Source organism: Dermacentor andersoni, chromosome 1 (genome assembly GCF_023375885.2).
Source record: "Dermacentor andersoni chromosome 1, qqDerAnde1_hic_scaffold, whole genome shotgun sequence".
Taxonomy (NCBI): domain Eukaryota; kingdom Metazoa; phylum Arthropoda; class Arachnida; order Ixodida; family Ixodidae; genus Dermacentor; species Dermacentor andersoni.
The window spans coordinates 339566552-339638640 of NC_092814.1; the positions used below are offsets into that span (position 1 = coordinate 339566552).

General features: G+C 45.6%; 1 protein-coding gene across 5 annotated transcripts; it reads left to right on the forward strand.

Moving 5' to 3' along the window:
• The first annotated feature begins 3946 nt into the window (after positions 1 to 3946).
• On the forward strand, positions 3947 to 53061 carry LOC129381196 (uncharacterized). Of its 5 annotated transcripts, XR_008609418.2 has the most exons (7): positions 3948 to 4280; positions 10498 to 10677; positions 16001 to 16200; positions 26680 to 26734; positions 45166 to 45322; positions 45409 to 45453; positions 52659 to 53061. XR_008609418.2 is itself a non-coding variant. In XM_055063868.2 (6 exons), exons 2-5 carry the CDS (start codon positions 10592 to 10594, stop codon positions 45443 to 45445), a joined length of 378 nt encoding a protein of 125 aa, XP_054919843.1. In that variant the 5' UTR covers positions 3947 to 4280; positions 10498 to 10591; the 3' UTR covers positions 45446 to 45453; positions 52659 to 53061. The 5 variants fall into 5 exon arrangements, 1 of the variants encoding a protein (XP_054919843.1); XM_055063868.2 differs by lacking the exon at positions 45166 to 45322 and having other exon boundaries at positions 3947 to 4280; XR_008609417.2 differs by lacking the exon at positions 45409 to 45453.
• Positions 53062 to 72089: the final 19028 nt, after the last annotated feature.

The window sequence follows — 72089 nt, forward strand, 5'->3', positions numbered from 1 at the left end:
TTATCGCAATTCTTGTACTTTTTTCATGATGACAGGAGACCTGTGGTCATTGCTTGGCGATACAAATGTTTTTTCTTATTATTAAGACGGCGAAGACAATGTGTGAACCAAGGTGAATTTTTATGATGTCGGATGGTGATGATTGGCACATAATTAACAAGGTGAGACAAGGTGGTTTTGAACGACAGCCAGTTTAGTTCAATTGTGCGTGTTGAATACTGAGCCACGAAGTTCTCAGAGAATAGTTCCGAGTTAATCATCTCAAAATTAGCGCGATTGTAGCAATGAATTCGCTTAATGGTGGTTTTCTTTTCAGTAAATGGATGCGTGATGCACCCGGTGATAATGTTGTAATCGGAAAAACCATTTAAATTCAGTATATCAGAAAGAAGGTCAGGGTTATTTGTTAGGACAAGATCAAGGATAGTTGCCATGGTAGCGGAGCGACGGGTAGGAATAATAATAAGTAGAGCAAGAGAAAAATCTAAGCAGGAATGAACAAAGGGGTGGGCTTCTTTATCACTGGAATTAACACCGAGAGTGGGCCATTCAATGTTTGTAAAATTAATGTTGCCCAATAGGAGGAAAATAGAGTTAGGAAAACGCACATGCAAGTCGCCGAGTATTCTATGGAATTCACCAGAAAATCCATCAGATATATCGGGCGGCTGGTAGAAAGCACCAATAATAACATCAGTAACTCCGAATTTGCACCATATCCATACACATTCGAGAAAAGTAGCAACAGCGAGGGGAACAGCAGATAATTGTTTCTTTGTGGCTACAAGGACACCACTCCCTTTTCTATTTTTTCTGTCACACCGAAAAAAGCATAATTCAGATTCCCTCGGAAGAACGTTATCATCCGGAATAGTATCGTCCAGCCAAGTTTCAGTCAATACTAGAAGTGAAGCGCATGCAGAATCTACGAGCAAAGAAAGGGCAACAGTTTTGGAAAGAACACTTCTAATGTTTGTGAACAGGAAATTGGTATTACGCTTTAAATTAGGACGCACATTAGGGGAGAATGACGCAGTCTCTGAAGATGACTTATCTGTCAGCACATGTCACACTGTGGTGGGATGACGAACAGGAACAGCACGGCTACCCGTGACATCCCACACATAAGTATAATTATTGATATGCAGCTTGTCGAACGTTAGGCGCACGTGGTCACCTTGTTTTTTAATCGATCGAGAGAATTGCAGAAGTTTCCGGCGTTTATCACGAACGGCTTGGGAACAGTCGCTCCTATGCTGAAACCTGTGTCCCTCAGCTTGCTGCCTTTACTTAAGATAGCCTCAAGTTCTTTATCGTTGATGAACTCAGCTATAATGGGGCAATTTTCACAGTCGAAAAACAGCCCACACGGTGTGCCCTAGTAATGGAAGTCACAGTGACACCAAGCTTATCACGGCAGAATTCATGCACAAGTCGCTCTGAACTTTCCCAGCTTTCGGATTCGTTAGTATCGGTGACACCACAAAACAAAACATTTCATCTATGCGACTGGTTTACTAGGTTGTCAATTTTGTTAATGATGCTAGAAAAGCCACTTTCGAGAGTTGTTGGGGCATAAACAGATGAAGCAGATTCTAATTTGTTTTCCAGTTCCTGTACACATTTGGTTAGGCTTTCGAGGTCTGTTTTGAGTTCTACGTGCATATTTAAAACTTTCATTACTGATTCGAGCAGGCTTGCATTGCTGCCTTCAAAACGCTTTACAGCGTCGAACACACCATCTAACTTCTCTTCTTGAGCCTTTGTCATAGGTCCAGGGTTTTCCTCAACATCCCTACTCAAAAGCAACAGTCGCAAAACATAAACAAGAGCAGTGCAAGACCGTTTGAAATGGTTGAGTGGCCACGACACCGCCAGAAGGCAAACATTACTGCTACAGTAACAGCGAGTTTGATAGTAACAGACCTCTAGAAAAGCAGTTGGTGACGGCCAAACAATTGTGGCAGTGTCGTGGCCCGAAGCTTCGTCCAAATGCATGTGCTTTTGAGGAGGCGGTGTAGATATTGTCGTCCCATGTTGTCCGACAAACAGCGTGAACTTTTCCAGAATCGGCGGCGGGTGATGCAGCAGACTCGATAAGTTGCGGCAGATTGGCGGGCTGTCCATGCAGTGTACAGTACTCATGCGCTGTTCGTCAGCACAGGTATCAGTCAGCTGTACTGCAGGCAGTGACAGCAACTGTCCCAGGACCGGCAGCAGCAGCATCTGTAGAAAAGCAGCTGGTGAGCGCCGAACAATTGTGGTAGTGTCGTGGCCCCTTAGAGGCCAAAATACAGCAAAGCGGCCTCGGCTTCAACCTATCATTTTTCAAACAAGGAAAATTGATTAGACAGTCATTACCAGGACTGATGTATGCGGCTGATATTGTATTAATGGCTGACAATACCGATCTGCAGGGATTGATGGACATATGTGGTACAGAAGGAGACAGATTAGGCTTGAAGTTTAGCAAATAAAATTCAGCAGTCATGATTTTTAATGATAACATTTGCGGCGAGCATAGGATACAGGAGGCCACGCTTGAGATAGTCGATAAGTACAAGTATCTTGGGGTGTGGATAAATAATAGAATTGAGTATCTGATAGAGTACAAAAAATATGTAACGACTAAAGGTAACAGAAGTGCAGCGATTATGAAGAGTAGGGCACTGTGGAACTACAACAGGTACAAGGTAGTACGAGGGATATGCAAGGGGGTAATGGTTCCGGGCCTGACTTTTGCCAATGCAGTTCTATGTATGAGCGCAGAGACCCGGGCACAGTTGGAAACTAGGCAATGTGGTGTGGATAGGCTCGCTCTGGGAGCCCATGGCAAGACATCAAATCTTGGGGTGCAGGGGGATCTGGGATGGTCTTCTTTTGAGGGCAGAGAGGCTAGTAGCAAGATAGCAATTGAGGAGCGATTGAGAAAAATGGGGGAAATGCGGTGGGCTAGGAAGGCTTTCAGTTACTTATACATGAGGAATGTTGACACACGGTGGAGCGCTAGGAAGCGAACTAGAAAACTGTCAAGCAAGTACTTGGGCAGCAGTGGGGGGAAAGGTAAGAAATCATTTGTCAAGAAAAAGGTTAAGGAGACAGAGAGGGGTATGTGGAAAACAGAGTTTCAAACCAGAGACATACAGGACGTTTAAGCAAGAAATAGCCAAGGAAAATACGATAACACTAAGGGAAGCACATTGTTGTTTGAGGCCAGGACGTACAGGTGTACTGCGGACTAAAACGTACCGAGCCAGATACCAGGAGATAGACTTGTGCGGGGAGTGTGGACAGGAGGAGGAATTCGGCTGGACACTTCATACTTTCTTGTAAACACACTCTTAGGCAAAGTTACACCCTTTGGCTTGCCCCTTCTGCCACACAACAATAATCGTTATCTGCCTTGATGCGTTTCCTTTCTTTAACGCTGCGAGCCCGGTACTTTCCAGTAACGAACGGCACGCCCGTTATCAGCATAGAACAGTTTACACCCTTTGGATTGCCCCTTCTGATAACGCGCGTGCCGTTCGTTACTAGAAAGTTCCGGGCTCGCAGCGTTAAAGAAAGGAAACGCATCAAGGCAGATAACGATTATCGTTGTGTGGCAGAAGGGGCAAGCCAAAGGGTGTAACTTTGCCTAAGAGTGCACGACCAACACGACCTACTGTAGGTCGTGCTTGTAAACGACTTCACCCGGCAGTTGAATGTAACGGGGAACTATTCAAAACTTTGTGTTTCAAGGACAGTGAAGGTAAACTAGACTTTGAACGGGTAGAAATAACTAAACGGAGGCTATCGGATTGGTGGATAATATCAACGCAAAAGTAAAGGAGTAAATACATAGGTATGCACCATTCAAGGCTAGGTGGCGCGCGCTACCGTCGCCCGATTCAAAGAGTTGAGCCTCATTCATCTATCCACCCATCCATCCAGTTATTGCATAAGGTTTCTCCATAGAGTTTCTCATTAGCCGCGTTAACATGAATGCGACAGTGGCGCATCGCATCGCATGGAAATGCGCTTGGAAATGCGATGCGCCACGGTCGCATTCATGTAAACTGGGCTCATGAGTTCCACCTCCAAAGCCTATAATCATCCCGGGTCAGCCTACGCGCTGCGAGATGAAGGCTTTTTTCAAGACCGGCGAACGCTGCGTGCAGAAGCTGGCCATCGCGACAGAAGGTTTACGCTGCTCGAAGCGCGGTGGCGCGTTGCTATCAGCTGCGCCGATGAGCCCCAAGCAAGTGGAACTGCTGAGGACGAGGACAGCGACGATGAAGGTTAGGGAATTTCATTAGCTTCTTCTTAGCGCTGCGCATGGTTATTTCTTTGGTACAGGTGCGGACAAAAATATTTGGAACACGTGAGCTGCGGCCAAACTGCTTTCCATCGCCTGCCTGCGCGCAAGCGTAATTCAACTTCTTGTTTCGCTTTGAGGCTGCTTGAGGCCATTGGGAGGCATTTCTCTCAGCTCCCGTGTTCCAAATACTTTTGCTAGCAGCTGTACAGCCTCTCGTATCAGTAGATTGCTACGGCCTACGTACAGCGTCCTGAAACAGGGGGCGGGACTATGGTGACGCGAGTTCCTCTGTAGCATTAGCCAATCAAGTGCAAATCACATTTAGTTTACTTCTTCCTTCGCACTCGGCTGCTTGTGGTGCCGATCACTTCAGTTTCTTTGTAGCTGATTAAAATCGGCAGCTCAATGCTCCTCGCTCGGTGCACGCTCTAATTTTGTTCCCTTGTTTCTCCACACCCTGCTTTTGTTGCCGGCTTCCTTACTTTTTGCCTCTTGTTCGGTATGTCAGTTCGGGCACGCACTCAGTGACCTACGTTGTCTATTTGGAAACGTATCTATTTGGAAACGTGGCTGGTGGCACATGCCCAGTTGTGCATACCCATTGGACTAAGTTGTTTATTCGTGCAAATACCCAGTGACCCAAGTTGTTGGGTTGTTGGCAAGACAGCAATAGCCGGCACCCGCAAATTGGGGACAAGGAAATAAGAAGGCTTTGCTTTAAAGAAACATCTGCAGACAAACTCTACTTCTGTGTCTATCACCACCCATTAGAGTTCACAAAAATGCTGCCATCATGCGAAACACATTGTTTCTTTGCAGTACTGCTTGCTTGTTAAACTCGCATTGTTTTATTTTTTACGCTGCCATATCACAGCTTTCTACCACCGCGATGCAGTGCTGGGCAGTATCGGAGATACGTGTATCTTAGATATATTTTTGGCGTCTTGTATCTGTATCGTGATAAGTCTGGCAAGACCTGTATCAGTATCTGTATTTCCGATACGTTAAAGAATGTACTCTGTTTCTTAAGATACAAGATATTACTATTGCAACATCACCATGCGAAACTATGAACGTTGCCTGAACTCCGCTTCTCAAGCTGGGGACGTATTCTGCGATGATCACTTTCGGTGACAGTATCATTGTCAGGCCTGTGCTAAATGGCTGGTTGAGCAAAATCGGGTGACGTGTTCCACCAGCCAATCGGCTCATCCTATTTTGCTCAACCAGCCAATCGCAGCATGCCTGATGGCCAAGGCGTGGTCAAGGCGATAGTGTCGCCAAAGTGGATTATCGCAGAATGTGTCCCCTGATACAGTTACCACTAAGTTACCACTAAACTAACGGCAGTGACATTCTTTTACGTTTCCACCAGAGCCGTCTATCGAGGGCAGGTAACTATGTTTGCACATCCGTATTGGTGGAGCAGAGTCGTGTGGTGGCACTCTCGTCATCTTGACAAAAACAAGCGTGCGAACGTCTGCAAGCAGCCGACCTTTTGTTTTCTTGATTTCTTGTTTTTAGTTGCATCAGTGCCGTGGCACTTGTTCATAGCCACCATACTATACTATGTATGTCAATGCATGCAGTGTCCTTTGCGCAAATATTGATGCTGCTATAGTGTAGTTATGAAGTTTCTCTTGCGGGGTGCTTTGTTATGAAGAATGCAAGAATGGGGTTGCCTTGCGTCAAGTGGCTTTCGCACATCGGCGATTTGAAGGATCTCATGGATGTAAGTTTGACTTTGTGAACCAAAATGTGGATAGTGCTGCCTCCAGGAGACTTGTATATAAGGCGGCTATTTTTTGTACGCGATTGTTGCTCGCAAGTCCCAAAGCTGTTTTTTTGGACTACATTACATGTGTAAACGGCAATACGTTTACAGACAAGGTAAACCTCGATAGCATTATTTGGATATAGTGCAGAGGGTTCTTATTAATGTTCTTGTAATTAGATGGCAACCCGCTAGGTGGTCAGCAAGCAGAGCAGTGACTCCTATCAATTGCAAAAGGGATGAGCAAGAATCTGACAGCGCAGCGCATAAACAGGTTTCTTGCTAAGCAGCTAAAGTAGCCACAATAAATTGTAGATTGTTTTGGAATGAAAATATTAAACTTTGAGCAATAAACACACATGTAGAGATACTAACAGACATTTCATTCTAATGAAACAAGGTTTGTCGAAGTTGAGAAATTTCCAAGCGAACATTTTTGTGCATGCACGTTTACTGCAACATTATATCAATCTATAATAAGAAATATCTGAATGTATCGAAGTATCTTAAGGTACCAATGGAAAGTATCATATGGGATACAATAATTGTGGTAGTATCTTGTACATGTATCTCAAATACTTGTTGGAGTATCTTGTATCATATCATACAATTGCAAAGTATCTTAACCCAGCCCTGATCACCGCAATGACTTTGAGCTCTGCATGATTCTCCACAGCATAGAAACAACTGGCCCCTTTCATTGCCATGTCGACTGTGTTCTTCGTTTACTTCATATGTTTCTCGTGCCTTTCAAGCACGAACAAACATGCATTATAATCTCTTGCTGGAAGTGCTCATTGTAAGCAGTTGTGCAGATGCCCAATTTACTGCTCTTGGTGCTTAGTGCATCGTCGGTCTCCCGGCCACGACGGCCGCATTTCCATGGGGACGAAATGCAAAAACACCTGTGTACTTAGATTTAGGCGCACGTTAAAGAACCCCAGGTGGTCCAAATTTCCGGAGTCCCCCACTGCAGCATGCCTCATAATCAGTTCTTGGTTTTAGCATGTGAAAGCCCATAATTTAATTTTAAATTTAGTACATGGTTGGTCAGTTTTCCTGATGCATTTCATGCTGATGGCAAGAGTAGCTCCATGGCATGCAATTTCAGTTGTCTCCATGCACATCTGAAGCAGTTTCTACTGTCCAGACATCCTGATTGAGACAATGCATTTACAGGCTCTACTGCCCTGGCAACACTTTTCATCACGTTTTTCCATTCTGTATTGACCTCCAAGTGCAACTATCTTTTTTTTTAGATAGACAGGTCTTCAGCTTCAGTGCACCAAATCAATTACTGATACCAATTTCACACGATGCACAAACTTCTTGGCACAATTCTACATACACTGAAGAATCAGCTGCAGCCTCTGCATGTACTGTGCTCAGCAATTGAAACGCGATAATTGGACTGCGTGGTGGCTGGTGCTTTTAGTGCCAAAGGTGAGGGCTGTTGGATCATATGAGGCCAAATGAAGTTACAATGCCTCGCAAAGGATCTCACTTTCATCATATGCCACAACCAGCATGTGGCACGGTGTCCCCAATGTCCACTGCTGGTACAAAAAGCTCCAGCAGCCATGCGATTCAAGAATTGCATTTGAATTGCTGAGCCCTGTGCAACCACATCCCTGCTGTCTGGTTGCTTGTAGTGGAACAGTCTAAAAGCATTGTTGAAACAAGTCTTGCGTCATGTCAAAAAGGGGTGTGTACTTTTTTGTGGGCTTGCAGCTTAGGAGACCTATTGCATGCACTGTATTGCACAGCTTTGTCAATGGTATTTGCATCCACAGTTTCCTAATCTTTCAAGCTCCATGTATGCCTGAAAGCACTCTTTAGAGAGGCAAGAAAGCTGAGCACTGACGTGAACCTGAAAAGCAGTATGTTCCTTTGTACTGCCTGTCTATTTGTGAACACTAGGTAACTGTTCTTCCACCATTTCTGCACAAGAACCTCACTGTTTCTTTCACTTCAGAGTCACTTTAGAGTCTCTAGTGCAAAGTTGTGTGCTTATACACAGTTTTCAGCAGGTTCCCCCCCCCCCCCCCCATTTTGATGTCCACTTTCACAGTACAATTCAAGATTTTTCAGTGAGTATGTTTTTCTTAGATTAACTCCTGTGACTTTTTTTCGATCGGTAATTTGGTGGTTGGGCATAATGTTTCATTGCTTTCAGTGTAATATCTGATTCAGTAATTTTAACACAAACTTGTGTGAGTTCACATATTGCTCTTAAACAATGTGGTTGCATCCAATACACAAAATATCGGTTTTTGAGAGCAGTCTATAGCAAGGGCAACAATTCCCTACGATGTTGCTACTGTGCAGATTTAAGAGAATGCTTAAGATCTTCCAACACAAATAGAACCGAAGATCAATTGTACAATTATGCAGGTACAGACCTCCAACAAACAACCCAATGACATGGGAGGCACGGCCCTCTGTTGCCATCAATGTTCTTGCCCAGTTCATACGCTGCAGCACAGCAGCTGCAAGGGCCAGGGCTTCCTCAATCCTTCTGCACATTGCACCTCCCCCCTACTTGTTTTTCTTGCAGCAATGAGCACAACTGATGCAAGTAAAACAAAGGAATGAATTTCTTAGGTGGCAGGGGACCTTGAACTTGGTCGGGCTCTTTGCATTGGATTGCACGTTGGTTCATAGCTGTGAGCTAATCACTATTTTGGCTCTCTGAAACACAAAAGTGGGGATTGTGATAAAAAATAGGGGCGATCGTGGAGGAGAGCGGGCCATCAGGTTAAAGAGGTGTGCTAGAGGGGTGACCCAGAAAAAACTGGACTATCACCAAAAGCAAAATTTTGTTATTTAGGACAAAAAGCACTTTGTTTACTTCAAATTAATCTCAGAGTCTGTACACTTGTCTAACTTTCTCAACTACTACTAGAAGCAACTTAGGAGGTCCTCAAGCTGTATGAATTGAGTGACCCCTGTGAAGTTGTCTTCACCATATGTACAGTGGTAAATATTCTATTGAATTTTCTTTAAAAATTAGAAATTTCTGGGATCCCGATTTGATGAAAATGGTGCGTGGGAAGCACCATTTTAGATATCATAAACTAGATATCATGTCATAGCCAAAGCAGTGCGAGCTGCAGCATTCTTTTGATGAAGTAATCAGTCACCCATATGACACTATTTTGCACGCATCCTTCACAAATTTTTAACCCTTTCAGCATCACTGACATACTGCTACATTTCTGCATTTCTGTCCCGCCATGGTTCTTTTGACATTCCTCTTATCAGATTTTAATGTGAGGACAACACCAGGAAAGCATTTGCTATTATCTGCATAATTTTTTTCATTTCTGCACAACCAGAAATAAACTGTTGTGTTCGTTTCATAATATCCGGGGAAAGAGCCGAAGCTGGGGTTGCGTCACCTACAAAAAAAAACAACACTGAAAGGGATAATCGCCTTAATACCTCCAAGTAACATTGCTGATTGTCAGTCTGTCCACAAAGAACAAATTCTAGCTGCATAATTCTACAAAAGTTGTAGAAGAAAAAAGATGATAGTCTTCACATATCCACTTTTGTCACTTTTTTTTTCTTGGTGAAGGAGTCTTCAACTGGCTGAAAAGTTGCTTGTTTTTGGAGTTATGCCCTTAATGGCCAACTGCAACAAAATTCTGCACCACATAAAAAGCCTAGTTTTAGCTTATGTCGATATAGAGAAGCCTTCATACAAAATTTGACTTTTGAAATATCGGCGGGAGCATCGCGAGAAGCTCGCAAAAGATGCAGTTCTTGTTACTAAAACCGAAAAAGATGCTGCGATTGCCGCTCACTGAAAGTGATGCGCGACTTACATGCCGCTTCTAGGCATGACAAACCTCGGAGGCGACATCATTGTGTAGTGTAGATACCGTGGCCGCCGTGAAGTGCCACTACAAGCCCTTTCGCCATAGTAGACGTTCGAACTGTCGCATGCTCTGATTGGTCACTGTGAGCCTCCAGCTGTTGTGACGTGAGCCAGCTTCAGTGCCTGCCGCCTGTGGCATGCTTAGAAATCTTAGATGTGACATGCTGGCATCTACATCATAGCGAAACTACTATGTGCACGCATTGTCTGCTTAGGTGCCGTTTCAACGCTGCTAACAAAAGAAACTGTACAATTACCACTTCTGACGCTTTGCCGAGATTGGTTCAGTGGTATGTACTACTCATCATAACAGATTTAGCTAGAGGGAAATTTCTTCGCAGTAGGCACTTAAGCTACTACGACCTTTGCTGCAACAGGAAACTGGCAACTGAGTCAGATGGCGTATGTACTAAATGTCAGTTTTAGGTATGTAGGTACATTATCAAGAAGTACTATACACCCAAATGAAGAAGAAATAACTAATAAAACTTTTTCTCTCAAAGTGCCTGTTCATTCCTGTCCCCTCCTTTTTTTTCATAGCTACACCATTCACACGCCGTACGAAGCGATTCAAGAAACGGAAGCGGCTATTGAAGGTTCTGGCTCCAAAACAGCAGGCCCCCTTTCGACCGCCATGCCGCGAGCCCTTCACCAGCCTTGCGGGACTATGCATCGTTCCGCCAACGGCGCTTGCGCTACTATGACAGCATCCACCACAAGGTAATTATCTGCCGGACCAGACAGGACTCAACATTCTGGTGCTGACTAAGGTTTGACAAGGAAGCAAGGCCTTGAAATAACTTTGTGATTGTGTTGCACGGGCACATTCGATCGCGATCGAGCCCGATCAGTATCGAATTTCTCTACTACGACTAGTTTCCTTCCAGAGCTTCTGCAAAGAAACCAGTCGCAGTCAGGAAACTTAATTGCGATCGAGCTCAATTGCAACAGAGGCTGATTGCGATGGAATTTTTCAGCCGCGATTGAATCATTTCCGTACCCTGTGCAACGGTGCCAGTTGCAGTAAGGAAATTATGTGCCTATCAGGCTTGATAACATATTAAGTGCACCATGTGACATCCCTATCAGTTATTTTATCCCTTATTTCATCTGTAAAAAAAAAAAACTTATAATCATTCAATGTACTTCGCTCTACATACATCTGAAACCTAAGCTGCTTCTAACTGTTGATGTAGTGGGAATCGGGTTTAATGTACTTTAAAATCCTGAAAAAGACATAAAGGACCCTTCAAGCTGCTTGAAAATAAATTCTTGAATTCCTTGAATACTAGGGTGGGGGGCAATTTTTGAGCATTCAAAGTAAGAGAAAGCGAAAGAAAAATGAAGGGGGAAGGTAGGGACGGAAATCAAGATGTCCAATTGTCTAGCCTACACTTGCGGATGTGGAAAGGTAAGAAAAATAATAGAGGCCGTTTTAAAGTAACTCGACATAGAGGCTACCCCGTGGACGCTATCTATGGGGAAACAATTCTAGTATTTTATCCCGAGTGCCAATAAACGATTGCAATGTGGTGTATCCACCGCCACAAAGGACAGGCTTGTTTAAATCATTGTGGAGCTAGACAAAGCCAGATGAAGCAACCAGACTGTGCCCTCATTTTGCAGCCATCATAGCTCCATTTTAGAGCCCAAGGAATGCCTAGCAAAATGGAAGATTTAGGCATTTGGTGTTGTCACAAGTATCTTTGGCTGAAGTGGAACACTACTAACCATCATGCCAGAAGGCAAGTGACATCATTGCAATGAGAAAGTCAACTTAAAGTGACCTGAAGAGCTCGAAGCATGCCTAACTATGGAGCTGCTTAGCTGCAAGAAATTTCAGCTAAGAAGAAAATATCTCAATTTTTAAATGTGTGTGTACCATTTAAGTTTGCTTCCTCCCTCCTTGAATTAGTGCCTTTGGCCTCCTTGAAATTCTTCATTTGTCCTTGAATTATTAGTTAAATGTTCTGTACGAACCCTGAGGAATGATCACATCAACATGATGTGGTGGTTTAGTGGCTAAAGCATTCTGGTACTGTGCATGACCTCGTAGTTTTGATTCCGTGTCACAACAGCTGCATTTGCAAAGGTGTGTAATGCAAACAAAAGTGGAAGACAATTCAACCTTTATTTCAAGTCGCTCACACTCTAAGCGAATTGGGTACGAGAATGGAACGGACTAGCTGCATGCAGTGCTCCTTTGCGTCGCCCTTTGGCCTGAGCGAAGTAGGAGCATTAAACTGCTTAAGTTTATGTGGAGCACTACCTTAATATTGGCACACATATTTAGACTGCACTATCTTCAGGATCGGCCCATAGAAAAGGCTAGAAGCCCAATACCTCATATATAAAGGAAGGGGTCATTCGCTAAGGAACACAGTAAAATAAATTGAACGAATTCAAGTGCACGTCAAAGAGCCTACACACAATTCAAAATAAATCCAGAGCCTTCTATTACACATCTCTTGTATCCTAGTGTGCAGTTTTTTGAGACATGGTCGTAGCACTGGCTGGCTGGCTGTGCTTCCTTGTTGTAGCAGTTGAATTGTAAGTCATTGGCACTTTGTGTCATTGTCTAAGCATGGAAATAAAGCAAGCCAAACATGTCCCTATAACCAATTATGGTGTTCGTAGCATCTCTTTTGAGCAGTCACCACTCTGCCCCAAAAGTCTATTTTTAGCAAAATATCACCAAGGGACACTTGTGACTTGCCTGGAATCTTATTAATCTGGGAGGGAGAGAGTAAATGTTAAATGGGGGAAGGCAGGGAGGTTAACCAGGACGGAGCCCAGTTGTCTGCCCTACACTGGGGAAAGGGAAAAGGGGCGGGGAAAGGTTAAACAAAAAGAAAGTCCACTGGGGATATCGATTGGTCACTCAGTCTGGATCACAGACGGTGACTCAATCCGGTAGCTTTCAAATATTGCAGCAGTTTTTTTGTGGCCTTTTGTAGCTGCGATATTGGAGGCCATGTTCCCAAGATCTTGTTCAAGGTGGACGGTTTGCTAACTTATTTAGAGCTGTGCAGAGGTCATGTCTTTCATTCTCAAAAGATGGGCAGTAGCATAGTAGATGATCTGTAGTGTCCTCAACACCACAGGCATTGCACTCGCCACTATCAGCCATTCCAATCACTCGTATATACATTGGTGAATGCGACGCGTAAGCGGCACAGCCTTGTTTCCTCATTTCGTGGAAGTCCAGATAACAGCCGCAGTTGCATAGGTGGGTAGAGGAAATGCAATTGATGTTGGGTGAATTCAGGTGTGTGCCACTTCTGTCATACGGTGCGCTAGCTTGCTTAAGTGTTGGGCTGCGTTATTCCGCGATAAAGGTACAGAAACAAGGGTTGCTCCTTCGTGTGCTTTCCTAGCAGCTTCGTCAGTGAGGACTTTGCCGGAGATACCACAGTTGCCCGGCAGCTGCTGAAACATGACGTGTCCTTTCGCGATCATATGATGGTGCATTTCTTGTATCTCCGACATGAGTTGTTCACGGGACCCGTGGCGAAGAGCTGACAGAAGACATTGTAAGGCGGCCTTCAAGTCTCAGAATACCGCCCACCAATTAGCCGGTTGGTTAATATAATCAATGGTACCTTGCAGGGCAACAAGCTCCGAACCGGTCGATGTTGTCGCATAAGAAATCTTGTTGATTGTGATGGTGGAGTTGACCATCTGGAATTAATCTGGTCTTTCTATTGTTCTTAGGTGTGTTCCTTAGTATACCTTAAAGTGGTGCTGACATGATATTTTTGATTTTTCATTTCTTTTGCTTTATATGAAGTAACCAGACCTCTAAGCTCTAGAAAAAAATAGTGACTAGTCTCAGAGCTCCGTAATTACTTAATGTAATAGCCTTTCTACAGTCAGTTTCGGTTTCGTTTCCCAGGAGGATACATACTGTGCTATGACATCCTGACACAGTATGTGGTCAAGTGGGAGCAGGACATTGTGACACTGACACTCACTCTGGCTTGTTCGGTCACCTCGTATGCTGCTCCTCGTGAGGGCCGATGTAGCAGCACAGCAGAAGACCGAGAGCCAGCGCGAGTGTCAAAGCATCGCAGTGTCCTGCTTTCACATGGCCATTGTTCCTTTTTTTTTTTTTTTTCAGGGGTTTGGAAATACCACACCTTCATCTAAATAAAATAGAGAGACAGAGAGAAGACTCGAAAATATTGTCAGTGCCCTTTTAAAATATAGCCTTAAATTACCTCCTGCAGTGGCAAGTCAGCGATCGTAATGTCAGAAAAAGAAAACATCCCCCACTTTTCTAAAACAAGATTGAATCTCAAGGCTGTGCTTTGCCTAGCAAAGCAGCTCTGATGTACCCAAATGGCTCACTAATAAGCGCTTCGGTATGTGCTTTAGATGTAGCCAAATAAACGTGCGTGTGCCCCTTTAGGGTTGAAACAGTGGCTACACATTGGACTTAAATTCCTTGAGATGTCTTACCAGGGTAATTTACTTGCTATATACATCACTAAGGCCAGTAATTACCTAAAACTCATTTCAACTCGAAAATGCGCTTTGTGTGCTATAGAGGGGTATTATGGCAGGCATCCAGATTTACCCACATCAGTGCTGATTCAGAAACATGGCATCCCTAAAGCAAAACAAGTCTACGATTTGTCTACTTAAATGCATCCATTGTCATCAATTGTAACTTACTTGTCCAGATAACTACAGCAACCAATATGCTTCCTGCACAAAACGTAAACTTGTACTAATAATGCGCGCTAATTACGGCAAGCAAACACTAAGTTACCAGGTTCCCCAAGTAATCAGTGAATTTCCTTTTGAAACTGAATATTACCTTTCTCAAAAATCTTTTGAATCTACCATTAAAAAGCACCTAATTGAACAAACAGAATGAGGTATTTATTTAATCGATATACAACACACTTACTTTGCTACTTTTGAGATCATTTTCTCTTACGCACACGTGTCAGCTTTGAAATATTGTTGCGTTTTGTAGCTGACATTTTTTATATCTCTGTGAAAAAAAAAAGTGTATTTTTAGTTTGTGTCTCCCGTGCGATAACCTATGCATGCATTCTAGTTGTTTCTTCTTTTTCTTGTGTTAATTTTGTGCATGTTGACTTACTGCATCATCCCGTTTGCCATGTCTGTAAAATTCATTGTAAAATTGTGAAGTGCTTGTGTACAATGCCAACTGTTTTACGGATGACAAGGACCTTGTCAGGCTCTTGTCTTTTGTCTTGGCACACCCTCTTTTCGTTGGAAAGGGATAAACTTTCGCTAAACAAAGTTGCGAAGACTCCAAAAAAGCAAAATTGTCTTTAAGGTGGCTAAAAACTCACTAAATTAGCTGGTTTCTCCCAAATTAATGACAGTGGTCAATGACAACCTAATTCAGTACTGATTACAGCAATGTCCAATTCAAGGAGAGAGGTGGAGTATTTCTATTTCCAAAGCTTCCTTCGTCTGAGCCATCGACACTGATAACCTTGTTGCCGAGGCACCTGTACAAATTCTCTTCGAGCTGGACACGTCCTTGCGCTAAACTGAATTCAGAGAGTATTCATAGATGTGCCAGCTCATATTCTTATCGCTTGTCTCTGCGACGTTCTGGCAGAGACAAGCCTCTTTGAAAATCGACTTTCTTTGCAAACTACGCTTTCGAAAGCAGAGACAGAGGGCAGATGAAATGCTACTTTGTAGATGGAGCTTTAAAAGATTTCATTCTATATTACACGCCATAACCAACATCAGTTTATAAGGCACAACACATTGGGGACTTCAGAATAATTTTGGCGACATGGTGTCCTTAATGTGCATCTGAATACAAGCACACGGGTGCTTTTACATTTCGCCTCCATCTAAATGTGGCTGCCGCAGCCAGGAAGAAATGTGCAACCTCGAGATTAGCAGGGCTATGCCGTAGTCGCAGGGCCACTGCAACAGGTACGGGTAGAGCTTGTATCGAATTCATAGGTTGTCGCTGAATATAGTCGGTACTGAGCCCACAGTCGCTGAGAAACCAGCTCTAAGCACATCTTTGATCTCTGTACAGTTCCACATCAGTGAGTCAGCAGCGCGAGGCTGTGTTTACCGGCGTGCAGACTGCAATGCTGCACGTGCAGCTTCCAAGAATGCAGAGTGGCCCCCTGGGAACAACTCGACACAGCAATCACTTGCACCTGCTGGTTTTGACTTCCAGTTTCGGTGCCAGGTGCCTGAATACGAGCGTGCTGCCACAAAGGCAGCCAGCAAGTGAGTGACGCTTGAGTTATGCTTCCATGCTTCCAAACCACCGCTGCATAACGTCGGCGACCTGTTCTTCCAAAAGTAATTTGCCTGACACCTGGTTTGCTAGATTCATAGAGTAAAGAAAAAAAAATAATACCCCTGTCAAGTGGGCAAGTTAAGTGCACTTACAGAGAGTGCACTCGGTTTTAAGGGCACTTTCCCAAATCTAATTGTCGCAAACAGAGTGTACTCGCAGAAGAGTGCACTCTGGTCGGAGCGTGTTAACTGAACGCACTTTGCTGGTAGAGTGTGTAGCTTCGCCGCCAGCAGTTTCAATGATACAAGATGTAATGCATAGGAAAAGGTCACAGAAGTTCATTCTAGCTGTTGAACAGCTTTTAACAAAATAATCAGAACAGAGCTCGCTGATAGTCTCTTCTAGCAAGATCAACTGCCACTTCGTCACATGCCGCCATATTGTTCTAGATTTGCTAGGCATTCGTCTTGGCCAGCCTTGACTTGTAACACTTTTATGATAAAAACACAGTAAAACCTCGTTAATTTTAACTTGGCTAATTCGAAATCCCAGTAAATTCGAATGTTTTCTGTGGTCCTGTATTTTCCTATGTAAATTTGACCAGATAATTCGAACCGGCAGCCCAGGCCAACCCGCTTATTTTGAACATTTGGGGTGCCATGCAGCAATTCCCGATCCCCATTTCACTGCAAACCCGACGAAACGACGGCCATTCAGAGCCGCGAGGCGACGCCACTTAGCAATCGCGATTATTTATAGACGAAGTGCCCGACCCGGAGTACTGCTAGCACAAAAATCGGTCCGCGGTACGCCCTGCACAGTGCCGAAGCGCGCACCTGTAAAAGGGAAGACATGCTTCACTGCAGTGCAGCGGGCATACCGGTTTTTGTCACGTGCTCTCGTCCCCCACTCGGCGCGCTCCTCGCAGTCGCAGCGTCGGTGCATGTTGCGTGTCGCTGCCACTGGCTGCCGTTCGCCCATTCTCTCTCCGTGCCTGCGGTGACCTGTGTGCGCAATGCTGGTCTGCGTCGTTTCTTTGGGTGCGGTGATTAAGGGTGTTGCAGCATGGGTTATGTTCCTTTTTTTTTTTTCTGAACTGTGCAGAAGTGCCAGTGAGCGAAGATGCCAAAGCATACGACTAACGCTGCAGCAGAAAGCAGGGCAATGAAAGAACTACCGTTCTGTTCGGCGCGAACATGTGCGGTAAACACAAGCTGCCGCTACTCGTAGTTGGAAAGAGTGGGAAGCCTCGCTGCTTTAAAGATGCATGGCTGCCGCCAAGCGATGAATTTATCTACCAGCACAACAAGAAAGCCTGGGTCAGAGGCGCAATATTTGAAGATTACGTTCGGCAGCTTGACCGCAAATTCGCGACCACAGGCAAGATTGTACTCATTGCCCGGTGCATGGTGATATCCCACACCTGAAAGGTATCAGGATGGCATTTCCTCCGCCGAACACCATGTCGATCTCGCAGGCAATGGACCAAGGCATCATTCACCACACGAGGAAGGTTTACCGCCACCACCTGCTCAAGCGCATGCTCCTTTGCTACGACAACGGCAAGGAGTACTCCATCGACCTCCTTGGGGTCATATGTCTTATTGTGTATGCATGGAAGCAAGTAGAACCCACTTTGACCATGCAGTGTTTTGAACACGCTGGCTTCTCAAAGGAAAGCACTGTTGATGCTGATGCTGATTATTCATGTGCACTTGATGAAGGAGCTGAGTATTGCGACTGCATCAATGCACTCTGCGCAGAGTATAGCGTATCCAGTGCAGTTGGCTTTGCCGAGTATCTGCACTTTGAAAATGATCAACAAATGTGCTACTCAGACTTGGAGAGTGAAGCTACCGCTGATGCGACCATGTGCGATGACAGCGATGACGACGACTCTAACGGGCCCACCCGAGCACCCACTCTCGGGGAAGTTATCGGAGTGCTGGACGTTATCCGCAGTTTTGTTGGGTGCCACGGTGGAAATTCTCAAATGCTGTACGTAGCTGGTCAACTAGAAAACGTGACCCTTGGAGCCTCGAACTACAGGACGTGGCAAACCAGCGTCTCTGATTAAGCAATCCAAAGGTTGCCGAATAAAGGTAGCGCATTCCTACAGTGAAATTTTTTGCCTGGGTTGCATTTTTGTGTTCAGTAGATTCGAAAACCCGCCTAATTCAAAGAATTTTTGCGGTCCTGATGACTTCGAATTAACGAGGTTTTAGTGCACTTTTGTTTTTTTGTAAGTAAACATAGATTAAGATTGTTTTTTATTTATTATGCAACTAAAGCAATAGCTTTTTAGTTTTTTAAATTTTAATCTACATTTTCAAAAAACAATATTTTAGTGTGTCTCCATTTTTTTATTGCAAGTGCGCTCTGTTTTCCCATTGAGCACCGTGTAACCTGACTTGTCACTCGAGGTTTCGAAGTACACTCCCCATAAGTGCACTTACCTTGCCCACTTGACAGGGGATTAGACGGAGCCTCATTGAAGTCATAAAAACAAAATGTTGGGCTGCCTCATCATATGTTGCGGTTGGGTCTTAACGTCCTGCGCCACCACACTTGTGTGCTTCTCTGAAAAGGCAACATGTGCTGCAGCAACATACAGCTGCCTCACTAGCGCATTGTAATGAAGATAAATGCAATTGTTGCAATAAATGACCAAAGTTGCTCAGACGTAGTTTCCAGCCACAACCTGGTTGGCAAAGCACTTGATTTACTAAAAAATTTATTTACTAAAATTTAAAACTTACTGGCAGCAAAGCACTGGGGTGAGTCCGCTGAGTGCAGGGTCACTTGTTGGGCTAGCTTTTGGAGGCAAGATTATTCGAGATGGTTAGGATCAGTCGACTGCAGAGAAGAAACAGTGTGTAGCCTTGAAACCTATCATTGCCAACATTTATAGCCTACCATATGTAATGTGCTTCAAGAGCCCACAGAATCTTCATCAATGTGGGGCACAACTGCTTTTGCTGGAATCGTAAATCCAGACATCGACTTCCATAAATGTCTCAGCATGAGCATAAAAGAATGGTCAAATGGAATAGTGATTTCAGACTACAAGAGCTTTTGTGCATGGAGGTGTTCTGAAGACAGGAGTAACCATAATTTCCCAGTGATATGCCAGTTCATTGTAAAAGTACCAAAGCCCGTGTGTCAGTTGTGTGCAAACTGCTCGATGAAAAGCATCATTCTGCAACGTACCATAAGAGCACAAAATCTGCAATGGCTCTTTTAGCGACACATTTTTTTTTAGCTATGAAATTTCACTGCCACAGTAATCCTGCTGTTCTGACACAGTTCCATGCAATTTATGGACCTCTGAAAGATCACTGAAAAAAAGTTCGAGAAGCATGTCCAAATGGTGTAGGCTATCCCCTAATGTTACGGTGTATTGTAGTATAAGGAAGCATGTAAACAGACGTGGAAAATGTGTTGCACTGGCAGGGGATTGTGGCAGCACAAAACAGTGCGAATGCTGTAGTCTGTTTAATTCAGCTCCACATTTTACTAGTTCACTGCGCAGTTCCAAGCTCATGCAGCACCTGTTCATATGTGTAACTGCAGCGGAGCACTAGTGCCTTCTGGAAACTTATGCCTAAGTGCCAGTGTGGTGTAGGTACTCTGCTTCTGCACACGCATACTGCACTTTTCATTGCTGGCATTACCAAGCATCTGTTGTGAATGTCCATTTTTGACATCTTTGCGGCTGCATAGTGGAAAATGAAGCTAAACATTTTGACAGAATTGCCTGTCTGGTTGGGAAATTGATTAGGACTTGAGACTGACTCCAACCAAATAACTGAATTTTATTAGCCCGACGTTTCGGAGCGCATTCGGCTCCTTCAGGGGGTTGTTCTTCGGGGGTGGCGGTGTGCCACTTTTAAAGTGTCTTTTGTAAGGAAAGGAAGGGGGAGCACGGGAGGTGAGGAGACACTTCCCGTCGCCGCGACCCTGTAACCTCCCCCACCCCCCCGCCTCCCATCAAGGGCACCCTCGCGAGCACTCTCCCCAGCACCGGTCATCCCAGCAAGTCCCAGCACCACGGCAGCCGTCAACACCCCCCCCCATTTTGTTTCCCCCCACCTTTCCGTCTGTGAAGTTTCTCCCCACCTCCCGTGCTCCCCCTTCCTTTCTTTACAAAAGACGCTTTAAAAGTGGCACACCGCCACCTCCCGAAGAACAACCCCCTGAAGGAGCCGAATGGGCTCCGAAACGTCGGGCTAAGAAAATTCAGTTATTTGGTTGGAGTCAGTCTCAAGTCCTAATAGTGGAAAATGTACAATGGCTCTTTGCTAGTATAGCACCCTTTGAAGCCACCCTAGTGCTTCGGGATTCCAGCAGCGGTACCTGGCCACTATGGCATAAAGGGGAATGCAGCTGCTGACGAGAAAGCTACCTCAGTAGCTTTTAGCGACACGGCCACAAACATGCCCATCCCAGCCACAGCTATTAAACCATACTTACGTCGCAAGCTGAAAATCCACTGACAGAAAACAGTGGAATACTCAGATATCTAATAAACTGCACTTCATCAAACCCAAATTATGACATTGGATATCGGAGAAAACATCACGATATAGCGAAGTGCTCCTTTGCCGATTAAGAATAGGACTGACTTGTGGCACTCACTCTTTCCTCTTGACTGGGGTGTATCCTCAGACTTGTAGCAAGTGCAGCAAAAATCGTACAGTCCTGCACGTTCTTATTCAACGCCCTGCAATAGAAATGCAGAGGAAAAAGTATTTCACTTCTGCATATCACGAAAATATACCTCTCACCTGACATTCTTTCTTGGCAATGAACCGCTTTTTAATCTGAAATTAGTCTCAGAGTCTTTAGCTGAAACAGACACTGTGAAAATCATTTGGCAAGGTAATCTTTAGCGCACATATAACAGCCCTTGTACTCCAGGGCTTTCTTGAAGCTAAAGTGTCATTGTTATGTTTTGTTGCATCATGTTTTTAACGAAACCCCATTGCCATAGCCCACATCACTACGTAGTCAGTGTCATTATTTTGTCACCTATATATTTTATGCCATTTACAGCGACAGGTTTTAGGCCCTTTTACAGCCAGGTCACATATACCATGAGGAATTCATTGTCCACGCCATTCACAATACATCGTTAACATTACCACTTGTCATGGCGCTCTTTGGCCATACCTGGGCCTTGCGCCATAAAACGCCACACATCATCATCATCATCGGGATTCCAGCAGCGAAAATGAGGAGTATGATGGTCTAGTTGGAGTGCTGGCATGTATGCTGCTGAGAGAACAGAAATTGGATACCTCACTATTGTGAAGACATGAGTGGCTATTACTTTAAAATAAAGGGGTCCTGAGGCTTGGTGAAATAACACAGTCCGCGGGTAGCGTTTACTGCTGTGAATATCTCGGTCAAGTTTTGCTGTCATACGCAACGCGGGGAGCTCGCAAGCAGAGCGTGAGGTCACCTTCCTCTCAGACGCTCTCTTTTCAACAAAAGCCCACTCCTAATTCTCTTCTGGACGCTTTATTTCGTAATAAAGCGGATTCCCGTATGCGGCTACTATTGGTAGCTGCGGTCTATTACGTAGCGTAGATAGCACGGCCGTTGCAAGGTACCACCATCAGTTCACTGGCTAAGTGCACTGTGGCTCGCTGAGGATAACCGCATTTGGCCCACTTTAGCGCATTGTAGGCGGCTAAATCGAAAGTCGTAGCATCTACTATAACATCCAAAATAAAATTTGAACTGTGTGCCACATCACAGTGAAATTAGAAGGCAGAGCATTGTGGGCACGTCCCATTCTGCTATAGGCCTCGCAGTGCAAGACATTGAAAAGTAACGGGAGCACAGCGGGTGCTGTTTGCCAATAGCTCCACTTCTGCTGAACGCACCGAAGTACGTTTTGCGGCAAAGTATTTCTGAGATAACCTATTTTCACTTCAAATGCCTTTCTCCACTTCTAAATACAGTGGTTCAGGGCACCTTTAAGTTAAAGTGCCTTTTCGGTCTATCTCAGACACATTGGAGACCGCATACAAATACCAGCTTCTCTCGTGGGCATTGGTGCTGTTGTTGCATATTAGTGGCACGATCTCTGCCAGCATGCCCTTCAGCAACAGTCGTATTTCTTTCAGTGTCCTCTACTATTGCGGCACTGGAGAAATTATATGCTGCTTCAATGCTGCATTGCATCGGCACTGATATGCGCAGCGGTGCAGGAAGTTCACGAACTGGACCTGTACTTCACTTGCAGCAGGCAGGGGACACCATGCTTGCACCAATGAAAGGAGCATTAGTCCAGCACTGCCTACAGTCGAATTGAACAGACCTCCAGTATCCACATGTATCATTTTTGTGTACCAACTGAATGAGTGCCAATATTTACGAACACAGCTTGTAAGTACATTAGGGTTGTGGAAGGGGCATTCTATTGCCGAGCGCAAGTTTTCTGCCACAAACGTCATATATTGGCATTGGAGGCTCATTTTCACTGCCATTTGTTTGCATTTACTGCTGATAGCCATGCAGCTGCAATCTAATAAGCAGAATGTATTGATGCACACCTTAAGTTTGGTTAGGCCTAACAGGCTACAGCCGCAGTGGTGCAAGTTCAGTGCATACATGTGTATGGGAAGAAAGGAATGGAGTAGTGCCACTACAAAATTATTATTAGTGCCACTACAAAATGCTGCTGCTTACCTGGTTCAGCATCCATTGCCCTGACGTCGGGAATGTGAATGTGCACGATTTCCTTTTGCTTTGTATAACCCCTCCAGGCACGAGTGCCAAGTTAAAAGAAATATACGAGCGCCAATTTGTGCTCTCTGCACTTCACGTGAATGGTCTTCGAAAGGTAGAAGAAAAAAACATTGATTTTTAAGTTTTCTGTGGTGTCCCCATTTATCGGCACGGTGCCTCAAGCCAGAAAAAGAAAGTATATTGCATGCAAGTAACGAAACCTTCACAAGTTTTCTTTACTGTAAGTAACTATATATCGGCGAAACGGGACAAACAATGAACGTTAGATTAAAGGGACATTGCGCGGATACATCTAAGAAGCTTCCCAGAGCTGTCGCCGAGCATTTCAACCAACCAGGTCGTCACTTCGAAGCACTTAAACTCTACATCTTACAGCCCAATTTCCATTCTGAACGAGAAAGAAAATGCAGAGAATTGTACCTTATCCATAAGTTCAAGACATTGCAACCAATAGGCATAAACGTTTCAAAGGGAACTTCAGAATCTATTCGCTATGCTAAATTTCAAGCTATAGTCAACAACTTTGTTTGGTTGCTCTGTTTCTTTTCTTTTTTCTTCATTTTACTTTTCTTTTCTTTCTTCTTTTTTTCTTTGCCTTTCCTTTTCTTTCTTTCATTTATTCCATTTTTCTATATATAATTTTTTCAAGAGCACCAGTTTTTTGCCACTCCTTCTATTTTCTCTTTCACAGACAAGATAGCCCACGACCACCAGTGAAGCAGGTAATAGAGGAATGCTGTGCACGCCGTTCACACGCTGAATGACACACAGCCGTTGACATGTGATTGACAGACGGCAGTGTCACTGGCCTTGTGCACAGTACCCCTTTATCCTCAACTGTACATCTTCGCCGTTAACACACCTTCGCTCGTTGCCGAACCCACCCGCTTTGCCCTCTCTCGCGTTTAGAAGATATATGCAGTCGCCGACAGTTTATTCGGACCTCACGGACTGCGGAAATGTCCGAATAAACAAGTGTCCGAAAAAGCAGATCAAGAAAAAAAAATCCTTTATTTCCACGCCCTTATTCGGGCTCGGCAGTAGGCTTGAAGAAATCGTGAATGCGCCATTGCACGCTGTTCCATTTATGCGCAATCAGATAAGCCTGAATCTCGGAGAGGGTCGTACGGTCACAGTCACTGCTTGTGCACGCTCCGCATGCAACGGCAGCGTCGCACATGGTGCGTCATCTTCAGATTCCGAGTCGTCGTCCAGCGGCGCAGCAGAAACCTGACGAATGATCTCGCTGTTGTCGAGTTCTGCGCATGTCAGTACAGCAGTATCAGCACCTGCGAAACTGTCAAATGAGACGGTGTCCAGAATTGCAATGCAACCACTGCGCAGGTCTTGGCAGAACATTTTCAGCGTCAGTAGGGAGCACATCGGATGGCGACAAATCCTAGGCCTCCTGGCACCCGCTTGCCGGCATTCCCCCAGAGCAGTCTGCGCGGGCACTGTTGGCGCCATTAGACACTTCACGCGATGTTTCGGTATGCCACGTTGCATCACCACAACCTCGACACAGCACACAAAGCAAACATCACCACGCCGCCACCAGTCGCACACACGAAAAACGTGGCCTACTCGCAGCGTCGTGCACGAAGAAACAAACAAATCGGCTGCTGGATTGTCTTGACATGGCTTACCAAGCTGAGACCGGAACTGCTGGAGCTACGAACCAGGCAGAAACGATGATGATGAGCAGGGATTTGCATTAGCACCACTTCGTGGGGCAGCAAGGAGGCTCCGCTCAAAACAAAAATGGCTTTCAGCAAGTCGAACCATGCACCGGTTAGAGTCGATGCACGGTGCTCTCAATCGAGTTGGCTCAAGGAGTGTCCAAAAAATCAGACGAGAGGTTGCAAGATGTCTGAAATTTCGGCAGTTGTATACATTATGGTCTATGGGGAGAATGGCGGTGCCGCGAAGCAGACCGAATGTCCGAATTTTCGGAGCCTGAAAAATCGGGTCGGCAACTGTGTATATACACATACACACACTGTGCTGAGGAAAGCATATGGCTCCTTGAAAAAGACAAGTCCACTTGTCGAAATGATGGCCCCCGCTTTCACCTTGTTTTCCTTTTGCTCATCGTCTTTACTGGTGATGTTATTTCTGACATTTTTGCTTCATTTAGTAACACATGCACATTACACTCTACATTGTGTAAAGCAGTCAAAATGAATCATTTTGAACCTACAAGCATGGGAAAAGACTGCTCATTTGAGAGCAAATTCAGCAGCACTGTGCGTTTGAGGCCCCTTTGTCCACAAATGTGGGCACCAACTTTAGGCATTACGTGTTATGGTGCTACATTCATGACATGGATATAAGCCGTTATTTTGTATTCACAGAGCCCTATTTTACCATTTAAACATGAATACTCTAAAGTGTCGCAGTGGCCATTTTTTCCGTGGTGTTTCCAGAACAATTAGTTTGCTTCGTGAAGTTGACACTACTGGTTCATTTTCACAAACTTAGGGGGTGTTTCCCAAAACTTCCCAAATTGCTTTATTATTTTGCATTTTTATAGAGTAGGAGGTGCTTGAAATCAAGTGTCCACAAATGTGGCCAAGCACTTCAAGGGGATAAAATTGTTTTATGCATATATCCATTCATATGCTAACTCACAATTCTGTTCTAGGTCATTTTTAAGGTGAAAGCCTTAAGTGGCTCGTTACAATGGCTCATACCTAAAAACGTGGCATCTAATTGAGTGGTACCAAAAATACCATCGTCAGCCATGGCTCATACCCACGGCGGCCACATTTCGATGGGGGCAAAATGCGAAAACACCTGTGTATACTTTGATTTAGGTGCAGATTTAAGAACCCCAGGCAGTCCGAGTTATTCCGGAGTGCCCCACTACAGCATGTCTCATAATCAGATCGTGGTTTTGGCACGTAAAATCCCACAATTTTGAATGGCTCGTACTCCCGAAAGCGAGCAAAAAGTGCAATGACTTATACCCCCTGAAGGCAGAGGCGACAAGCACTCTGCAAAGTGAAGCGAACAGTGCATACATTCATTGAAACCATCCATACAACAAGCAGAACAGCATACATTTCAATAAAAAAGAAGCTGAAAACATGCATCCGAGCCATCAGTAATGCATTGCATACCCCCCTTAGAAGTATACGCTACAGCCGAATATGCTCGCCAAGCAAGGAACGAAGTGTGACATGCGAAGCAGCGGGAGCAAGGTGTTCGACCAAAAGTGCTGCTTTCCCTGGCAAAATGAATAAAGCATACTTAAATGCTATAAGCTGCTCAAAGCCTGCTGAAAGGATGCAACGTAAAGTAGAAATATCAAAAACAAGCGGAAGAAGCCAAACGTTGAAAGCAGCCACGCAACAATGTGGGACGGCAACGTAAAGAGGTGGCTGAAGCTCGCTGACAATGGCTTGCCTCATGTTTACTTCACACTGCGCCTCGTCATGTCTTGCAAGAAGTCTGACTGCTCCAATTGTATAACTTATTGCATTACCAAGCGTGCATAAGGCTTTCATCTTCACGTGTTACAGCCTAGGAATCTAACATGCTGCCGAACTTTTAGTCGCAGTAAGGTAATTCTTACTTGCAATAGTCATTATAATCGCTGCAAATATGAATTGCTGCAAGTCAACTTTGCAAATTAGATGACATGTTTTTAGGTTGTGCCTCATTGTGCTTATTGAGTGAAACCTGACTTTTGTGCTGTGCTGCAGATCAAAGATGGCAAGGCTGCCAAGGTGAAGTCCAGCACCACCAGGAATGCAACAGGTAAGCTAGCATTGTTCGGTGGCCTCTCAGTAGTGGCCATACCAAAAGTTTGGGCAGGCATAGGTTATAATGCAGGTTACTTTAGTAAGATATCGAATTTTTATTAAGTTGCACAGTGTAGGATATCAGAGTTGTGGCCTCGGAGCCTGGCATGAACTGAGGATCGCTCTCTGGTGCGTCTCGTAACGGGTAGCTGGCCTGCGCTACAGGGCATCACATGGAAGCTGAGTGGGCCTACGCCATTGTCCGAGCTTTCTTGACAAGGGTTTCTTCTTTAGTGATGAGTACAAGGTTGAGAGGTTACAGGAATGGAACGCGGAGTTTATTTACATAGGAAAGTCAAGCTTATTTACAGAACAAGGGGTACTCATACTGGATGGAGCATGGAGCGTAGTACATCGTTCTCATAGCATGAACTACAGGTCAGACCAGACTAATCTTTCTGGGAGAGCATGTCCGGACACATTAGCAGATACATCTTGCATCATAGGTGCCCGCTTTTGTAATTGTCTGGTGGTGGCCTTGCTGGTGGTTATCACGTTCAGAGAATCCGGTGGTCGTTGTTACCTTGAACGGAGCTTTTGGGAGTGTGTAATCAGTACAGTTAAGGATGCACTAAAGTGTTGCCCGGGATGGAGCAGCTTCAATTATGACCTACTCACTGTGCTTGCAGTCCGCTCACTTATTTTTAGGATGACGTTGCATCCACAAAAGTCCTGATGCCTTAGCACTTTTTATTCAGTGAGCATCTCATCATTTTGCCAACAGAGTGAGAAAACTGTTACTCTTAGCGCCAGCGCACTGCAACTTCGACTGTGAGCTCGGCATTGGGAGGAGCTACTTCAGAGGGAGAAAGAATGTCTTCTGTTTCTGCGCACTCATCACAGGACGCCGAACTTAAAGCTAGACGACCTTGTCGTTGTCGGGGACAAATGCGCCTTCTCTGGCATGGGAAATCTGCCGTCATAAGGCATTTCCAGGAAGAGACTGTATTGTGCAGCTTTTCCTGATACTTCTGATGTACGGCCAGCAGATCTGTCGTCCTGTACGACGGCTCCATCCAGGAAGCACACGTGCAACGTGGATGCGAGAGTGATCAAAACGAAGAATAAGAGGTTGAAAATGTGCGGTCTTTTGTACAGTATTTGTGCTTTGTTGAACATTCATAACTAAAGGCATATACGTGGGCAATGTTAAAAAGGAAGAGATCAGAGTGCTAGTCAAGTACTTCTTAGTAAGAATTGCACACAAGGGGAAAGATTTCAGATGTTTTATACGCTGTCAAAGCACTAATGGATAAAAGCAACTCATTGCAGGAAGAATGACCCCTATATTTTAATACAAGCCATTATTTACATTAGGCATGCCGTAGTGGCGACCTCTGAATTTTGACACCGTGATGTTCTTTAACGTGTCCCAAAATATAAGTGCACCTGCGTTTTCTACTTCGCCCACGTCGAAGTGCGGCTGCCGCAGTCGGCAGCAAATCTGCGACCTCTATCAATGCCATAGCCGCAGAGCTACCTCGGCGGGCTCAGAAGTGTTGATTTGACGCGCGACCCATTCCGTAATGTTGCCTGGACCCTGTGGTGCACATTAATTAATGCTGCTCTGCTTCTGCATGCCCTGCGCAAGTTGTCCGCTTGACATATTTGCGTGGTGCTTATCTCTCAGAAATAGAAACTTACTCTACTGTACCTTGAACCTAAGTTTATACAGCTTCCTCACAACGACTGTCGTGTTATACTAGCAGCGTTTTCTTCCCTTCTCATGGCACCGTTTCCTTATCCTCCCCTTCCCCATCCCTTCTATGGAAACTGCCCGCTCCTCTCTACAGTTATGTCTATGTCCCTTGTGCGTGTTAGTGTTAGTAGAAAGGGGAGAACTGCAGTTTCTGGGATGCTTTTCAGGGGAGTAATGGATAATTACAGTTGTTAGGAGGCCCAGGGAGCTCCAGAGGGCATTGTGCACATTCGATGCAGTAGGGTCCTAACGAGTTTGTCAGGTTGCCTTTCCTCTCTGACTCGCTCCTGTCATATATAAACACACACTGAACCTTCCCCCCCCTCGCCCTACGCGGTGTGCCAGACAGCAGCAGCCACAGCTACAGCAGTGGGAAAGTTGAAGGAAGGCTCAAAGAAAGCTTCGCTTCAATACCTTGTCTCAAAAAGCACTTCAATGCGTTTGGCAGAAGCAGAGTTATTGGCAATCAAACAGCCTTCTTGGTGCTTCCACTCCTTCAGTGCCTTGCACTGCGAAGCCTACGGCGGAGCAGGGCATGCTCACAATGCTCCGCCTTCTAAATGTCGCCAAGCCCTAGGGGTGGTTCGTGCACATTTAAGGCATCAGTAGTGCCACCGTGATGTCACGAGGTAGCGGTGAATGCATGCCAATGGTTTAGTGCTGTGCTGCACGAACTACGTGAATCTATGGTTGCAGTAACTTCTCCAAGTTGTGTATTCACACATTTCTTGATGCGTGAAATATTTTGGTGAACATTTCTTTAAAAAAAGGAATAATACAACCCAAGTATGACGACGACATGATCATTTTTGTCTTTAGCAGGTGAAATCGTAAATACTGCGTTCATATTTATATAAATGCAACACGAGCATTGTGAACTTCTGAGCCTCCACTAGACTCCGTACGCAGAGCCGCTCAGGCAAACACCGGCGCCGGTCACATTGCCATAAGTCGAGCAAGTATTTTAACCACAGCACGTTTGAGAACAAGTTCATATATATGCCCATCATCACAGGTGTCATAATTGGAGGAGTTGCCATTATTTTTTACTAGCACTGGGAAATGGTATGGTTATTGTGCACCTTGCTGACTGTTTTCTGAATGTCTTCGTAGAAAATACCTTGCTTGCGGGCGTACTGAAGACTCTTACCTGCATGCAAGTAACAGCTTTCTGCAAGACACAATATGTTAGCTAGAGGTTATTTTGAATACTGAATGAATGCTCTTCATACATGATAAATAACGAAAAGCAAGTGCGTCAACAATGATTAAAAGAGGTTTGATATTACTCATCTTTGAGTGGTGAGGAATGAAGTTTGCTCATAGTCTTTAGTATATCCACTTTTTGCGCAGCTTTTCATCCTGAGGAAACCTGAACATGCTTGTATACCTTTCATCTTGGGTTGGAATTTCCATGGCAGCAGGGAATACCCCACATTTTATGGTGTGTGTGTGTGTGGAGGTGGGGGAAATAGTTTGTAGTATTTTGTTGATGTGATCCTGATGAGATTAGTTGAACTATCTGTCTGTTCAAATGAAGCAAATGGCAGAAAAAACTGACTTGCTGTTTGCCAGTATTTTTAGTTAGCTTCGCCGCAATACATTTGTGCTCTGCAGTGAAACACTAAGCGGGAATAGGTGCCACACTTATAGCACATAGCATGTGTTCCTTAATTTATACATAAGCCATGCTGTCTCTGGTCACTTTACGCATACCTGCCAACCCTCCCAGTTCGCCCGGAAAGCTCCCAATTTTTATTGAACTTTCATATTGTACGATCGCTGTCTTATATCTCCCGAAGAAGGTCTCTGTTCGTGCAATAATGTTTTTTGCGAAACCGGCACCATGGAATCTACAGCCATATTGTAATCGCCACCATCACCAACAACGGCCGCACTAGCACCATCGGTATCGACTAAACAGCAGACTACAGTGCCTAGTAAGCCGACTAAAGCCAGAGCCAATGTAGCTCCTGCATTTTACATTCGATGCATGCCTTCCTCCATGGTGCATCTTGTTGCTGCTGCTTGTGTGTATGATTTCTGTTGGCTAGGCAGTGTGTGTGCGGTGCACCAGAAATTGAAACAGTGAATGCACCCCCCCCCCCCCCCCCACACACACCTCCGTTGGCGCAATAAGTCTCCCGATTTTTTATCTTGCCAGGTTGGCAGATATGCATTACAGGCACAGAGACGCCTAATAAGTTTACCAACAAGCCTTCAGAATTTTGGACTAACCCCTGCTTGTTGGAAACGTCCCCTAGACTTCGTTTTTTTTCTGTCTTACCACCTTGTTCTTTGCAATTTTTCGAATGCACAGGTGGTGTTCTCCACTTCTCTGTGCGTGCGTATAATTGGAACTCGTACAAGGCCCCATTAATGGTCTTGTATCGTAGACACATGGGAGGCAAATCGAGCGCTCCAATCGGGACAGCAACCTCACAGTTTTGAATGGCTGCCTGTGTGTTAATTGGGCGTCAGGGTGCTCATACTGTCACCAGAAATGGAGTGTGTGCACCTGTATATTTGAGGAGTGTGTACCATGTCCTATGGTGGTGGCCCCCTTTTCAGTCTTGCTATATTTCTCTGCATAACATGGCTGTATTGCGGCGATGCTGACCAGTCAAGTTCGAAATATTTGGCGAAGGCGAATCTTGAGATCAAAATAACAGATGTTTGGGCCCATAGAAAGGTATGCGCGTCAGCTGGGACCGTGGTAGGGATTGTTAGATACGGGACCTTTTCCTGAGCCTCCTTCGAGTTCACCAGACCACATCGAATCGTGCCACAGCTAATTAAGGAGTGCAGAAGCACATCTACCCCATTCCCGAGGCACGGCATGTGCAAACAGTTGGCGTCCCCCGTGCTCCTCGTGCGCCGCAGGTGGAGCTATTCACTGCTTGACTCTTCCCGAAAGTGTAGCGGGAGCCTGGCACGGTTCCAGGTAGTGCAGGTCCCGAGCAAAGCTGCTTTGCAGCACTGAAACGTCGCCCCCATCTGCCTATTGTGACGGCACTTGCAAGCCGGGACGGCAATACCGCAGAGAGAAGTAAGCCCTCGAACAATTGGGGCCCAAGGAGCGACCCTAGGCGCCGGGTGTGACACAATCGCACGGGCGCCTACCATTGGCCGAAAATGGCGTCACCTGAGCGGGCTCGCCGATTGGCCGAATGTGACGTGACTTCGAGACACCGAAGGGCTTAACAGCCAGAGACCGGAAGCAGCAAGAGAGCATTCCTTCATTGATCTCTTTCGAGCTTCTTGCCACGGGCCGCAGCGTACGAGTTGCTGCCGGCCCGTAATGACTGTATGACTGTTAATTTCTTTGTACTCTCACTAAATAATGTAAATAAACCTCCAGTTTTCATCTTAAAGTTCTCCTCAACCTCGGCCGACTCCCGCACCCAACGGCAACGTCCAAATATCTGGGGGACAGCAATTAGGATTGTTCTCCAGATCCAACAAACGGATGCCAGCGGTGGGATCGTCCTCAAGCTCCAAAAACTGGTGGCAGCGCTACGGATGAACCTTCATCGAGATAAATCCTAAGGAACTGGGAACAGCGAAGAAGAGAGAACCTTCGTCGAGAGAAATCCTGAGGAACCCGGAACAGCGAAAAAGAACCTTCGTCCAAAAGGAGTCCCGAGGAACTTGGAACAGCGAAGAAGAGAAAGCCTTCAGCCAAAGTAGTCCTGAAGAACTGGGAACAGCGAAGAAGAGCGAGCCTTCGACCCAGAGAGTCCTGAGAAACCGGGAACAGCGTACCAATGAACCACATGGCAGGGTGCTGCAACCGTAAGTGAGCGCGTGGCTTTTTCCTTTTGATTCGCCAGACTTCAAATGTTGTGTGTTTATTTTGATAGTTCTAGGAATCGGGAATTTGTTGCATTGTGTGTTTGCACAAATTAAGGAAAACAGTTCTAATCACCAGTCGGGGCAGCTGCCATGGATCTTAGAAGGTCGACGAGGTTAGACTTGTTGTTGTGCGACGATTTGGGAGTTGAGGCGAACGAACAGATGAAAAAGCCAGCTATTATAAAGGCAATACAAGATAGTGGCAATGATGATGAAAGCATTAAGATTGCTTGGGAGGTGATACAAGAACCACGGGAGCGTGAGCGTCGTGAACGTAAGCGTGAGCGCCAAGAATGTGAGCGTGAGCAAAAGTACGAGAAAGAGAAGGCAGCATTGGAAAAACAGATACAATCTTTTCAGCAGTTAAAGGAACAAATACAACGCCTGTCTGAAAATTCTGTAGACAGTACAGAGCAAAAGAATGAGGAAGTATCTAGTGGATTTTCGCCAAAAGCCAACGAGAAGAGTAGTGCCTGTGAGATTGGCTGCACATTCATAGGGGAACGGAAAGGACTAGCCGCTAATGATACCTTAGTGGCAACAGAGGCCTTTAAAGGCCAGAGTGAGAGCAACGAGGTGCTGTGCCAACAGAGGACTGTAGAGACAGCTAGGCCAGCTGCGAACAGATTGGCACAGTTACCGCGCGTGTGCGTCGCATCTCATGGTATCGAGGTCATTAGCGAGGTACAGGGTACTGTTGACCCGACGGACACGAGCACCTATGTCGTCAGATCTGCGTGCCGAAGTGATGTGCAAGCTGGACGATGCAGTTGAGAGTAGTTCTCAGGATGGCGAGCTCCATAGCTCAAGGGAAGACAACTGCATTGTTCAGGGATCGGTGCGGCTCTCCGCCAGTCTAGGTAACCAAGAGAAGAATGATTTAGTTAAGAATCACTCGGACTGTGCGGGTAAGAGACCGATCCGGGCCGACGAAATGTGTACCGGCCAGCACGAGAAGGCGGCATGAGAAAGAGTTCAAAGAGAAAGCGCCGTAGAAGAAGCGCGGTAAAGATTAGAATGCGGTGAGTAGTGCAGCGCCGCCAAAGAAAGCGATAGACGCAAAAAGCCGGACACCAGGAAAAGAAAGGTGCGGTCGTCGTTGACGATGTTGACGCATCCAACACGTTTTAGCCACCGGTCCAAAGGAGGCCGAGAAGCATGTTCTGCACGGACGCAGACAAAGGGCACGGGGCAGTTATATTCCTCATCGTTCCGTCATTCTTTTCGAAGCTCAGCGTGTAGTGCGAAGGAGCACAAGATGGCACACGAGACGAGGTGGTAGGGAGTCGCGACGAGGTCAGTCAAGTTAGTAATGAAAGCGTGGCCGCAGGACGCAAATTGGCCAGAAACTGTAACGTGTTGAAGGAGCCGCTAGTGTGTCGGCCCTTTTGTTGTTCTGGGGTAGCCAGAATAGCTTTTGAACCATGACCACCTCGAGTACGGCTCAAAAGTATGAGTCAGTTGTAAACATTTGAAACGGGAGGCCAAGAGAGCTTCCATAGAAGTAAAACATGTTTTTTTTTTAACATTTTTTTTATTTGAGGCTAGAGTTTCTTTCAGTAAGTAAGGTATGAGCTTTCTTTGTTTTCATTTGAGAAGCTCCGAGGTTTGAAAGAGGTGTTTTATTTAAACAATTAGTCTCTCGAGTGTTAGTTAATGAGTATATAGGCTTTCTTTTTTTGTGTGTGTGAGTAACCTGACTCAAGGTTATCGGTGAGAGGCCTATCGTAAGGCGCGTGTGTATTAGTTAACCTTCTATTTTTATAAGTGCTTTTTTTATTTTCTAAGGTTAAGCGCGTAGGTTTTCAGTAAGTGCGTGATTTGCACTGAGAAGCGTTCTTATTTCCATTAGCGCGTGTCCTTGTGCGGACGGAGGGAAGCAGATTGTTAACGACTGGATTGCTCGTGTGTGTTGAGGGCAGCCGTATTTTGACTTCTCTAGTGAGCGTGCGTGGAACGAGCTATTAGCAGACTCATTTTTTTAAGGGTTCTGCGGAGTGCGTAAGTCCCGCAAGTTTAATTGCTCGTGTAAGTTACATGTCCTGTAGGGACTAAAGGAAGAAACGTGAGTAAGCATAATAAAACGTTTGCCTATGATGCAAGTACACGTTCTGAATAGTGACCACAAAGCTAGAGTGCTTGCGATTACGTACCTGTGGAGTTGGCCAGACTGTTCAGTGGCAGCAGTACGCGAGATAAGTACGCCACTGCGATTGGTTAGAAACATGCTGTTCGTGAAGTTAGGCCACTTTAGTTACGTTAGGCTGTTTTCATTGTTTGCAACAACAACGACCCTTTGTTTTGCAACAACAATAACACTCTGGTCTTGTCGGCATTCGAGGAGATATGGATAGCAGTTTGGAAAGGTGGTTGGAACTGCTTTGTCAAAATTGGGGAAATAAAAGATCAGGGTTTATTTTGACTCAGTAATAGCCTGGCGAGTCAGGGGTGAAGAGCCTGCGCTTACACGTGGTGCAGCGCTGTGTTGTTTTATTTGTTTGACGTACGTTCTCCAGGGCCCAGTATCCCAAAGTTCGTCAAAGGAGGCTCAATACCAGTGCTCTGCAGGTTCTTTCAGTGTTCCTCATGGCCAGCGAATCGATTTCACGACCATTCTGAACTTCCGGGGTGAGGAGGAGCTGTTAGATACGGGACCTTTTCCTGAGCCTCCTTCGAGTTCACCAGACCACATCGAATCGCGCCACAGCTAATTAAGGAGTGCAGAAGCACATCTACCCCGTTCCCGAGGCACGGCATGTGCAAACGAGTTGGCGTCCCCCACCTTGTGCACCGCAGGTGGAGCTATTCACTGCTTGACTCTTCCCGAAAGTGTAGCGGGAACCTGGCACGGTTCCAGGTAACGCAGGTCCCGAGCAAAGCTGCTTTGTAGCACTGAAACGTCGCCCCCATCCACCTATTGTGATGGCGCTTGCAAGCCAGGAAGGCAATACCGCAGAGAGAAGTAAGCCCTCGGACAATTGGGGCCCAAGGAGCGACTCTCGGCGCCGGGTGTGACACAATCGCACGGGCGCGTACCATTGGCCGAAAATGGCGTCACCTGAGCGGGCTCGCCGATTGGCCGAACGTGACGTGACTTCGAGACACCGAAGGGCTTAAAAGCCAGAGACCGAGAGTAGGAAGAGAGCATTCCTTCATTCATCTCTTTTGAGCTTCTTGCCACGGGCCGCAGCCTCCGAGTTGCTGCCAGCCCTAATGACTTTATGACTGTTAATTTATTTGTACTCTCACTGTGAATAATGTAAATGAACCTCCAGTTTTCATCTATAAGTCCTCCTCAACCTCAGCCAACTCCTGCACCCAACGGCAAGGTCCAAATATCTGGGGTACAGCAATTGGGATTGTTCTCCAGATCCAACAAACGGATGCCAGTGGTGGGATCGTCCTCAAGCTCCAACAACTGGTGGCAGCGCTACGGATGAACCTTCATCGAGAGAAATCCTAAGGAACTGGGAACAGCGAAGAAGAGAGAACTAAATGATGTCGAAAAAAGTGAGACTATTCACAGGTGATTGCATTCTTTACTGTCCTGTCACGAACAATGATGACATGACCCTTCAGAATTACCTAAATTTGATCACAGCTTAGTCTGACACTGTTCATGTTGTTGAACCTTACCAAATCTAACATGACGTTTTCCCATTTATGCAGCATGTTTTTGGGGGTGGGTGGGAATGGAGTAACCAGCCATATACTTGAATTTTTGTAGGTCTGGGTGCCACACTTTACTCCGCCATGACATGTGGTGATGTCAATCATAGACATTTATACAATTGCTAGATGTAACTCTGGCACTGCAAACATTCAGCCACCATGGGAATTGTTAATAGTACATGGATTTTTCTGTTCTTTGTGCTTGTGGATTCGGACATTCTTGGGGCTTTGTTTATTATGCTTTATCTGCTTTCCTTGTCGTAAATTTGAGAGCAATCTTTACTTTTTTAAGGGCAGAAGTCTGAACATGCACAGGCTGCTAATTGCAGCTGTTTGGCTGGTTGAGGTGACCAAATAAAAACGCGCTAAGCGCCTGAATGTGCGTGGCTTGCCCGCGAGAAATTCATATGGCCGTTTTATGCCACTGTCGAAGCATGGGTCTGTGGTGTAATGCTATCAATATCTGGCTTCTGTGCAACAGGTCCTGTGTTCAGCAACTGCCATTGGACGTTATTACTGTTTAAGTATTTACCACGAGATACATTGTTGAAATGACTTATGTTTACAAATCCATTTGAAGCCAGGACGAAGTTTAGGCAAATTCATGTACTACCCATCACTACCCATCATTCCCATGATGGCTGAACTTGAACGAGCCCCACTTGAAGCTCCCTTACACAATAGCTAGCACCAGAGTTCCTTCTAGTAATTATTGTAGCCCATCATGGGTACGTAGTGGTTATGGTGTTGGGCTGCTAAGCACGAGGTCGCAGGATCATGTCCCAGCCACGGGGACCGTGTTTCGATAAGCACAAAATGCGAAAACACCCGTGTACATAAGTACACGGGTGTTTTTGCATTTAAGAACTCCAGGTGGTCCAAATTTCCAGAGTCCCCTGCTGCGGCATGCCTCATAATCAGATCGTGGTTTTTGCATGTAAAACCCTACAATTTTTTTTAGTAATTATTGTATGAAACTTTATGACGCCAATAGCAGCAAGGCATCAGTTGAAGTCGGTGTGCCAATGTCTGCTAAGCCTGCTTAGCTTGCTGATAGTGCTCCAGAGGCCTTCGTGATCAGGTAGCGCGTGGTTTAATTTTCAAGGCTGTGGCATCACCTTTATAGTTCCAACAGCTTCTGCGAGGTGGCCACTGGCGTCAAAGTGATCGGCATGTGATGCTTCTCTCCCATGGCTGCAACACATTGCCAGTGGCTGTGCAATACAGTGGAATCTACCGTAAAGTTAGGGTGCGAGTTGCAAGCAAGTTTTGCCTTGAGCTGTGGCTTCATGGCAGCACGCACGATGCTGCCCTAAAGCCACACTTCTGCAACTCGTTACGTGTTAGCTCAGTGCACATGCACTGTACATAAGCACTCCATTCAATGAACTTCCTTTAATTACAGCGAATTCTAGAGGTTCGATTACTTAAAGTGGTTGTTAAACATAATGCCATAGCTTTTTCTGTACTACTTGCAATATCGTGCGAACATAAATCACACATTACATTTTAACCAAAAATGGAACTCTCGATGGAAAGTTTCCTGCGATTAGAACACGCGAAAAACAATCTTTGTAATGTGGGCATTCACTCAGTGCTCAGATTCTTGTCCACTCTGTGGCCAGGTCTTGATTACAGCATTTATAGGCACTCTCACCAGCGAGCCATGAACAGAGCCACGAGAACAGTTCATTTTCTTCATTTCTGTGGTGCAGATTGCAACCAAACTAACGGACGCGCTTCTTTATATGTCTGAGATCCCAGAATAAACAAAATTAGAAAATGCATTTTTCTAGTGAACATGGTTTTAGCCCTGCATCCTCCGCAACTTGATTCCCTTTCAAACAATTGCCACCATAAAATTATGGCTTTCATGGGACCATATCGCTATCGTGGGTTTTGCACTGCGAAAGCATCTGCTCTGAAGCTTTGCGCAGGCTTCAGGTAGCTGCGAAAACAGCTTAGGTAAGCATATCTAGAGATCGGGAAGATTTTGTAACTCCTGACCTGAACATTAATTTGAGGGTTTCATATTTGCTGTGCGAAGTGAGACAAAGAAATGAGCATAGCAATCTGTTACCATACATCAAATAGTAAAGTTGCTTGCCTTTCACTTTTTTTCAGAAGCATACCCTCAAACTCTCAACGTTATTGCTCATCTTCTCTTCACAGTAGTTGGTATATTCTTTATATTGATATACAAAGGTCATCATGGCGGTTGCAGTGAAGCTGAATCTGGAGCACTTGTGCTGATATAGTACACATTTGCAGCATTTGTGTAGGCTTGTGCACTTGCGCCATTTGTTTCTTCCTATTCGTCAAAACGGTGTGTTGCAGTTGCACTCTATTGGCATTACGTTTGTGCTGGTGACACTCCTTTCATTTCTCAGACCACTGGATGCACACGATTTAACCATTTCATTGTGGGCGGTGTATTCACCTTTTCAGTACCCTGTTCGGTTTTTTTCCTCGAAAGGCAGCAGGGACCAGGCTGGAATTTCTGGTGGCAGGCTTTAGATCCTCTAGAAGCCCACCCTTCCTCCTGTTTTATATGCTATTCAGCTTTGGAATATTCACTGACTTGTGTGCTATTTGGACTCCTAACCAAATAATACAAGTTCAATATTTATGTGCAGGCGAGACAGCCATACTGTATTTTTTTTTACATCATATTGCCATTAAGAGGAAAATTTACCACGAGGGCTCCTACCTAAATACATTGGAACAGAGAAATAGTTTTTTCTCCACAACCACTGCACCAAAGAAAAAGTTGAAATCTAGCAACCTTTTTGGAAGACAAATTTTGATTTCTGCCAGCAATTTCTGAGTAAAATCCTTTTGAGAATGGGAAATTTTCAGAAAACAAAACTATCAAAATATCAATCAACTCGGCAATGAAAAAGTCAGTTACTACACAGCATCTAACAGTACATATATAAAGCGGACAAAATTTATGTATTACACATGGCTTTCAATTATACCGCTACGCAACTAGGACTTTTGCTAAACCCTCTTAAACATTGTAACAAATTCACAACATATTATAAAGGGGGTTTATTACATGATGGGCTGATGACGGGTCGAGCACTTCACCGAGCATAGTCTCTCAGCTTGAGTATCTGTGGCACGTGATGCTGTTGGCAATCCTGCTGCCTACGTCCAGGCGTTCTTCTTAGTTTGAAGATGAGGCCACAGAATCATGATAGGGCTTGAGCCGCTGAACGTGGACGACTTCGCAGTACATGATGCATGCCAGACGGCGGTGTGAGGGGCTCTATGAGGTAGTTGACGGGAGTTCACTGCAGAATGCGGTATGGTCCATCGTATTTAGGAAGAAGTTTTGAAGCAGGTCCTGGTGGGCAGGTCGGACGAGCAACCAAATGAGTAGGAAAGTTGGAGTCGAGTTGCGGGCATTGTGTTTCGATTTTGGCGTTTCTGATCATCCGAAGTGACGGGCCAACTGACAAAAGATTCTTCAGCTTGTCTTGTGGCGTCCAAGATTGGCAAGCATTCTCATGGGTCTGGTCGGTAGGGCAGAATGGTATTGATTGTATGAAAAGGATCACGAAGGATCACGGCCATAATGAAAATAGAAGGGGCAGAAACCGGTGGTGCCTTGCATTGCAGTATTGTAGGCATAGGTGACAAACGGAACTACATCCCAATTGGAGTGGTTGGATGCAATGTACATAGTGAGCGTTTCACCAAGGGTGCAATTAAAGTGTTCCGTGGCACCATTGGTTGGCCGGTGATAGGCAGTGCATGTGCGATGAATAGCGCATTGAGCAAGCAATATTTAAACGACTTCAGACAGGAAGGCACAGCCTCGGTCGCTGAAGAGTTCATGAAGCCCTCCATGACCAAGCATAAAACGGCGCAGTATAATAGTGGCGATTTCCTACGCTGTAGCAGCTGGGAGTGCTGCAGTCTGCATAGCATGTTAAGTGGTCGACGGCAACTATAATCCACCGATTGCTGGACAAACGTGCCACAGATACTCAAGGATGAAAGAGAGAGAGGAAGAAGATCGCGAGACACTGGCTGCTGCGTGTTGTTACTAGTCAGCCTTTTTAACCCGATTGACTCTGCTTGTATATGCATTGTAAATAGTCTTATACTCCCAACATCCCCATAACACATTGGTGGAAGGTGCGGGGTACCACGGCTGGAAAAGGAGCTCCACAGTGGACGTCTCATCACTGCCCTCGCCATGAATGACTGTGAGCACTCAGGATCAATGTCGTTGCCGCCTCCAACGTCACCATCGCCCGCTATGTCGCTGTCCCCTTCGGTTGTGGTTGTGTAACCCAAGGATCTCGAAACTTTCTGCGGGACTGATGGCGCCGACTTTGAACAGTGGGGTGGCTATGTACGAACGTGTGAGTGGAATCACCAGATGGGACCCTACGCTTATGCTAGCTAACCTGTTGTTCTACCTTGTTCTACCTAAGAGGCACGGCAAAGGTGTGGTTCGAAAACCATGTAGAGGAGCTGACCAGCTGGGACCAATGCAAAGAGAAGTTAACAGAGTTGTTTGACAAAACAGTTGGCTGTGAAATTGCCGCAAAGCAGGAACTGGCCTCTCGTGCCCAATCCCCCACGGAGTCCTTTGTTTCGTATATCCAGGACGTGCTGGCGCTTTGTCGTAAAGCTGATCACGACATGACAGAAGCTGAGAAGGTAGGGCATGTGCTCAAGGGAATTGCTGACGACGCCTTTAATCTGCCCATGTGCAAAAGCTGCTCTACAGTTGATGCTATGATCAAAGAGTGCTGACAGTTCGAGCAGGCCAAAAGCCGACGCCTCCTGCCCCCATTCACCACGACTTCCCAATACTGCCCCAGCGTCGACATGTGAAGATGAATGAATGAATGAATGAATGAATGGTGTTTTTATTTCTTTTCACATTGAAAAAGAGGAGACAGGACTAAAAGCTGGGGTACAGCTTGACGAGAGTCCCGCACCCTTATACGTTTGACAGCAGAGCACTGCAGAAACATCACAAAAGATGCAACACTTGCAACAAAGTAATATTGGAAACAACTGCACTTTTAACAAAAGAAAAAACCTAGTTTAATATTACACAAAATACATACATACTCATATACATATACAATTTCGCATTTATGCATATATACACACATTCAGATACATACTATATGCACAAGCAATGCACACAGATCTATATACACATATGGACAGGTGTGCTAACATGCACTCGTGACTGTAATATGACTGTAAGATCAGCCTGCACAGCAGCAGGCGTTGCCATCAGAGGACGTGGTGCGAATTTTTCAACGTGAACTGCACGCGATGGCACCCGCTGCTTTCTGTCTGCATAGCCTTGAGGCTACCCCTTTTTCAGTTCCCCTCGTGCAAGCCATTGTTCGACAGGAACTTGAAAACTTTGGCCTACATTTTGTCTGTGCTGTCACCAACCCCAGAGCCAACAAACGCCCTCCTACTATTTTCGCTCCACCCTGACACTTCGCTCCGCGTTATCGCAACTGGAATAAGTGGAGAACCGCGGACAACCAGCCGATATGTTTCACCTGTCGCCGCATTGGTCATGTCGCCAGATACTGTCACAACTCGTGGCCCTCAACACCTTGCACGCTGATCAACCTGAGCCGTTTTAATGGAAATGCTCGCAATGTTTCGCCCACCGCAGTCTGACAGCGCCGACAACTCTGCTAGGAACACGTGGTACAGTCGCTCACCATCGCCGCGCGGACATCAGTCTCGTTCACCGCAAACACGTCGCCCATCTTCCCATTTGCCGCAGACGCATCGCCTTTCATCCCCTGTGGCTTTTGGCCGCACCCTTTAGGAAAACTAAGAAATGCAGCCCTCGGAGGTGATGCTGCATTGCCCACTACTGCAGCAAATCCTCTGTCTGTGCCCACAAAGAGAAGTGTAATTGACGTTGAAATAGACGGCTTACATGTCCAAGCACTCGTCAACATTGGAACCCATGTATCTGTGATGAGTGCTAGCCTACGTAGACCTTTAAAGAAGGGCCTCACCCCAGCAGCTGCCAGAGTGCTTCGTGTGGCTGACGGCTGCGTGCTGGTTGTACTTGGAATGTGTACTGTGCGTATAAGTATAGCCAGCCGCCCTACTTCTGTTCTTTTTGCTGTGATCGACAACTGCCCTCACGACGTTATCCTTGGATTGGGCTGCGCTACCAGCGTTCTTCAGTTGGAACTGTCTCAAGTCGCCGATGCTCTGAGCACCGCTCCACTGCACTTGTGTTTGCTTCAAGATGTGCGTCTGTCACCTGAGGCAGTCACTTGCGTGGCTTTGACTGCATAGCCACAGATTCTCAACGGTAAATATGTGCTTCGCCCCATCATCGACTTGCTTTTAAACCGGAATGTTGCTCTTCCACATACGCTGGTGACGATTACTACTAACAATGTCGTTCTTCCTCTTCTGAATTTCGGCCTGTGCCCTCAAGTACTTCCAGCCGGCATGTTCTTGGCCAGCATTTCTAATACTTCCGAATTTGACATTGCAATTCTGAATGCCGAGAGTGGTTTCTTAGCAACAATGGCAGCTCACAGCTCTGTTTCCCTAATGGATGACTTGACGAAGATGAGTGCACCTGATCTCACCTCTGCACAGGCCATGGACATACGTCTCCTCCTCTAATCGTACCTTGACATCTCTGATTTCGGCGACAAGACTTTAGGACAAACATCTGTTGTTCATCACCGCATCAACACAAGCCACGAATCCTATTCGTCGGCATCCCTATCGTGTATCGCATGCTGAACGTCGAGCCATCCAATCAGAACTGGACAAAATGCTCTGCAATGGGGTCATCGAGCCATCAGCCAGCCTTTGGGCTTCGCATGTCATCCTTGTGAAAAAAAATTGTACCTGGCGTTTTTGCGTCGATTATCGCCATTTAAACAAGATCACCCGAAAAGACGTCTACCCACTATCACGCATTGATGACGCCTTGGACTGCTTGCATGGAGCTAAATACTTCTCGTCCATCAATCTTCGATCCGGCTACTGGCAGATTTCAGTTGATGAAATGTACCACGAGGAGATGGCCTTCATCATGCCGGATGGCTTATATCAGTACAAAGACATGTCCTTTGGCCTGTGCATTGCTCCTGCGACATTTGAACGTATGATGGACTCTCTTCTGCGAGGCTACAAATGGACCACCTGTCTCTGTTACCTTGATGACGTTATTGTTTTTTCTCCCACATTTGGCAGCCACCTTAGCCGACTCGCTGCCATTCTTGTGGTCTTCCGAAAAGCCGGCCTCCAACTGAACTTCACGAAGTGTCAATTTGGGCGCCATCAGATTACCCTGTTGGGACACCTCGTTGACGCATCTGGTGTCCAACTAGATCCGGAAAAGTTTGCGCCCTACGCAGTTTCCCTGTGCCACGCTCTGCTTCTGGAGTGCGCTGCTTTGTCGGCCTGTGTTCTTACTTTTGCCGTTTCGTAACTTCGCCGACGTTGCTCGGCCTTTGACAGATCTAAAGAACACGTCATTCTCATGGGGCCCTGAGCATCCCCGTAACGTATCGTTTGCAACTTTGGCGACGAGTGGCGGTTTCTCTTCCCTCTTCCTTTAGCCCAAACATAACGTTGTTGCAAGGTCCCCTATTTTCCAAGCCATTTACTTTCTCGGTCATGCGTGAAAGTTCTTTTTGCATGGCATTGATGTAACTTTCACAAGTCTGAATTTTCGCTTGGCACTGTTTAAGAGAGTCAAGCGAGTTTTCAATGTCAGAAAACCTCAGTTGAATGCCTTCAATCCTAGTCTGCGGGCCAAGTTGGGCGTCTTTAATTTCTTTAAAAGTGCTCGGAATATCATTGTGTATCTCATCGTCAGGGCCTAGGTTTTACTCACCGCCGTCGCTGAGGTTTCGCAGCAAACGGACCACTTCACTGACATCACAGCAACAGCACACGTGTTGGGCTGTTAACTATGAGGTCGCGGGATTGAATCCGATGGGGGTGAAATGCAAGAACGCCCGTGTACTTAGATTTAGGTGCAAGTTAAAGAACCCTGTTAAAGCTCCCCAGATGTTGACGTCACGCCGAAACCGGAATCCAATCTTATTGCAGGTGACCATCGTTCTCTGCTCGATGATAGTGTTCTCATCAGCTTAAGGGGCATGGAGGGGTGGAAGGACACGTGCCGCTGTGACCAAGACACATCAGTGAACTCCGGTCAATGCCGCTGCACACTGCATTGCCTTCATGCAGAAAAGGCAACTTGTAGTTCGCGGTGACCAACGCCAATACCGATGCCTCGCCAGTTTCACGTGGCAGACAAGCCAGGCATTGAGCAGAGTTAATTCCTCCGAGCAAAGCTTGGCACCGCTGGTGTTGCGGTGCACAGACGGGTAATCGTGCGGCTATTTTCGTATTTCGTGTGTTTTCTCTATAACATTGAAAAAATAATTACGGGAGGCATAGCGCACTGAAAACAACCGAATCAAGTGTCTTTTAAAAGCAATAATTGCTTTTCTATAAAAATTTGCGCCCTCAATTCAGTAAATAAAAGGTTTGTTAATTAACGTAGGCATCGATAGTTATGAAAAAAAGAATCATCTTGTTGCAGTACGTCACTGTTGACGGAATACCATTGGTTGCATCCTTGTATATTCTACATTTTACTTTTAAGAGCTTTGCTAACGTTAGCCCTGTATATGCTGCCATAAGATGTTCTCACGCATGTAAGACTCGCGTAGCCGTGGTTAAAAAAGGCGAGCAACTTGGCTAATGTGGGTTGCTGTGGTCTCCGCGTTCTGTCCCATCACGGCTTGATCTCTATTTGTGCTCATCAGAGACAGCCGCAGTTACAAGAGTCGGATGCATAGCGTGTACGGTCATGTCCAGGGTACGTAATTGTATGCGTACATATGATTGTGAGAACACACTAAACACAGATAAAGAACCACCGGAACTGCGCTTTTCTTTGATTTTGCTTGAATCATCAACCCGGCACATTTTATAGTTAACGCGCGAATAGTGATGAACACACTGCAATGAGTACAGCTTTGATCCTGCTGCTTTCATGCGTTGTGAAAGTGTGCTATAAGCTATCCACGCCTTCGCATTTGTACAGCCCGCCATGCTTTTTGTCACACTGCATTTTCTTTCTTACAACACTGCTAATCGTACAGGAACGTGCGAGAGCTCCGTGGCAACTAAGGCACTGAAGAATCCAAGCCAGCAGAGCGCCTACTGTGGCAAAGTCAGCACTGGCTACACTGTCCCTGCAAAGTTAGTGGATGTCCTGGGGAGACGGATGTCTTGCACATTCCAGCTGGCGTTCCCAACGTGAGTGAAAACTGACAGATGTCTCGCTTTATTGGATGCCAGAGGCCGGGCCTTCGCCTGCTACGTGGGCTGTTTGGTCTTTTCAGGTGCCTTCGCACAGACGAAGAATCCCTCTTCATTTAAACACTGTCGTAGGCATCTACAACTCGGAAGGCCGCCCAGCCGCTAAAGTTCCTAGGCTGCGCCATGTCGCGACAGTCGACTAAATAGCGTCGCTGAGCCTCGGACCAGTCGAGTGTGACGACGGCTTCGGCAATATTCTGAGCGCCGGCAGCGCTGTTTTTGTTTTTCACGCTAAATCTTTTCTGGCAGTTTGACAACTTTCAGTGCAGTACATTTGAATATCCAAAGGTGTGAAAATACAACCATGTGCTCGAAACTTGTTCTCAATAAGCGCAACAGCATGTGCTTTATTGATTGGCCATGGATAACACTATGGCGGCCTTGAGCCATCATAGCACAAATTTTAACAGGCATAGAATTTGATTATTAGGTCGATAGCTCCATCAATGAATGAATGTATAACGTTTAGGCTCAGGTAGGTAGATTGAAAGCATTTTCTTTCTGGCTCCTTCATTTCACTTTCGTATGGGCTGAACCACTGATGAAAATGACTCAAAATAAGAAAGGAAATTGTACTGATTGACACTGAAATAAAGAAAAATGAAAATTTGAACTTGCATCCTTTCAGGTGTCAGAAAAGTGATAGATGGCGATGCAAGGAATAGCGCAAATAAACAGGAACGGAAAAAGCAGAAAGCAAACGCGCTAACTTGAAGGTAGTGCATGTCTGTGTTGCTTATTCATCTCCCTGCTGTCTGTTTTTTTTTTTTTCGCTGTGCTTAAAAAACTTTTATTTTATTTATGAATACTGCGATCTTGTACACAAGATCATAGCAGGTGGGAAACATTGTGTTAAGATACAGAATTACAGACACAAAGAAAACAAAATTGCACATAGAATTTCAACAAGAGAATACAGCGACAAGGTCAATTAACAACTATCAATTCAAATGCTCTTGAAATGAATCTAATGATGTCTGTCTGACAACATCATCCGTGAGGTTATTCCAATCACTGATGGTCCTTGGAAAAAAGGAATATTTAAAACAATTAACTCGCGGATTTAATGGTGTTATAGAAAGAGAATGGCGATTTCTAGTTTGGTACCCCGAGGAATAGGTAAGGATATTGGAGGTGTCAACTTTGAGATTATTATTAATTAATTGATAGAAAAACTTTAAGCGACATATGCGATTTCTGTTAGGAATAGAGGGTAAACCGCTTTTTTTGAGGAGGTCACTGACTGATGCTCGCCCGTAAGTGTTATATATAAACCTTACTCCTTTCTTTTGGATTCTTTCAAGTTTATTTATGTTTACCTTTGTAAAAGGGTCCCAGATAATTACTGCATATTCTAAGATTGGTCTAATAATAGTGTTGTAGGCAAGGAGGCGTGTAGCAGGGGTCGCTAGCTTAAGCGAGCGTCGTAAGAAAAAAAGCTTTCGGAGAGCGGCTGCTGAAACATAGTCGACATGCCTGGTCCAAGAAAGGTTATCAGAGATCCATAGACCTAGATACTTATATTCTGTGACTTCATGAAGAAAATTATTATTAGCAGTGTAGTGATATAGAAGAGGGATATTTTTAAGTGTTATCCTCATAAATACGGTTTTTTCAAAGTTAATTGACATTTGCCACTTCTCACACCAAGAAACTATTTTTGCAAAATCATTATTCAGCCTAATTTGATCATCAGTCAAACTTATTTTCTCATACAGCACGCAGTCGTCCGCATATAACTTAACACGTACTGACAGGTTTTTAACAATATCATTAATAAACATTAAAAACAGTAGGGGGCCGAGGACGGATCCCTGGGGAACACCAGAATCGACAGGAACGTAATTGGAGCAAGTTCTATGCAGTTCGACAAACTGACGGCGATCAGATAGGTACGATTGTATCCATGTTAATATCTGTTTATTATTTATAATAAAACTGAGTTTGTGAAGTAGTTTCTTGTGCGAAACCTTATCGAAAGCTTTTCGAAAGTCCATAAAGATAACATCAGTTTGTTTTCCTTCGTTGATTGCTGTCGCAAAATCATGGATTGTTTCGACCAGTTGAGTGCATGTGGAATACCCTCGCCTGAACCCGTGCTGGACAGCTGCCAGTACATTATGCTCGTCGAGGAAATTAGTTAGATGCTTATGAATGATGTGTTCCAATAATTTGCACGTTGTCGAAGTTAATGAAATAGGGCGATAATTTTCAATACACGTCTTCTCTCCACTTTTATGCAAAGGCTTAATTCTAGCAGTTTTCCAATCACACGGTAGAACACCTTCTTTTAATGATCGAGTGAACAGGACGCACAAGTACTTTGAACACCACTCTGCATACTGTTTAAGGAAGGCATTCGGTATATCATCTGGTCCAGGTGATTTCTTAATATCCAGTTTTAATAATAGATTAAAAACACCCTCTTCAGAAATTATAACATCAGGCATGGAAGGAAGGGACATGCTAAAGGGTGGGAGACGCCCGTCATCTTTCGTGAAAACTTTCTTAAAGGTGTTATTAAATGCTGCTGAAACCTGAACATTGTCACTTACATGTTGTCCATTTATAATGAATGCATCGGTAGAACGAGAAACTGGTGCAATTGACCGCCAAAACTTTTCAGGTGCAGTTTTTATAAAATCCGGAAGTTGTTTATTGTAGTATTTTTCTTTATCTTTCAGAATGCACTGTTTTAATTTCTCTGAAACTTCATGAATTTTTGCCTCGAAAAAGGCTGAGCTTGATGTTTTTATTCTTTTCTTTAATCGCTTTAGCTTGCGCTGCAATTGCAAAGTTTCTCGCGTAATCCAAGGATTGTGATTGTCTGACTTCTTGCATATCACTGGTACAAAACGCTGAATGCAGTCACAAACAATGTTTTTGAAAATAAGCCACAGGTCATCCACGCTACAAGTGCTGTGCAGAAAACTATAATAATGAAGATCTAAGATATCAATAATCGATTCATTGTCAGCACGGGCAAAATTCGGAAAGTGTCGAATATCACCCCTTCGGTTCAATAATATGTCTTCTATTACCAAGATTACGGCTTGATGATCAGAAATACCGGCCACTACATTACATGAAAGGTTTTCTTTGATATTGCCTCGTACCAAGAATAAATCCAATATTGATGAAGAATCTTGTTGGATTCTAGTAGGGTTCTTCACAATTTGTAAGAGATCGAAATGAAACATGATATCAAGCAGAGCATCTCCTACAGCGCGGGGAGTTTGAACAGAAAAAGTATCCCAGTTTATGTTTGGTAAGTTAAAATCTCCAGCTAAAATTAACTTATCGTCTGGTTTCGTGTAGCAATAAAGATATTTCTTAACTTCATCTAAGACAGCTACAGAGGAACCGGGAGGCCTATAAATAGCACCAAGGATATATCTGAAATTGTTAGCATATACTTTACAAAAGACAGCTTCAACTGTAGCAACATCAGGCAGTTTTAAAATCTGAAATGTGCTTTTGAACAGTATAGCCACTCCGCCACCTCTTCTGTCGCGGTCTTTCCGAAAGACTTTATAGTTTCTTGGCACAAACTCGGAATCAAATATTTCTTCATCTAACCATGTCTCTGTTAGCACAGCTATGTCCGGATTATGCGTTAACAGCATACCTTCCAGATGGGAGACTTTGTTCACAACGCTACGACAATTAATACTAATTATTGTTAATGTCGTCCTATTTTCCTTTTGTGGTCATTTCTTTCTTTCAGAAATTTTGTAGCGAGCATTGTTCGCTGAGTCCCAAGCAAACATCGTGCCATCTACACACAGCTTGTTAAAAAAAAAAGCTTGACCTTAGCTCCGTTCGATCTCTCTTCCGCTGAGCTTTCCCACAACTTCTTTCTAATATTTCGAACGGCGAAAGAAAAGTCTTCCGTTATCGAAAATTCTGTTCCCTTGAGCTTATAGCAAGCTTTTAGGACGGAACCCTTTTCGCGGTAGTCTAAAAACTTAATGATTACTGGGCGACCATTCTTGCTCTTTCTTCCAAGCCTGTGGCATCGCTCTATGCCTTTAACAGTAACATCTAGTTTTTCTTGGAACAGCCTCTCGTTCACCTTCGTGATAAGAGATTCAGCAGTTTCATCGCTCTCTTCTTTTATTCCGAAAATAATCAAGTTATTCCTCCGGCTCCTGTTTTCTAGTTCATCAACCTTGTCTTGCAGGTATGTCACTTTATCTTCCAGCTCAGTCGTTGTTGATTTTAACTCGCAAATTCGCTCTTTTAGTTCATTCAAGGACGCCATCTGAACCTCCAACAACTTCATCTTTTCGCTCAGTCCTGCGATATCTGCTTCAATCTTTCTTTGATTTGTCAAAATGTTGTTGATGGAAGCTGTCATATTACTCTGGCCCGAAAGAATCATCTCCAACATTTCCTTATCAGTAGGACCTGGATTTGACTCGATGTCGCCACAGCTCAAAAGGCTCTTCCTAAATGAACACACATCCAAAAGTAAATTTCTTATACTAAGTGGGCAAGGCAGCAGCAGTAGGAAACGGTCATCACTGCGATAACATTTGGCATGTAAGTATGCACTAACCTGCACGACAAAGCAGAATGGGTTGACCATTGTGTCCGATGTGCTGCTGCCGAGCCCACTGATTCCGGACGCCAGGCTGCTGCTTCTTATACCCGCTGGTGGAAGCCTATGATGCGACGTCACTGATGCCGGCGCAGACGTAGTAGCCACAATGAGTGGCTGGAAGATGTTGTCTACGGGGCAATCAATGTCTCGTGCAGATACGTCGATGACCAGGCGCTGCATGGCAATTCCTTCTTCTGCGCAGGTACGCGGTGCTTGCATTTGTAGCAAGGAAGCTAGAACCTGCACGACAAAGCAGAATGGGTTAACCATTGTGTCCGATGTGCTGCTGCCAAGCCCACTGATTCCGGACGCCAGGCTGCTGCTTCTTATACCCGCTGGTGGAAGCCTATGATGCGACGTCACTGATGCCGGCGCAGACGTAGTAGCCACAATGAGTGGCTGGAAGATGTTGTCTACGGGGCAATCAATGTCTCGTGCAGATACGTCGATGACCAGGCGCTGCATGGCAATTCCTTCTTCTGCGCAGGTACGCGGTGCTTGCATTTGTAGCAAGGAAGCTAGAACCTGCACGACAAAGCAGAATGGGTTGACCATTGTGTCCGATGTGCTGCTGCCGAGCCCACTGATTCCGGACGCCAGGCTGCTGCTTCTTATACCCGCTGGTGGAAGCCTATGATGCGACGTCACTGATGCCGGCGCAGACGTAGTAGCCACAATGAGTGGCTGGAAGATGTTGTCTACGGGGCAATCAATGTCTCGTGCAGATACGTCGATGACCAGGCGCTGCATGGCAATTCCTTCTTCTGCGCAGGTACGCGGTGCTTGCATTTGTAGCAAGGAAGCTAGAACCTGCACGACAAAGCAGAATGGGTTGACCATTGTGTCCGATGTGCTGCTGCCGAGCCCACTGATTCCGGACGCCAGGCTGCTGCTTCTTATACCCGCTGGTGGAAGCCTATGATGCGACGTCACTGATGCCGGCGCAGACGTAGTAGCCACAATGAGTGGCTGGAAGATGTTGTCTACGGGGCAATCAATGTCTCGTGCAGATACGTCGATGACCAGGCGCTGCATGGCAATTCCTTCTTCTGCGCAGGTACGCGGTGCTTGCATTTGTAGCAAGGAAGCTAGAACCTGCACGACAAAGCAGAATGGGTTGACCATTGTGTCCGATGTGCTGCTGCCGAGCCCACTGATTCCGGACGCCAGGCTGCTGCTTCTTATACCCGCTGGTGGAAGCCTATGATGCGACGTCACTGATGCCGGCGCAGACGTAGTAGCCACAATGAGTGGCTGGGAGATGTTGTCTACGGGGCAATCAATGTCTCGTGCAGATACGTCGATGACCAGGCGCTGCATGGCAATTCCTTCTTCTGCGCAGGTACGCGGTGCTTGCATTTGTAGCAAGGAAGCTAGAACCTGCACGACAAAGCAGAATGGGTTGACCATTGTGTCCGATGTGCTGCTGCCGAGCCCACTGATTCCGGACGCCAGGCTGCTGCTTCTTATACCCGCTGGTGGAAGCCTATGATGCGACGTCACTGATGCCGGCGCAGACGTAGTAGCCACAATGAGTGGCTGGAAGATGTTGTCTACGGGGCAATCAATGTCTCGTGCAGATACGTCGATGACCAGGCGCTGCATGGCAATTCCTTCTTCTGCGCAGGTACGCGGTGCTTGCATTTGTAGCAAGGAAGCTAGAACCTGCACGACAAAGCAGAATGGGTTGACCATTGTGTCCGATGTGCTGCTGCCGAGCCCACTGATTCCGGACGCCAGGCTGCTGCTTCTTATACCCGCTGGTGGAAGCCTATGATGCGACGTCACTGATGCCGGCGCAGACGTAGTAGCCACAATGAGTGGCTGGAAGATGTTGTCTACGGGGCAATCAATGTCTCGTGCAGATACGTCGATGACCAGGCGCTGCATGGCAATTCCTTCTTCTGCGCAGGTACGCGGTGCTTGCATTTGTAGCAAGGAAGCTAGAACCTGCACGACAAAGCAGAATGGGTTGACCAATGTGTCCGATGTGCTGCTGCCGAGCCCACTGATTCCGGACGCCAGGCTGCTGCTTCTTATACCCGCTGGTGGAAGCCTATGATGCGACGTCACTGATGCCGGCGCAGACGTAGTAGCCACAATGAGTGGCTGGAAGATGTTGTCTACGGGGCAATCAATGTCTCGTGCAGATACGTCGATGACCAGGCGCTGCATGGCAATTCCTTCTTCTGCGCAGGTACGCGGTGCTTGCATTTGTAGCAAGGAAGCTAGAACCTGCACGACAAAGCAGAATGGGTTGACCATTGTGTCCGATGTGCTGCTGCCGAGCCCACTGATTCCGGACGCCAGGCTGCTGCTTCTTATACCCGCTGGTGGAAGCCTATGATGCGACGTCACTGATGCCGGCGCAGACGTAGTAGCCACAATGAGTGGCTGGAAGATGTTGTCTACGGGGCAATCAATGTCTCGTGCAGATACGTCGATGACCAGGCGCTGCATGGCAATTCCTTCTTCTGCGCAGGTACGCGGTGCTTGCATTTGTAGCAAGGAAGCTAGAACCTGCACGACAAAGCAGAATGGGTTGACCATTGTGTCCGATGTGCTGCTGCCGAGCCCAACTTCTTTACAGACCTACCATTCACAAGTTTAGTAAATGAATATATGACACGCACCTTACACGCTCTATTGCTTCTTTTTTTCTTGCAGTGATAATTGGGAAGCCTTTCACCCGCATACCAACGTGCTGTGGCTTTGTTACTTGCTGACGAAGTTCCAGAATTTCCCAAGGAAAAGCAGGTCGCGGAGGTCTTGGGCCGTCCGCTTCTCACGACCAACTAGCCGCCTGCATGGACGTGATCCTGTCTTTTCTGTTGGCCGAGCAGCTTGTGGTCGAACAGGTCCTTCCACACTTCGAATGCGACGCCAAGGCATCGTATATAATTATAATTTGTTTGGAAGATTGCATGCCACAATTTCAACTTGGCAACTTTTACTTTCTTAAATTGTTTCGTCGAATACAGATATTCATCTATTCACTTTTATGTTAATTTTATGTTTTAATTATGTATTGCGATTTTATTTATTCATGGAATAAAGATAACATGGATGCTTCGAGTGGTCGAGAAAGATGACTTGAAAATCTAATCGAACATTTAACATTTGCAATTTCAAAAAAGGTGAAATAAAACATGCTGTGGATTGTGTTCAGCAACAAAAAACTTGTTTACGTTATTTGATACAGGTACACCATGATGCAATATCACATCAGGTTAACGATGACCAATAAAAGTAATGAAAAAGAAAACAACAGCGCGTGCCCAACGCATTTAGTAGAGTTTAACGCTCGTTTAGAAAGCTAAGTGCAATGCTAAAGTGCCGCGCATGATTTTGAAGGAATCCAAACATGGTCAGATAGCTCAAATAATAAATTGGTCTATCTAAATCGAAACAGCGAATACATGGGCTGCCCAAGACGAGACATGCTTGCCAACAGCTTGCCGCTGTTCTTCATAAGTGACCTGCTCCGAGTATTTGTTCAGAAACTCTATCGTATATGCACAAGCCTCCTGCCAAGTCTCCATTTGCAACAGTTTTCCTCCTTGCACACAGCAAGGACTGTTGCTGTCCCTCTTCGCATTGGAGCAGACAGTTGCCTACTTTGAATAGAGGATTCTCGAATCGAGTAGAAATAGACTAGCAAAAAACTATTCAGTTCGTATTTAATAGAACATTTGCGCAACCCTATGGTATAAGCGTCTGGATTTGCAAGCACGAATTGTCACGGTCGCAACCTAATTACCGTGCTGGGTGCACTCGTTCTAAGCATGATGCACGCTGCAATTGGATAAACTGTTCACGCTGCCGCCATTGCTAAAGGCGCAGTGATGGCAGCAGCGTGAAACATTTATCCAAGCTGCGCGCATCGTGCTTAGAACTAGAGCCATCGCTACGATCTTAACGATGGTTTTTTTCGAAGGCGAGCTATTAGAAAGCAGATGAGACGGCTTGATACGAATGAGTAAGGACGTATTTTCTCAACGGGCAGCTTAAGAACCGATTGCGCCGATGCAGAGAAATTTTCATGTTTACTTATCGCATAGCTAAGTAGTGAGATTGCCTGTCTGCATGGGGTGGGCTTAGCTTCTGCACCTCGCCAGCAGTATCGTCACTTAACTTTCCCTTTGCTTTCAAGTAATTACTACTGTATTGGTGTTGAGCAAACTGGCATATGATAATGCGCAGGATAGCATTGTATTATGTAAATTGCAACTCGAAACTTCTGGTAAGAAATAATTGAGTGATATATTGCTCGGGTTTCTGCTATGTTTTTAAATGTAAAAGCAGGGGAGGACAGTGATGCCTCTGAACTATGGACAACGACAGGTGGTGCTAAACACGGCTGTTCACAAAAGCTCCCCACACAGTTTGTGTGGACAGGTGACAGGAAATGTTGAAGAGCGCAGTCTGTTAACTTGCTAGCCAATGAATATCACTATTTTTAGAGATGAGTGTTCTTTTACATGTCCATACGCACTTTCAACTGTTCCTTTCTTTTTCCCTATCCTTTCCCCTCATTGCGCTTATATACCTGCCATCTGAGCAATAAATTGCACTGTTTGTGTGCACTGCGACCTGTCGCCTGCTTCCTTCCACCTTTTGCATGCCAGAAAGAATTTTTTCTTGTCTAATGTATTGTGCGACAACTGCACATGATGCATAGGCTTGAGCCGCTTAAGAAGCGCAGATAAAAAAAGATGTCAAAATCGCGCATATCGTGCCCCGGAATGATTTGCAGAAATTTAAGAGCGTTGTATACTCTGCTTGTATGCACCAAACGCAAGTGGTACCACGGCTCGTAAGAAAAAGAAAATTTGTGCCGTTCAGTCGTTACCGCGCATTGAAAAGGTGACTACATCTGCTGTGGTGGTGTATGGTGCACTTCGAAGTTTCGCTGCTAAGCCCGAGGGTGCGGGATCGAATCCTGTCCGCTGGGGCCGCATTTCGATCAGGGCGAAATGCAAAAACGCCGGTTGGCGTTTTTGACGCCAACGGGCGACGAAACCTAGGGTTCTTTAACGCACGCATTAAAGAACCCTAGGCGGCGTAAATTAATCTGGAATCCCCAACTACAGTGTGCCTCATAATCGTATCGCGGTTTTGCCACGTAAGAACCCAGAATATAAGGTGAGGACATTTTTTAATGACCGCGGTGTTGTTACAAGAAAACGAGCTGACGAACTAGTTAGTTTTCCTTTTTTCCCTTCATCACACCTTCTTTCTTGCTTTGCGTGTGCTGGCGTCCGCATTTTAAATTTAGCCGTAACTATAGCAAGCTGGTTTAACGGCCGGATTGAGACCTTGAAGAGAAACGGTGATTCTACATTGCCCTTGAAAAAATGCTTCAGCGGCAGAACACAGGCCGCATGGCCGAGTTAAGCACAAGCATCTCTACCTAGGTGGTCGTACAGTTGCCAACACACACACATGCCAATTCTCGCACATAACCCAACTAGTTAGTCTTAACAATCTGCTCGTGGCGTGCAACGACTAAAAAAAGTAGTTTCGATAAATCGCTGATCATTGAGCGCCCGTTTGCGCCCTGTGTGGTTGAACCGTTTCGTGCCGAAACTAACCGCTTATTTTTTCGGTTTAGTTCGGGTTCACGTACATTCTAAGAATATGGATTCGGGATCAGTTCTGGCTAGAATTCGGGTACGGTTTTTGGTTCGGGTTGATTATCATCATCATCAGCCTGGCTACGCCCACTGCAGGGCAAAGGCCTCTCCCATACTTATCCAACTTGTTTAGACACCTGTTAATACAACCGAAAGCTATTTGTCGAACCGTACTTTCCGTGTAAAGGTTGACCAGGCGTCCACGTCTTTCAACCGAGAAACTGGCATTCCACAAGACGGCGGGATCAATGATACTTTTCATGGTGAAATGATGCATCCAGCTTGAGCTAAATAATGTGACTAAATAAGCTGATAAAAATGGTTTTGGGCCGAGTCTGCAGAAAAGTGCATGCATTTTTTTCACAAATAAGAGAGGAATTGTACGGGAGCCTGCTATTGGACTCTGTGGAAGTACACAACTTTTCATTTCATTTCATTTCATTTTATTTCCTTAAAGGCCCCATTGAAGGGGTATTACATAAGGGGTGGGTACATACATACATAAAAAAATTGAAGGCTAGATTTTTATTGCAGGGTAAGATAATTTGTTACGGTGTTTAAAAATGTGCTAGGACAGGTTATGACTGTGATTTCGTTGGAAAGGCCGTTCCAGTCTGTTGCTGCACGAAAAAAGAATGAAGACGAAAAAGTGACAGTGCGTGTACGTGGGCGCGCGACTTGTTGCGGGTGACCGGTGCGGCTGGATATGCGTGCCGGGGGGAGAATGTATGGTGGTTTGCCAAGTGAGCTGTAAAAGAACTTGTGAAAAAGACAAAGACTAGCAAGGCGGCGGCGAGATGCAAGCAATGATAAACCAGATTCTGTTTTTAGTGCCGATACACTGATGTTGTAGGAGTACTTAGAATGAATAAATCTTGCAGCTCGATTTTGAAGCGATTCCAGTTGATTGACGAGATATACTTGATGAGGGTTCCAAATGGGGGATGCATATTCTAATTTCGCCCTGATGAGAGTCTGATAGGCTAGTAATTTTACATGTTGGGGGGCGTGGCGCAAGTGGCGTTTTAAAAACCCGAGTGTTTTGTTAGCAGATGAAATGATGTTCATAATGTGCGTTTCCCAGGTTAAATCACTACAAAGGGTTACTCCGAGATATTTGTAGGAAGGAACTAATTCAAGGTTGACGTCAGCAATTTGGTACGAGAAAACAAGTGGATTTCTGCGGCGGTGGAAGGAGACAGTCTTACATTTGTTAGGGTTTAGTTCCATTAGCCAAAGGTTACACCATTCCTGTACACTTCGCAGGTCGTTTTGAAGGGACATGTTATCGGAAACGCTGTTAATTTTACGATAAATTACACAATCGTCTGCAAACATACGGATGTTAGAAGATACATGCATGGGTAGGTCATTAATGTAAATTAGAAATAGTAGTGGACCAAGAACTGACCCTTGGGGTACGCCTGAGGTTACAGGGGTAGAGTGAGATGCCTGATTGTTGACAAAGACTGATTGTGAACGGTTACTTAAGAATTCTTTAATCCATGCTAAGATATTGGAATTCAGATGTAATGCAGCAAGTTTTAGTAGCAGACGCTCATGAGGAACTTTGTCAAAAGCTTTGGCGAAATCTAGGAAGATGGCGTCAGTCTGGAAGTTAGAGTCAAGGTTAACATGCAGGTCATGAACGAACATAGCTAGCTGCGTTTCGCAGGAAAAACCTTTCCTGAAGCCATGCTGCACAGGATGAAAAAAATGGTTGGCATCAAGGAAGTCCATGATATGTGTGTAGATGATATGTTCAAGGATTTTGCAGGGTACACTGGTTAATGAGATGGGGCGATAATTTAATGGGGAGTGTTTGTTGCCCGATTTGTGAACTGGAACGACCTTTCCGTGCTTCCAATCGGGAGGCAGCACGCCTGTTGAAACTGACTGTGAATATAGAAGACAGAGATATGCTGCACAAATATGTTTAGTGTTTTTAAGAAGTTTAGACGTAATGTCGTCCACACCAGCTGCCGATGAAAGTTTGATATTGTCTATGAGGGATGTAATGCCGGATGGAAAAAATGTAATTGGTGGCATGGTACATTGAAAGTTCGCATGAGGAATAGAAAATGACATTTCAGTTTCTTGTGTAGATACTGACGCAAAGGTTGTGTTAAACAAGTGAGCGCATTCGGCGTCGGTTAGGGAATCACCTAATTCATTTGATAAGGTAATAGTTCGCGTGTCCTGTGGGCTTAAGACTTGCCAGAATTTTTTTGGGTTGTTCTTAAGCATGTGCGGCACATCAGAATAAAAGAATGAGCGTTTGGCATGAAGTATGGCTTCCAGATAGGTAGTTTCAGCTGCTTTGTATTTTTCCCATGCGTCAGGGGTGTTACGGGTCTTAGCTGCTCGGAAGAGACGTTTTTTCTTGTTTTCTAATCGCTTCAGCGCTTTACTGAACCAGGGTTGTGCTGAATTGGAATGAATGCTGATTTGGGGAATGTATTTGCCAACTAAGTTGTTTAGTTTCTCTTTGAAAATTTGCCAATTTTCACCCATGGTATGACAAGAAAAGGCACTTGCAAAACTGGGGTAAAATTGCGTTAGTTCATGATTAATTGCTTCATAATTGCCCTTTTCATACAAGCGAATAGTCTTTTTAACAGTCGGGGTGAAAACGGGTTTAATTACAAAGTCGACATGAATGACTTTATGGTCACTGATTTCGGGAAGATACGCGATGGATGACACGCTCTCAGGATTACTTGTTAAGACAAGGTCTAGTATATTTTGGCAGTTATCGGTGACACGGGTTGGTTCTGTGAGCACTTGAGATAAGTTAAAGTTGAGGCATACCTCAAGGAACTCGTTCGATTCCCTTGATGTAGCCGTTGGTGCAGGCCGGCTTGACCAATCGATATTAGGAAAATTAAAGTCTCCAAATAGAATTACATGCATGTTGGGGTGTTTGGTGGTTATTGCACTTAAGATGTTATTCAGTTTGAAAGAGAAGTCTGGAGTACTATGAGGGGGCCTATAGCAGACGCCAAGTAAAATTGAATAGGGTGCGGCATGGCATTTAAGCCATAGGATTTCAAGATCGGACATAGTGTTAACAGATGTACACGATATATTTTGGTCTACGGCGACAAGTACCCCTCCCCCCCTCGTGCCCTTGCGATCGTTTCGGAAGAGCTGAAAATGTGGCAGGTCAGCGAGCACTTCGCTGTCCGTTACGTCTCCTGTAAGCCATGTTTCCGTTAACATTAGAAGGTTACTGCAAGATGACGAAACCAGATTAGAAATAATGTCACGTTTTGGGATGAAGCTCCGTATGTTAGTGAAAATAGCGGAAAGGAACAAGTTTGATCGCGGGGCGGGCCGAGGGCGGGAAGGCACATGTTGATGACTGGGCAATTGCTACGATATTTCCTTAACAGATTCTGTGGAATGGTCAAACACGTATCGTTTGGTACCTATATGTAATGTTTTGAAGCGGAGAGAGTATGACGTGGATTTCGATTTAGCGAAAGCAATAAGGTTTTTACGAGCAATTCTGATGGGCTGAGGGAAATCTTCTCCGACGCTGAAATTGCTTCCCTTAAATTTAGGGCCATTGGAAAGTAGAGACTCTTTAGTTTTGAATTGGTTAAATTTTACGATAAGTGGCCGAGCACGGCCTTCTCTATGGCGTCCAAGGCGATGCGCACGGTCAATATGGTTGGGATCAATGACGAAGTTCAAGTGTTCATTGCAGTGGCGGATGACGATTTTTTCAGATTCTGCAAATGTTTCTTTCGGGTTAGGATCGGAGATGTTATAAAATATTAGGTTATTACGGCGTGACCTGTTTTCGTTATCATCCATCTGTGTAGCAAGGCGTGCGATCTGACCTGCCATTTGGGTGGTATCTATTCTTATGGTATCAAGGTCAGTTCGTAGTGTTGAAATGGCTTTGTAATGTCTTTCTAAGTCAGTCATGCGTTTACTTAAGTCGGTTAGCGTTTTGTCTGTTGTTAGTAGCTTGCTTTTTAGGTCTAGTACTTCGGTAATAAGTTTTGACTGGCCAGAAGCTAGCTTTCCTAATTCAGACATTACGTTTTCAATACCGGGAGGGCCAGGGTTAGTTTCAATATCACCCGACAAAAGCAACAAAGACCGTATGACATGAACACATTCGATAACAATTGTAGCGCAGCATCATTTTAGTCTCAAAACTGACATTCATTCCCCATAATAAATACTTGAAAGCTTAACGCCTGAAGACAATGAACTTATTGAAATTTCTATTACATTCAACATGAGGCATTGACACAAGACGCCTTTTCGGACTTGTATAGAAGCCCCGTCAGCTCATGCCTTGACGCCTCACGACCAGAGCGTTTAGGACAAGCCTTGCACAAATCCTTTAAGTAGAATCATATATGTGCAGTTCGCTGCATCTTCAAAGCTTATATTCCAGTTTCACAATATTTTATGAAAATAACTTCAAACTGTGCGCATCCTTCCTATTCCACCATTACCAATACCACATGTACTGCTCTTCCATCACTGACCTACAGCGAAGCTTCCCTTCTCATTTCATGTGTCAGAACTCAGTGAAGAAATAGGTGTCTCGGTGCTTGAACAGCACCTGATCACTCCAGCGAAGCTGGTGCCACCGTGGTAATGGCAGCTGGTAGAATGTGACATTGTTTGCAGAAGTCACGAAGAACTCTGGAGATAACACATTTGTATGCGCCAAGAGCTTTAGGCGAAGTACAGTTGTACTGAATTTGTGACACCAAAGTCGCACGCATGCGTTTCCTATGCTGTAGTCGGTCCATCCTTCTCGTAACAGTGTTGCTGTTTCCACCCGGAAACAAATATTCTTACTGCTGTGCCCTATGCATTATTGTCCACAGTAAAACTCAAAGAAATTAAAATTGCAAAAGGTAATTTTATTTGCAGAGTCAGTGCCGTGAAAGCAATATCAACTTCTTGTTGCGTTGCCTAGCAACAAGCTAGCGGCACGCGCGTCTATATATATATATATATATATATATGCACATAGCGCCTAGGCTTTGCGGCAATGAATAGATTTATTAAGACCAGTGAGTGAGTGACGAAACTTTAGTGCAGGTTCGACGAGGACGCGAACTCGTCGCGCACCCGGCTAGTCCCACGTCGGGACCGGCAGGTCTCGCCCACCGGCCCGGTCGCGGGCACGCGGGACAGCCAGGATTTGCTTTTCTAGAGCGGGGCTACGCAGAAGCGAGTCCCACTCCTCCTTGATGAACTTGGGGTATGTCGACCCGCACTCCCAGAGCATGTGCGCTAGAGTGGAGGTCTGCCCGCAGGACGGGCAGGCGTCGTCGCGATACACGTCCGGGTAAGCCACGTGGAGTACGGACAGACACGGATACGTGCTGGTCTGCAGAAGTCTAAGCGAAACGGCTTGGGCCCTATTCAACTTGGGGTGAGGGGGTGGAAACACCCTTCTAGACATGTAGAAGAATTTAATAATCTCGTTGCGAGTAGCGGGAGCGTCCCTGTGGCCGTAGGGAGGAGGGGAGTCGGTGCTTCTTGCAGAGGAAGCGCGGTTGGTGAGGTCACGCGCAGCCTCGTGAGCAGACTGATTGAGAACATTGAGTACACATGATATTAAGACCAGAGCCTGAAGTGGGTCGTTGGAATGGCTCATACCCGAAAAAAGGGGCGTCTAGTGGAGTGGTTCAAATATATCAGCATCAAGTCGAGTGGTAAAGAAGTTGACGAGTGCTACAAAAATGTCATCATCAGGAACGGCTCATACCAGAAAAAAAGAATAACCTGCTGTGTCTCATACCACCGTAAGCAAGCAAAGATGCAATGGCTGTATATGAATGAAGACACGAAAGAAAAAAAAGAATGAAGGAAAAAGAGAAAGGAAACATTAACATCAGGAATGGTCATACCCCCAAGCAAAGATGCAATGGCTGAGTATGAAAGAAACGAAAAAAGGATGAACGAAAGGAGGAAAGAAATAAAGAACGAAGGAAAGAAAGAACAAAGGAGGAGAGAACAAACAAAGCAAGAAAGAAAGAGTGAAAGAACGAAAGTAAAATGAAAAGGGAGAAAGAAAGAACCGTTTGGTAGAGCATTATGAGCTATGTCCTTGAGAAGGTAGACATACGGCGCCATACGTTTACTTTCCACTGCAGCTCGTGTCTTTCAAGAAGTGTGAGCCCTGTGATCGGATAACTTATCGCTTTACCAAGTGTGCAGCAGGCTTTCGCCTTAACGTTTATAGGAGTCCAATATGCTGCCGATTGTTTTGTTTTTTTCTTGATCAGCTCTTTTGTCTGTCCTGCGGCTGCTTGCTTAGTTTGAGTGATGATTGAGTGATGAGGCATCCTAACACAAAAGTAAACAATTTTGACCACTTGGGGTCCTTTAACGTGAACCTAAATCTAAGTGCACGGGTGCTTTCGCATTTCGCCTCCATCGAAATGCGGCCGCCGTGGCCGGGATTCGATGCCAGAACCTCGTGCTTAGCAGCCCAACACCATAGCCACTGAGGAACCACGGCGGGTGATTTGAGCGAGGTGGTACATCTTATCACGTATGTTGTGGAGGATAAACAAAGACGAAAGCAGAGAGCGACGGGAGAGAGAGCTCACAGTTCGTAGAGCTGTGAGCTCCTCCTTCTGCTTTTATTGGCTTTGGTCATTATGCGCTAGGTATATGCTACGTCAAAATATGCCAGCTCACGCCTCTCATAACAACAAGGTATGTTTAAATTCCTATAATACAAAAAGGGTGTCCCTGTAAACAGAATATATTCAGCCTAAACTAAAGATATCGCATAGGGTAAAATATATTTTTAGAAAACAGGACGGAATGCACGATCTCGCGGTATTTAGCAAGAAGCGATATATCAATTCCCGCGGGAGTGTACGGAAAAAGACAACGCATAAATCTCCGCGTCAACGGAGAGCTGCGTCAACCGTCGAATTCTATAGTGGCACGCCATCGACAGAATTCCCCCGGCGAAGCCACGCTTCCAAGCCAGCGATCGCAGAGCCGATTTTATGGAAGCCTATGGCCTCCACAACAGCAGCCAGGACGTCCTTGTACTGCTTGAAAAAAAATTCGAGAATTTGTGCGAAAATTATTCCGCCACAGTGCTCGGCCTCGCGGAAGTGGAACTCCCCGCACGTGTGTTGAAGGTCTCGTGGTGCTCGCCGTGGGACAGGGCAGCGCGTCGAAGGCCACAACGGCGCGCCCCTCGACTCCACGCTCGGAGCCAGCCACGCGCAAGCTGAGGGTGCACTCGAAGCGAGCCACGCCACCCTTGCGCCAAGCACCACCACTGGAACACTGGCCAGGACTGCGCAGTGGTCGTGCGATGGTCAAGCTGTTGGCGGAGGCCTCGACGACACGGGGCTGGTGGAGGCATCGCCTGGGATGAGGCGTTGTGCCTGCTGCGAGCTCGTTCCTCCTCCTGTGAGCCATCGTCTTGGTAGCTGAAGCGGGAGCGAAAAGCGACGCCGTCGATGCTCCAGCCGATCCGCGACCATTATGACACGGGCCGTCTGCTCGTTGGTCCATTCCGCTGAAATATTTAGATTTTACAATACATCAGGTTGTTCACATCAACGTTGCTGAAGATTAATTCGAAGCTTATTTCTTGTGCTGTATATTTTACCGGCCGCTGTATCTCAGTGGCTGTAACGTTGCACGTCTGAGCTCAAGGTCGCAGAGTTGATACTTGTCGCAGTGCCCGCTAAGGGCGAAATGCGAAATGCACGAAACCCTAGCTGGTTTGGGGTGTAGGGTATCCCACTCCACCGCGCCAAATAATCAGATCATGTTTCTGGAGCGTGAAATACGCGATTTGTTTAACAAGATAGGTTCTTTTAATGTATTTCGATATTAAATGCCTAAATTACACAAAAGCAACAAAAAATGAAATCGTCTCTATTTTCCAAAAATATTTTGTTACAACCCAGTCTCCTTCGTTATAAAATTCAGAGCCATTCCACACTGTAAAGGTGAATCACTAGCGCAGGTGTATATCACATTAAATAAATTAAAATAAAATAAAACAACATAGCTATATAACACAAGTATGCACGTTGTTACGTTTATATGGATATACGTTTATCTCCTGACCGCAGTAATTATAGCTTTATAATCGCCATGGCAGACGACCATGGGCTCTGGACGACAGTGGAGATGTTCTTAGCGAATGTTAGGTCTATGCACGACTGGTGGCGCGTAGTGGAGACATTGGTCTTGGGGTACCACTGAAGGCCGAACCGTTCCAAGAGAAACGCCAAGAACCACTTTCCGTCGGGGCGTGACACATCGACGGGCAAATCATCCACAATGGCGGCGCTCTTGCCCTCCACCCGGAGGATTGACCCAAACGTGTCGATTACAAAATCTTCAAGGTCCGTCTTTGACGTTCCGGGATGAACGTATACGGTGGCGACAACGATTCCGTCCCCAGTCAGTACAGAGCAGGAGTCGGCACATCTCACGGAAAGGATCAGGCCCGTCGTCGGTAAGGCATAGGGTGCGATGGCCGTACTGTCATTGCTTGCGTAGATCGCAATGCAGCAAATCATCATCCATCACCGGCTTTGACATGTCTGACCTCAAACGGAGCTAGGACACATACGCTGATAGAACTTGCCTTATGCTTAAGCTATTCTACCTCTATAGACGCCGCCAACATTTTTTGCCTACGCACACGACCAAGCGATGAAAATTTGCCTAAGACAGCTCGGCTGTATTAATGGTATAACTGGCACTTGACTGCGGGGGGTATATTCAGAAAATTACCATTACGCCGTAACTGTGCTCGGGGGTCGATGCCTGCCGATCATAATTTCGTATATTTTATTACCGAAGGCGGCCTTCCGATGGCAAATACGCCCTTGCAAGGGAAAAACCGCCGCTTGCTGGGCTGCTGCTTAAAAGCATCACAGAGTCCGATAAGGCTAACACGCACGCACGCACACACGCGCGCACACACGCGCACGCGCACGCGCACGCGCACGCATACACACACACACACGCACACACACACACACACACACAAAAGACACGCCAATGTTACAGGTAGATTGCGGAGTGTGCTCTTTTTGAGTTTGTCTTTTTGCTGTGACTGAAATGCAGATATATTACTCTCAACTTACCCAGGAACAAGTTTGAGGAGTCTACGCACCCAGTGTACAAATCACACGCAGATTTCTCTTACAATTACCACTAAATCAGACCAAGTATTCGAAATATCCCTAAAATCACTATCGCGACAGTTTCTGCGGTCCTCGATGTGCGGTGCCATCGAGTAGAGCGCTACTATCGACATAGCACTGCATCTAAAGGCTACGTTTTCAACATTTTCACTGAGACTTTCCTTTCGCTTACAGAACAGGTATGAATACTCACCTGTCAGCTGTTCCGTCGACGAAGGCGCGTGGGCAACTCTCCCCGGACCAAAGGAACGCCGATACGTGACAGCCGCCAATACAAAATATCCCGCGATGCTTACCGGGTATCAGGCGCCCACAAGAAGGTTGAGACCGGGCGTAGCCTTGTGCGGACCCTGTTGCTGATCGCTGAGCGAGGCCGCACCTGCCGTCTTGCTGAGCTGTGTGGCGAAATCCGCGGCCAGTCGTCGTTGCATCCTTGTGCAGAGCCGGGGCGTCCGATTGAGAACGTAGCTCCATGATCGACACGAGGCGTCGCTACAGCCCAACTCGGCGGTAAAGCAGGCCTTGCCGGTGGGCCCGTCCTACAACCTAGCCGTATTTTTTAACATTAAGCACTGCGGAACGAAGAAACTAGTTGCTGGCAGACGGTAGCAGTGCGCGTTCAAAATGGCGGAGGGCGTGCAGTGCACCAGACAGCTGCCTGCTGCGTTCTTCATTTTCTTCTACTCACCCGCGTCAATCACCATACGAGAAAATATCTTGCGAAGTTACCTCTTATCGAGAGGACAAGATGTATGCAAAAAGAAAGCACAGGTCGATGTCAGTGTGCGTTGCATACGGTGCATTATTACAAATAAATTGCAAACGACACGGCGGCAGCACTTCGATGGGGGTGAAATGCGAAAATTAAAGAACCCCAATTGGACTAAATTTCCGGAGTCGCCCACTACTGCGTGCGTCATAATCAGATCGTAATTTTGGCAGATAAAACCCCGTATATAAAGTGGAAACTCTATGTAAAAATTTAATTATAAATCTTAGATATCACGTACCGATTGGAACTACAGTGGCCCTCTACTCGTTTTCTGAAGCTAAAATACGCTGTTTAGATCGACAAAAGATGCAGGTGTTTTACAGCGAAGCTGTTTACTCGGACCGTCTGCCGTCGTTGTCGGTCTTCACTAAACAGGGTCCACGTGACCTAGCGAGAAAGGAAAAGAAAGGCTCTTATACGCGAACCTTATACGGTTGTCACACGGTGCCTTTTCGGCGATAGAGCCAGATCGGCATGGAATTTATCGACGATTGATTTCGCCCTGCCGCGAAAGAAACAAATGTTATGCTGGCGGTTTGCGTACAACGAACGGTGCCCAGCGATTGAAACGCGATACTATAGGAGCGCGTGGCTGCCGATACTTCTTGCGCCAGCAGGGAGTGCCGGCAGCCGCGTCAATCATCAAACCAATCCAACCAATCGCCAAAACGATTGCAGCGCCCGCATCTCCAGTGGTGGGCCTTGCGCCCAATATACGGAGCTTTGGATTAGTGGTTCCGGACATTCTATCCGAGCTACAACTATGGGAAGACCACAAATAGTGCGTACTACTGAGGAAGACGCTGCCTAACGCGAGAGTCGGCGAGAGTTTGTTCGTTTACGGGCTCGTCGTCGTAGGGCCTACCTCACGCGCAATAATAAATAAATAAAGCTCTCTCAAAGCATGCACACCACGCGAAGCAAGCAAAAGCGAAAATGAGGTGAAAGAATGGTGAAACAAAAGATTTACAAAATAGACTGCTTGCGTAGTTTGAGCTGCATGGTAGAACACTCGCTGTAAGAAACGCAGCTTCGCCGTTCGACCATCTTCACGGACTGGAAGGGGCGACGATTTTTTCGACACTCTAAGTGTCTCCACGCTTAGCAAGCGTAAGCGTCTGAGATTTTTCGCACGCTTGTTCTAAGCGTGCTGTGCTTTGACGCTGAAAAAAAATCACGCTTCCTAAGCATGACTCGTGGGATGCGTAACGCTTGCGAAACGGGAGGATAGGCTATTTTTTGCACGCTTGTTTTAGGCATGGTGCGCTTTCACGCTAACCGCTCACGCTTGCCGTCCGCGACTGGCGACCTTCCTAACGCTTAGTGAAGGTGAAAGAGAAGATTTTACTTGATGCGGCATTCTACTGTTCTGTAAGATGCGCTTCTGGCCGTCAGAAACCATAAAAAAAAAAGCTAAAAGGAGATAATACTTGCTGTACCGTATTTATGGGCATGGCGGCTGCTTGGAGAGTATACGCTGATGTGCGCCAGTAAATAGCTAATTACAAAAATGAACGTTCAATTCTCATCTTGCACATGTACAAACTATATGGAACACTGCACTGTGACAGCATAACGTGAGCTTGGTATCTGTACTATGACTACGGAATGCGGTTTATAGTTGAGGTAGTAAGCAAAAGATAAAGACAAGCTTTCATCAATTCACTGGCTACTCTCTCCACGTTGTACGGCACGGCACATACTGCGTGCTTACGCACAGCTCACCACCGGCAATGCGTCATTGTAGCTATCGACTTCACGGAATCGGTGAGCGCATCAATGCCATGGCACAAACAGTATAGTTGGTGATGCTCTGCTATGAGTTCTTCTAGATCGCAGATTGTATCAGCGTTGACAATTGGTGACAAACAACACTTGAGTTATTTGAGCCGAAAGCACGAGGCATCTCACATATTCTTCAGACTGCGGGCGGCAACAGCGGTTGCAATGCGAGAGCCAAGTGCAGAACCAAAGCGAGTGCGCCGCTCGCCGAGGCGATACGATGCAAGTCACGCTTAGAATAGCCCATAGAGTGGTCGCTTTTTGAGACGGAGAAGAGAAATTTGAACTATGTTAGTGCGTCATTAAGTTGCCGTCGCGAATAAATGCCTTCCCTCTTCATGGCGACGCGCACTAACCTAGTGACTTCTCTAGGAATGATCCCTTCTAGAAGAACATGCATAGGATCATACAACAGCGCCTTAGTTACTCGAGAATGCGGCAACATTCTCAGCACTGATATGCCATTGATCCCATACTCCATCGATAATCTCTTCTTCTTTTTCTTTGTTCTCTCGAGCGTTTTAAATTGTCTTCAGCTGAATTTCAATCCCATTTTCGCCTCTCAGCGGGCACTGTGAGTGATATTTGTCGTTGGATATCTCCTTTGACAGCAAGGAACACGTTCTGCAGGAACGATAGACGCTCGGACTAAACGATTCTTTGAACCCAACTATATTACTTGCTGCAAGGGCGCCGCCTGTGAAGCGTGCGACGGACCCATGAAACAGTTCTTTGCCGCTTGATGTATGAAAATCAATGCCATCGGTCCCTAACCGTTTCAGGACACCAATAGCGTCCATAAGACGCTCGCATTTAGCCTCGTATGATTTCAAAGAACGTGCGTGACCTACGGCAAGCAAATATATTTGGTTTACACCTGAACGTAGATGTGCAGGCAGATTCAAAATTGAGACGTAAAAAGACGGTAAGCTTCCTCTTGCCACCTCGGTTTGACCTATGGGGTTGGCAATTTCCAAGTCGCCGTATTAAATACTATAAGGCAATTACCTTCCTATTGTGGCTTTTGATTACTGGGTTGGAGGAAACCCACATGTCAGCGTACATATGGCGCTGTAACTTTTGAAATTGAATTGAAATGGGAATTGATTTATTCATAATAGATTTCAGGTTATAAAGAACAATAATATACAGAAGCAGGTCCCGTAGTCGATGACTGTATCGGGACTTCCTGTTATATTTAAATATACTCTTTCTAAAGCAACGAGGAGAACGACATTAAAATCATATACAATGAAACATGGAAGAAAGTAAGTAATAGAGCATAAAAAACAAGATATACTTGTGCATTTGGGAGTTACAATAAACCTAACGCAGAAAATTATACAATCGCAAAGAAAAAATGCAGGAAAACTATATGAACTAAACGAAATTGATAGTAACGGAAATAAAAAAAAAAGACATAATACAGAACATTTCACCCTACCCAAATCCGGCCTCCCTTAACAGCGTATATCCCGAGATTTATCCGAATTGTTCTTGCGTGGCCTGTGGTGAGGTCGCTACTTTGCCTCGTATGCTCTGGGAGTGCGGGTCGCTGTGCCCGAAGTTCACCAAGGAAGAGTGGCGCGCTCCTGCGAAGTACCGTCTTTGAGGACCAGATCCTGGCCGTCCAGCGCGCCCGCGATCGGGCCGGCAGACTAGATCTGTCAGTCCCGTCGTGGGATTAGCCGGGTGCGCGTTCTATCGCGTTTTGCTGGACCAAATAAAAGTTTATTCACTCACTCACTCACTCACTCACTCACTCACTCACTCACTCACTCACTCACTCACTCACTCACTCACTCACTCACTCACTCACTCTCACTCACTCACTCACCCAAACGTGCAACAATATAAACAACAAAAAAAGTTTAAAAAACTTTAAAAGTTGTATCCAAAACGTGCACCAGCTTAGTCTTCTGTATCATTGCACTTCTAAAAAAACGTGCGATTGAATTGACTGAACGAATTATGACACTTCTAGCGCTCGTTAAAAATGAAGTTACATATACACGAATTAACTATTGCGTGTAATCAAAGTTGTCTTCTCAGACTGCACACGTAAACAATAATGCCCCCTATTATTTCGCGCTTGCCTTGGTATAGGATTGTGGACAACTGTACGCCTCCAATTGGGCATCATATTACGAATTACGCTTATGCGAATGACACTCAGATACAATCCACGGAAATCGCGACCCGACAGTCAGAATCATAGCTGTAGTAGTATTTGTGATCACAAGTTTATAGAAGCAAATAGTTTTCATAACCTAACTTTCTGTCGACGTAACACTATTGCTCGACATAGCATTTTCAAAGCCCCTACTTCAAGTCTTATGGCACCATGCCTCCTACTTCCGCCATGAACTTTCCTGCCATCAATGACTAAATAATGACTAATAACGACCTTTAGGTAGCGGCAGCTATACATAAACGTAGCTATTATGTAGGTGAACGTATTTACTGATACTACCGAAACGGCACCGTCGACGAGGCTATTATCTGGACCTGGGTATTAGTGCTCTCCTGTGGATTCTTTCTTACTCCCTGCCCTCGCTACTGCTGTTATCAACATCTCTCATCATTGCCGGATTCAATGGTGTGGGTGCAGAGGAGGATTTACATAAGCACGTTCAAAGCCCCGACTTCAGGTTTGATGGCACCATACCCGCGACTACCACCGTGACATTGCCTGCCATATACAATTACATGGCCAACAACAACGACCATTTTACAAGTGTTTGAGAGCGACAGCGACATACAAACGTAGTCATATCTGCCTGAGTGTACTTGCTATTGCCCCTGAAATAAGCGCGCCTACGATGCTACTCTCTGGTACTGGCTATAGCGAACACCACATGCACCCCTCTCAAACTGACAAGTTACTCAATTTGGCAAGGAATCAGTTTGGGTGATGGCCCTTTGGGTAGCGAGTTCAACTCCTTGCAGCTACAACGTGAACCTATGGCTTTGTTCAGAAAAAGAAAGTTTCTTCTTTGTTAACCCTTTGTTGCGAGTGATTTCATTATACTTCAGATGCACTTATTGCTATAAGGATTTTATCGAAATCTTCCCAGCTCTGCTAACGATACCATCATAACTATCGGTTAGACTTTGCGTTACTGCACACCAAAAAAATTCTGGCACGTTAAGGTCAAGCACAACGACGCGCTAAGGCCAAAATAGATGTCGCGCATTAAACGAAGAGAACGTGTTATGCTCCCGAAAAAAAAACTGAATAACTAGGCCAGGCACGTACCCAAGGGGGGGCCCGGGGGGGGCCCGGGCCCCCCCCCGAAATCAAGTGGCATACCCCCCCCCCCCCCCCTCCCCACCCACGCCACCACTTCTCACACATTCCTAAAGCGCCGCCAGATCAATGTTGAGACTTGGCAGCTTTTCATCGGTCAGCATTATGCTGCCTTTTTCACTCCTTTTAGATGGCGGTAGTTATCGGCATCTCTTGTAATGTGAAGGACAGTTTTCTCATAGATTCCGCACCCGCGCGATTAACTCGAGATGCGTTCAGTTGTCACCATCTATTCAACCGTCACGCGCATAGCTGTTGCTTTTGTTAGTTCAACCTTCTTTGTTTAGGCTGATCCTGGGACCAGGAAAGGGACGCGGCTGTTACTCAGCTGGTCTGTACTCTCATGGAATGAGTTGCGGCGGGAGAAAACGCCAATTGCGTTTAACTTATCCCTTTGCTTCATTATTTCCTTGAGTTACGACTCGCCGCGACGCTGGCAGATGCCCGGAACCATATACACGTGATATGGGTTAGATAAGGTGGCAAATAAAATAATGGGAAAGAGCGTCCACCATGAAACCCTGCAATAACCCTTAAGCCCATAAGCAAGATAAATGTCGCCCGTTACCTCGTCTGTTTTTCCCTAATTGTATAGCACTTTTCGTGCAAAATTGCCAACTGGAAACAAAAATCGCAAGGAGTTGAGAAATTAAGCGATCTACTAAGGGAGAGAGCCAAGGCAACAACCAAACTGCAAGCAAAAGCGAATAATAAAAAAAGTTAACCGTTGTTTATGAGAATATTTATGGATCAGCATCTTTTTATTTAAAAAGGAAGTAGAGAAAACGCCGCCGGAAGTGGAGAACAATTACTTGTTTTGAATGACGCTTCTACAGTTACCGGTCGAACCGCCACACGTAGCCACTTCTCTGCTGTGCTTTGTGGGTACTGCGCTCACCTTTCGCGGTGAGCGCAGTACGTCTGGAATCGCAGAGTCCTGCGCTCTACGCGGTTGTATGGGACGGGCGGCCGCACAGCGTTACGCAACTCGCGGAACTGTCAAAACTGATCAACAAGGCGAAAATAACTGATATTCGAACCTATAACATGAGAAAGGCTGAAGAAGCCGTAAAAAATGAACGCAGCCTGAAATCAGTAAAAAAGAAACCTGGCATAGGACAAACCATGATGTATGCACTAAAAGATAAGAAGGATAATATCATCAGCAATCTCGAAGATATAGTAAAAGCAGCGGAAAAATTCTAAGCTGACCTGTATACAGTACCCAGAGGAGTCACGATACCTCACTTAGAAAGAGTAATGAACAGTATACAGAAACTCTCCTAAAACTAGCAATGAAATCAGAAGGGCCCTGCAAGACATGAAACGATGAAGAGCGGGAGGAGAAGGTGGAATAACAGTCGATTTAATCAAAGATGGAGGAGACATAATGCTTGGAAAACTAGCGGCGCTTTA

Bases quoted from the DNA above. Each gene is read 5' to 3' on its own strand.
- LOC129381196 (XM_055063868.2), top strand. From the start codon at position 10,592: ATGCCGCGAGCCCTTCACCAGCCTTGCGGGACTATGCATCGTTCCGCC. The intron at 16,201-26,679 runs GTGAGTGACGCT...GCTGTGCTGCAG, and splicing joins GCCACAAAGGCAGCCAGCAA to ATCAAAGATGGCAAGGCTGC. The intron at 26,735-45,408 runs GTAAGCTAGCAT...TGGTCTTTTCAG, and splicing joins CACCACCAGGAATGCAACAG to GTGCCTTCGCACAGACGAAG.